This window comes from Phalaenopsis equestris, unplaced genomic scaffold (genome assembly GCF_001263595.1).
Source record: "Phalaenopsis equestris unplaced genomic scaffold, ASM126359v1 Scaffold000628, whole genome shotgun sequence".
In the NCBI taxonomy this organism is placed as follows: domain Eukaryota; kingdom Viridiplantae; phylum Streptophyta; class Magnoliopsida; order Asparagales; family Orchidaceae; genus Phalaenopsis; species Phalaenopsis equestris.
Window position 1 is genome coordinate 20,388 of NW_018165068.1, and position 72,089 is coordinate 92,476.

Genomic DNA, 72,089 nt, shown 5'->3' on the forward strand with positions numbered 1-72,089 from the left:
AAATTTTTAAAAATCAAATATGTAATTGTGACAATTAGGAGCATTCTTATTCTTTACCCCCTCTAAGTACTTACAAAGAACATTGGCTAACTTAGAGTTTCTCACAAGCTTGTGCAGTAGTGCTGAGTAGCTTTTAGCCTCTCACTTCTAGATTACCTACTATGCCCTCTCTAGAGGACCTACTAGGGACCTTACGATCAAAACTGTAGACCAAATTGATAAAAGAATCTAGTATGTAACCCTAAAAACATCAATTCTTCACCCATCAAAACTTATCTCCCTATTTATTTGCACTCCCTTCAAGTGATCGCAATGGCTCTGCCCAAGCTGAAATGTGGTACTCACTCGTTGGTGAAATCATAGCTCTTCTAAGCCATTATGTTTCTCAATGGATTTTAATGACACAAATAGGCAGTTTGCAAAGTCAATGAAGAACCGGTGAAAATACTATCACAATGTTTTTAAAAAAAAGAGATCTTTAAATCATTCTCATTCCACAAGATTAATTCTCATATGAAGGAGAAAGAAAGAGAACTACTCAGAATTCACAGAGATAAAATAAAAACACATAAATTCTATTGAAATATAAGTTTTACAAAAAAAAACTTAAAGAAAAATATAAGATACTAATTTTTATGTATTCTCCCCAAGCAAATCCTGAAGTTTCCTTGAAGCCAATCTCTAAACTCTTACACAAAACAAAGACTTACGCACACACACACACACAATAGACTCAACCGAGCTCCCCAAGAAGACCCCAATAGAACTTTAGAAAGGCTCGTATTCCATCCAAAATTTGGCCTTATTAATAGATAACTAAAAATCACAAAGGGTCACTTCAAGTACCCCTTCAAAATTTGACCAAATTCAATGGATATTATAGAAAGATGGTTATTGGTGCTATAGTGCCAGTCTAGGGCATTATAGTGCCCATTCAACTCATCTACTAGCATGGCGCTATAGCTCCATACAAAAAATATCCATTTTTTGCTCCATTCATTTCTCATTTTCTCCAAATATCCATTCCATGTACCTAGAACAAAAAACATGCAAAATACCTTCCTTTAAAGTGCAATATCATAAAAAATAGGCATAACATGAACATGAAATGTACACTAAAAATATGTTATTTTTAGGTGGAACAGTCATCCGCAATGAAAACACTTCCTAAGTTACCCTTCACCAGAGAACCAAAAGATCATTTTGTTTCGGGTCAAGAGAAAATCTCAAACAGATGTATCCCTTTGGTTAAGTACATCTTAATAAATAAACAAGAATACTCTCAATTAATGGGAATCCTGTCAAAGCTTATGTGATTAACTAGTTAAAAGGAAAAGGAATGTCTCGGTGCTTCAAAGCCTATAACGAGTTGTAAGGGTGAAAATAAAGAATATCATATCCTAATTAGACGATGACTACTGAGTCATCAAGTGGGAACATCACACTACTTCGAGGCCATGCTGAGCCATAAGGGAAAAAAGAGAATTGCTAAATCCCAAATGGGAGCAGCCAATCCACTAAATGAGGCCTACTAGATGACATCAACAATATGTAAAAAGAATGATTGTGCTTAATAATGTTTCCAAAGGAAGGTGACAAAAATCCTCAACTGGTAGAAGTAACCCAATTGGGGCACTTGGATTCATCATCCCAAGCTACCAAGGCCATGAGTCCACTACGTTGTGAAGGTAATCAACCCAACTCAAACTGAGATCCTTTGTCAGCAACCCATGTGTTATGTCGTCCAAAGAATCTTAATGCCCTAAGTTTAGAGGAATGAAAACTCTAAATTTTATGACCTTAAGCAGGTGGAATTCTCAAGATTTAGAACTTATACATACCAGCATAAGTTGCAGGATGTCACAGTAAAAGAGAGAGAAGAGGGACCCAACAATAATGCAATCATTACCTCATAAAAAACTTATGACCCGCATGAGTTGGGGAGCCTTCTAACTTCTTAAGTAGTCTAGACAACCAACTAAAGAAAAATTAATTAATGCTTGTTTAGTTGGGTTGGGGAAGCACGATGGCATCTCCTCGAAACATGCAAAATGTGATGTAGTTATCGAGAGTGATCCTTAAATATTGATGCACTAATAAACATGATTAAGAGATGCATATGCATGTGACCCCATCTAAAATTTGGTGCGAAGGCCATGTATAAAATAATAGTTTTGAAAAGTGCTAAAATTTGAATCCTAAATTTTATATTTTATCTTAATTTTTTATTAAGATTTTGTTAAAAGAGTTATAATTTTCTGGTCCTTAAAGATCCTAGGTTGCATTTTATTAAACATCTTAGACAAACGACAATCAAGAATGAGAGACTGACATGAACACAATAGAAAAGTAAATGAGCCAAATAAAAGAATAAAATAGGTCAGACGTCGCTGGGTTGACAACAGATGCTAGAAAAGGCAAAAATATGGCCTGACATTGCATGAATATACACGGTCCTAAGTTTATGAATCAACATCAAAATATGAAAATAAGATAAGGGTCACGAGCATCTACTCCCAGTCCTCTTCACATGGTTTCATACCTCTAATGCCTTAGAACTTGTGCCCGTATCGTATTTCTAATATATATTCTATCCTAAGACTCTAGAGTACTTGATAAAGTCTAATAAAAGAATCCATTTCCAAAACATAGTGGTTAGCACAGTTTATCTCATGCAGCGTTAATGAACCATGCTCTGGGAGGAGGGCTTAGCAAGTAGTTGCGGGAAATACGCTAGTGTAAATCATTGCATGTCCTCCTATTACTTAGCACAGTTCCTTTACAATAAAATGTCCTAACATACTAGTGCACACATCCAAACTCTGGTGAACATACAAAAGTAACAAACATCAGTTGCTTGGCTAGATCACAATCCAAAGAAAAATAGTTAGTCATAAAAAAAAAACTACCTATATTTTATTTCTAATACACTCTATCCTAAGACTTTAAAAATGCATGATAAAGTCGAAAAAAAGTCTCAACCTGCAAAATAAAGTGGTTAACACAATTTATCTAATGCAACATTAATGAACCATGCCCCAGGAGGAAGGCTTAGCAAGCATATGCAAAAAATGCATTAGTATAAATCATTACATCTCCTCTCATTACTTGTCATGATTCCCCTACAAAAAATGACTTAATATAGTAGTGCGCACATGCAAACTCCAATAAGCATGCAAAATTAGCAAACAAAGAATGTCTGGCTATGACACAATCAAAAGAACAATAGCCCGCATTAAAAAACTACTTAAGCAACCTAGTCTTAGCCTAGCAAACCATCTAGCATTTAGTGTCCTAGTTACGACAATTAAGTGTGTGCATGTTGTGGGTAAAAAGCTTGTACGTGACTTTGATAGAGTTGCCAACACTAGCTCAATTTTGAAGAATTAAGGATTCTAAATCATGCCACAAGAATGATTATCTAAGAAAAAGGTTTGAAAACATGATCTTACATAGATTCTAATTAATTATGTACTTAAGTTTTAAAATAAAATTTAAAAGATGATGCTTAGTGGATAAAAATAGATCACATCTCGCCCAATGACCACTAACATGCCAAAGGGAAAACCCCAACATGCCATCAAAAATCCAAATATGCAATAAAACACACACAAGATGATCGACTAGGGCCGCTTCATGAAGAACTAACCATGATTCTCACATGAGGATTGACTAGGATTGCTCAGATGTCATATGCCATCAAGGAAACTATGCCAACGAGCACGATAAAACAAAGCTTTGCCGGCAACCAGACCATTGGCTTAAACCAAAACATGCCACTTAAAAATGGGCAAACTCATGCACATGATGATGAGGATCGAACACAAGAAACATTTTAATGCATATGATGAATTAACATTAAGCAAGAAAAACATCATTTTTCCAATCACAATGGTTTAAGCATCAAGCTCTCAAATTAACATTTCAAGCAATGCTTATGTGGGAATCAAGCATTAAGCAAAGGTAATTTTTCTACAGTGATAAAAAATTAAGCCAACATTCATCTTTACATGCATATGGTGAGTTAACATCAAACCAAAATCAATTTTCATGCTATGTGGTTGAATATGCACCCCACATGCATCAATATTACCAAACATACATTAAAAAGGCATGAAAAATGAAGACTCATGATCTAGTCAAGGGTAGTTATCTAAGCATGCCAAACATAGACAAACGATATGAGAAATGTCTTACCGTTGCACATATCATTCTAGTATTGCACCTAGCATCTTAAACACAAGCATTAAAACACCAAATGCATACTCTTTCTTGTTTCAGGACATCAGTCCACTAGCAGGACAAAGTGCACAAGAAGCAAACATTTCAAACATGAAAATGCAAGAATGCTAATGCACACACATGATTTGGCTTAAGCAAAATCAATACATTAAGCTAGTTTAATCCCACAATAGTACAAATCCTAACTCACATGCATAAGCCTAATCAAGCTTAATGGCTAGCTATCTCCCAATTGGCCTCACCAAAATCTTAAGGTTGATGAAGTTGTAATGGAGGGCCTACCTATAACCATCTGACAAAATATGAAAGGTATTTCCATGAGATCATGCCTTCATGAAGTGAAGGTTTCTCTCACAAATGCAGCTTTCATGATCTAGGGAAATAGAAAATCATAAGGATATCTCATTCTCTAGATTGGAGGGCTCCACATATTCATCAAAGGTGGATGCCTCCAAGTAGCCATGAGAATAACGACATCTCGACCAATGAGTTAATGATTAAGGTTCAAGGAAGAATGCTCACAAGAAACATGGAGCTTTAAAGGATGAAAAGCTTTCTAACCTAAAGGCAAACTCTATCAACTATCCCACCTTAGCTTCTCCAATACAGAACCTAGAGCTTCACTAGGAAAGTGGGAAAAAAGAAGAGTTTGAAAGCTTTCACCCTAGAGCTTCACTAGGAAAGTGGGAAAAAAGAAGAAAGCTTTCAACTATGTAATGATTGGAGTCACATTTTCTTGGATTAATACAAGCTCCTACCTTGCAAGGACGATGTTATTCTTTTTAGGAGAGATGACACTCTTCTCCCGTCTCTAATGAAAGAGAAAGCTTTAATCTTTTCTTCAGCATTTCTTCATTAAGAAGCACTCTCTCACACTCTCTTCAAGACGTAGTGGAGAGAAGAAGAAGAACAAGAATATGGAAGAAGAAAGGCTCTTCAAGACGTAGTGGAGAGAAGAAGAAGAACAATAATATGGAAGAAGAAAGGAAAGGAAAGTGGTTTTCCTCTCCAAGGAAATTAGCTCTCTTTTTGGCGGAAGAACTCTCTTCTCTGCTGAAAAAGTGAACTCTCTTGAACAATTTTTGGATCTCTTTCATAACCACCAATGAGGCTAGAAAAAGGAGGAAAAGTTCCCTCTCATGTATAAGATAAGAGGCTAATTTCCCTCTCATGTATATGATAAAAGGCTAATTCCACATGGATCCAACACATTGGTCTTTTGGGAGGTTGACAGCTAAGAAGAGCTCCCATTTGATCATAAAAAAGCAAAATCATAATAATTTGAAGTCAAGAGTTATGGTGTGAATTTATAAGTTACAACACTATTGAAATACTAGTGTGACACTTGCTATAGAATAAGAAAAAAATTATAGAAATGAAAATTGTTGATATTCACCATAGCTCATAGGATTAATAATGCAACATGAGAAAACATAATAGACAATCACAAATATTAATAAAATAACATAAAAATAAGAATTGAAACTTTTAAATCTAACAATTAATATTGACATAAATTATGACATTAAAATAATTCTCCAACAACACCACTAAAAACTTGATCTGAGATGCAAACACACACACAAACATGTCCACATAAATGTATGTGTTGATCAACTAGTATATAGATTAGATTCAAGTCATCCATCTCACAATAAATTATGTTAACTCCTTAATTAGGTAAAATATTAACTTTACAAGCTTAAAGTATTATCCAATGCTAACCCTTAATCATTTGAGTTAAAGTAATTAATGCAAATAAAAAAACCTTTGAGTTTAAGTTTTAAAATATTCACAAACGATTTCTTTGAATTATTATTTTTTCTTAGGCTCTACGTAATCCAAAAATTCCATAATGCTATTAATAAATGAGGGTAAAGCACTCCTTAGACTTTTCTAAGTTGCTAAGAAGCATAAGGGGTTTCTATTAAGATTTAGGGTCCTAAATCATGCAGAAACCCCAAGGATTCCACAAACCTTAAAACATTACACTCCTTAAGTAGAAATATTCCTATTATATTATGGGAATATGAGTTAACCTAACCTTTCTTCTAACTTTCTTAAGTACATCTAGGTTATGATATATTTTATAACCAAATGACCAACTTGTTTTATATCAAGTAGAAAGGTTAATATAAATTTAAATCGTGCTAATTAAAACATCGTGTGAAATAACATTAAACATTAATTAAAATACAAATCTAAGATAATAAAAACTTAGTTATTAGCCATTTACACAAACAACATACAAATTCTTATAACTTAAAAAAAAGGAGAAAGAAGGGAAAAGAAGATCATATGCACTACACTTCACACAAATTCCTTTGCTCGGTTGAAAATCTCCTTTCGAAGTGTTTCTTAGTTTTCTTCTCTAACTTTCTAACACTCAACACTAACACTACACATACTCTACAAACTTTGACCCCCACTTACAATCATTATGACCTCATATCTAAGTGTTCATGCAAGTTAGTCTCCCTTCCCCCCGAGGACTTCAAATTTGAACTTTAATAACTATTCTTATCGAGGTTGTCATGCTATTAAATTGTGATTATGGCACCGTGGCTCTCGGTCTGGTGCTATGATAATAAAAAATATAGTACTTAGTCTCCGTGCTCTATATCTTCTAATCATTTATCTTATCATTGATGGTGTTGCAACACTTTCGAGAATGATGCTGAGGTGCTGGATGATGACATTAAGGCTCTAAATACTCAACATTAAGGTTTTATGCTCTTTGCCTTTTGCTCCCTTTTCATGTCTGCAATGGCGTTGTGGTGCGAGTCCATATGATGATGAGGTGTTGTGTCCGACGCTTAGAAATTGAATGGATGACATCAAGACTTTGAGCTTTAATTAAAAAATTTCATTTGGGATACTCAAGACGATGCTTAGACGCAAAGATAGGTGCTACAATCCTCTAAATGAAATGCATCAGTTTCTTATTTTTCATTTTTAGAGTCTTTCTTGCACCAAAAATTTATATAATGCATGCAATTTATGATGTTATATATATATATATATATATACATACATAGACATAATATATATATATATATATATATGTATATATATGTATATATATATACATACATAGACATGTAAAAATATTTATGCAAGTTTGTATGAGTTTTTCTCACTCAACATGAGGCAACAATTGTATAAGGTCTTCAATAAATCTCTTATAAAAGTAGCTAGGCCATGGAAACTTATACTTTAGTGAAACCCTTAAGTGAGGGTCAATTTAACTTTTTGGAAATTTGAAAGATTCTAGTTTAGATTCAATGAATAAAATATGAATTCTAAGTAAACTACTTATATTTATAAAAAGGAAACACTTCATTAAGTTATTGTATAGTTGTTCTTCCTAAGCATTTAAAATACTTATTTAAGGTGCTTTATATGGTCTATTTCACATGGCCTAAAAATTAAGAAGTTATATTAGCAAACAAGGGAAAAGATTTCTTATAAAGAGTTTCAAGATAGTTTCGTTAGCCTCTGAAATGTAGTCATTGCATTTCAAATCTTAATAAAGGCATCGCCAACAACTCAAATAATCCATCAAAGGTTTTAAAATAATTGTTTATATATCTTGATCAAAATTTAACTTGGTGGTAATGTTTATTAGATCAATTTTAGAAAAGAAGTTAACTTTCAAGATAAAATCCAACATATTATCTAGTAGAGGAACAAAAATCTATGCTTGACCATAATTTAATTAATGACTCTACTAGTAATATACATTCTTAATATGGCATCTATCTTAGGGTGGTTAATAATTATGGAAGTGCAAGAGAAATATGAATTACCAAGATAAATCCTTCCTTAAGTATGTCCTCATTTATATTGTTGGTTTAATTTGTTCAGTTAGATTCCTCATATAATAGAGAAATGTTAAGAAGTTGTGAACTTAGGGATAAATTAATGATATGTTGGATGGACCTTAAGTAGTTCATCTGGTGCGTCATCTTTAAACTCATAAAGGGGAGGTAAGATCAAAAAATGTATGTGAATCTCATTAAAATCATATATTACTTCTTTCACAAGTAGTAAGTGTTGGGAGGATATGTTAGAAAGCTCATATATGATTCTAATTCTAATGGTATCCATTTTTGGAGTTTATGAACTAAATTAGAAAGTGATGTTGAAATTGAAAAAAAAAATATCAAAGTTATCCCTAATAGAAAGGTTTTCTATGACTATTAAATTAAAATTGCACTTTTTTAGTAGGTTTAGGTTGCAAAATCATAGTTGACTTTATGAGGTGTTATAGTGAGTGCTTTTTCATAAATTTTTTTGTTAGGAGTTTAATGAACATATTATTATGTTTAAAAATATACATTTTTTCTACTATATATTATCACATGTAAGTCGTATGATTAGGGTTTACCTAACAAAATGTGAGCAATTTTAATAAGGATGGCGTCAAATTAGATCTTTTCTTTATAACTACAAATTGTTATAGGAACAAGACACCTATGTATGTTGAGTAGAGATATATGGTTGAACCAAATAACAAGAAAATATTGATAATTTAGTTTAGTCTTGAGATTTACTCTGATAATAATGTCATTTGAGACAACATTAATTATACTTCATTTATAACCAACCTATATCTTTTCTCATTACAAAAAAACATATATACTTAAAAAAATCTTTCTTCTCAAGTCACTTATTTCATTTTTTAATAAAAGTAAAACATCTCATTACATTTATTTAAGTTTTTAACTCTAGATTATCATCATAAAGTGGTCTTTCATTATAAACTTCTTATGATATGTCATCATTTATAGATTTTCAAATTCCTTAAAAAAAATCTATGCTTCACATTGATTTGGCATATGTAACTTATTTTATGAAATTTAAGGTAAATTATAACTTTATTATATATTAGAACTCCCATAAATTAGAGCTTTTAAGAAACTTGGATGCGATAGTAAGTGGAGTAGGCTTAACAACAGGCCTAAATGATGAAGTGGAGAGGGTTTGTCTTTCTAAATTTGAAAGAAAAAAAAACTTTTATATTGGTTTTTACCAATAAAAATAATAGAAAACTTCTTCTAGGTTTTGAGGATCAAGTAGCAAAACTTATTTCCTAATATCCACACTAAGTCTAGTGACTAATTTATTGGTTATTTATCAATCATTATCAATTTAGTCATTCCTAGCTATTAAAACTTTAAAAGTTTTCAAACATTTAGTTATAAGAAGGCTTTATTGATTACAGTAAATAAACATCAATACAATTTCTTATCGTGATGCCTAAGTTAGTATTTGGCTCGTAACATCTCTTTTATTTCAACCCAAGTAGGAGTAGCCCTACCTAACATTTCTTCTTTAGTCAAGATATTATTCTAAAAAATCTTAGCTTGTCTATACAATTTTTTTTAGTTACTCTTTAGTAACTATCCATTTTACGAAAAGTTTAAAAAATCATAAATTTGGACTAACCAAACTAAGAGCCAATAACGCCATGAGTGCCATCGTATGAGGGATCTTCCACTTCAACTTTTTGTAGAGATGTCATTAATGTTATCAATATTTCTATAAAACTTGTCTTTTCTATCTCTTTTCCTAGGATTTAGTTATTTTTTATGGAGCTACTTTTCTTTTTTTCCTAAGTAGAAAAATCTAAATTCATGTGAAAGGTGTGTTAGTGTCTATTATTGGGAAGGTTTATTATTTTTTAGTTCTATCATCCAAGACCTCTTATTTTATCTCCTCCCATAAAATATTCTATTGAAAATGAACACATGCTTATTATCATTTTATCCCATCAAACATATATAAAGTAGAATAATAAAAAATAAAGTTAATATACTTGTAGCTTATCATGATCTGAGTAAATTTTTAACTAATTTGTCTAACAAAAATGACACTAAGGCCCCCGAACCCTATTTTTTATTTCTTCTCACTCTCTTTCTCTCTTCTAGCCCATTTCATCCTCTCATCCAACAAAAGAAAATAAACTCTTAGAAACTTCTTAATAATGTTTATAATAATATAAAAATTTAAAGTAACGGATGCATTCATGAATTTCGAAATTTGGAGCATCAAAATTTACTAAGAAAATTAATACACTAAAATATGTTTAAAATACTCTGAAAAATGGACACCATATGATTAAAAAAAATTTATATATACAATAAAATTTTAATGTATTTACAAATTTAAAACAAAACCTTCAATACTCTGAAAAATGGACACCATATGATTAAAAAAAAATTATATATACAATAAAATTTTCATGTATTTAAAAATTTAAAACAAAACCTTCATTACTTACTTATATGAAACTTTAGTGTCATCAAAATATATGCATAAAAAATATATTTTACTTTAAGAAAATTAATCCTACTTGGGTTTTGTTGCAATGTTAAATATTTGGGTGTCATATAAGCGAATATTAGAGTTTAGGTATTAAATATGTAAATACATAAGAATTATAGGGTGTGTATTTAACTCTCCCTTTTAAAAAGCTATGTTTATATATATATATATATATATATATACATGTTAGTTTTTAAACAATTAGTTGAACATGTAACCTCTTATGTTCACACCTACAATGGCCTTAAATATAAGGAATATAGGGAATATGATTTTCACCTTATTCCAAACAGTATGGTGAACTTTAATTAATTTGTTCATCATCACAATAAATTAATTAAAATGTAAAAAAAAAATGTTCATTCTATAAATATCCACCACTAGCCTTACATTCACTGCCGGCCTTCCACTTCTTCCACTTCAGAGTGCGAGAGCAATGGCTGTGGCTACTGGCCTCCATGGTTTTAGTAGGGTTTTGGCGCCGGTTCGCGCCAACCAAAGAAGAACATCGTCATCATCATCTTTCTCTATCTCCAAACCTATATCCGGCAGCAGCTTTCGTCCATCTCGAGTAGTCCTGAGATTTCCCGCAGGTTCTGTAAATCGAAGAGCTGTTAGGTGTTCTATCTCTCCTACCACAGAGCCTGTTTCTGGTGATTTTCTACTAGTCTCCTTTTATCTTTTCCTAGTTTTACTACTTGATGTTGTTAATATCTTCCGTGTCCAGTTTTAAATGAATACAGAATGCTGCAGCAAATGTAAATTCTTTTAAAAGTCCCACAAATTTTCTTGTCCTTGCTTTGAGATTTTATCCTGGGACAGGAGATGCTTGGATGAGGTGCATAGATGAGAATGATGGTGGGCAAAAAGAAGTTAAATTTGTTATGAAGGTTAACATCTGCTAAATTCATGGAAGGATCTGAACATTTTTTTTGAAATTTTGATTTGTTGTTCAGTTGGTTGCATGACTAAATATGCCTTTTTGCACAATACTTTCGTGACCCAAGATGCGTCGTGATAATATAATTTGGAAGTTAAAGAATGATATACTTTTATTTTTTTATTTTTTGGCATCTCTAAGTCACAAGCAGCGCGGGCTTTAGCAGTTTTTGGAGGCTGTCTGAATCCCTTTTGATGAATTTAGTTGTGGTTTTATGGAAATGCCATTTTATAGATTGAGAGTTGAGGGTATGAAGGAGCATGCATAAGACTAGTTATTGGGTATAGAAATAGCATGGATAGTGTAATATGTATATAAAAACTATACTTTTTAAGAAGAAAATGAGAAACCAAAGAGGACTAATACTGGTCTTTTCTTCCCCGGAGAAATGCTATAGAGCTTTGCAATGTTGTAAAATTGCTTTTTGGAAAAATTCACCTTGCCGCTTGTTTTAAAAAGGCTACAAAAGACAATGTGGAAGCATCTCCAGGATTGAAAATCATGAAGAGAGAGAGAGAGAGAGAGAGCGCAAAGAAGATGCCAAATTTTTTGTTATTCTACTTCAATCTAGCCAACATCCACGAGAAAGGTGAGAGATGATCCAATCCACTAACAACAAAAAGAAATTATAGTTCCATGATATCAATGAAGAAAAATTCAGTGCCACTCCCATAATAAATACACACTCACACAACATAAATAAGAAACTATGAAATTAATCTGATAGATGAGATTATCTCACTTTAAATCTTTTTGTATCATTTAGCAATGAAGTTGGGGAAACTCCGTTGGGAGGATATGTTGATGGAAACGTCTCCCAACACATGTCAAATACTGCATAGAAGTGTATGATTTAAGTAATATTAAGAAAAAGAGGACACCCATTTGGTCGTCATAAATTAATGAATTAAATTTTTTTTAAAAATATGTTAAGATTAAATTAAAAACAAATATTTTAATGTACAATTTAAGGAAGATTTACGTACTTACCACCCAATTTTTTATTTATTTACTTATCTGACACCTGAATTTCAATTTATACATATATACCACCTTACATACATATGGAAAGGTGTATTTCACTTTTTGAAACTAAAATAGTAGCATATTAGATGTGACATGAAAGATTTGGGTTGCATAAATGTAAAAATAAAAATTTAAATGTTAGATTTGGAAAGAAATGAGAATTCGTTGTCAGAGAAGCTTGTGATTTTTTTGTTTCTCTTAATGAATAGTTGACTAAGAGGACATAAATCATAAGGTAATACAAGATAATATATGCTTATTTTTTGTATGTCATAAACTAAATAATTGTTTATAGACAACTTAGCTTTTGAAAGTTAATATTATTAAATTTTTTATTTTCTTTTTTGTATTATTCTTAATATTTTGTTTATTAACTATATATATTTATATATATTAGAAAAAACAAAATATGCATTAGATACTAAAATAAAAAGCCTAACTGTGCCGAAATACATAGTATCAGGTGGCTAGAGAGCGACCCAATTTGGTCTTACCTCTGCCTCTAGTTCTAGGGAAGGAGCAAGCTAATAAGTATGTAAGATGATTGTCATTGCCAGTAGTAACCAATGTATCATCCAATATATTCTCGAGTTGGAATCGGCCTCTTCTTCTTCTTCCTCCTGGAATAGACTTGTCATTCCTCATCCGAAGTATTAATCTGATGAGGTGGTAAAACTGAAGTAGAAGGAATACCAACCGTAGTACCCACAATAGGTTATAGTATATGTGAAGTATGTGTTGCCTCTACACCAGGTACTTCCTGAAGAAGTTACTTCCTGAAGAAGTGGAGTGTGGAGTTACGAGACTCTTCTGATTATCAGTCTGAACACTATCATTTGTAGGTAATAGTCAATCAATATTATTTTCTATGGGGTTCATATCACTCACAGTAACAGTAACGACAGGTGCAATAGAATCAGACACAAAAATTTGTCCTGTGGTAGATTTCTCTCCAGGTGGTACATATATATTCTTAAAACCATCCTTATTCACTTGATCCTTGGATTTCAAATTAGGGTGAATTTTATGACATTTATCAAGGGTATGCCAAACATCTTATAATGAAAATAATAAGGTCTATGCTCCATGACGATTTGTTGCCAATATCCATTATGCGTTGTGCCCAACCAGACTTCAGTAACATCAAACAAAGTAATATCTCTTTCCATAAGTATTCTGGCCACAGAAGGTTTGGTAAGGTTGAAAGTGGGTAAATCTAGCTTCATAGGGTCCCTAAGTATGACACCAATAAAGTAGAGAACCTGATGATGAAAAAAGTGCAGCTTGAGACCAGGTAGACTAAACCATATCGGTACAGTAGGAGGTTTATGATTGGGGTCAAAATCAGGAGACCACTTGAGTAACTTCATTGGTTTACCAACAATGTTAAAATATTTTTTGGAGAAAATAAGAGTGCAGTCTTCAGGCATGGTTAACTGAATCAAAACATTTCTCCCATCCATGAGCATCACTTTCCACTTTCCTGCTAATTTGAGGTCATCAAAACTTTTCCTAAAGATTTCCATAGCTGGGTGTCCCCACTGAAATTTCCCAATGAGAGCAAATTTGAATTTGTCAGTCAGGGTTGAAATTTTTGACTCAGAGAAAAATAGTACTGTCTTTCTACTCTTTCTGCTTGCATTCTTAATAAAGGGACAGTCATCTGTACTATCACGATTCTCCTTATAACTTCTCTTAATACATGGGGGGGAAGCCACCCGCCGTCTCCCCCTGAGGATTACCCACAATGTGAACAAAAGAGGTTTTACTGGGCTCAATCGAAGGAGGAAGCTCCATCGCAGCAAGTCACAGCAAGGGAGAAGAGCTGCAAGTCGGACAGAAGAGGTCTGGGGAAATGCGGCGCAGAAAAGAGGAAATGCAGAAGACTGCGCGGAAGATTCGCACAGAGGACGCCACGGATAATAGAGGACGTTGCGGAAACAAAGGACGCAAAGGACGCCGCAGAAGACTCGCGGACACTTCAGCGATCCCGCAGAGACGCGCACGACGCCCGCACGGACGCACTCCCGCAGAAGATGCAGAGCTGCGAGGATGATGATGCGCGAAACAAACGAACACAAAAGGAGATCGAGCACGAGCAGTGGATCAGAAACCAGAGTTCGCCATAACTGCGAAACCCTAGCGAGCTATATATATATATATATATTAATAATTTATATAATAATGTATCTAACGCGTGCCCTTATTCTACCTTTCTAATAATTGAACGTGTACTGTGTCTGTTTCTCATCAGTGTCATGTCCGTGTCTGTATCCAAGCAACATAGATTAATGGCGAGTTTTGATAGATAGCTTCAATGAGTAGATCGATCATGTTAGGGCAAAATTCATCGGTGTTGTTGTCATTAGAGAACATAAATAAGTAGTAGCAATGAACAAATCTAATGCTTGCAGGCCATGGTATGTGGCAACACACTGGGAGCTCACAATGCCAGTGGTCATGGAGATTGCACAGAAATTTTTTTGGTCTTTTTTTTTATCTTTTTTAATCGTGGTGGAGTTTGAGCATTATAATATAACAAACTCATTTTGATTGTTTGTGATTTTTGTCATTGAATGCTAGGAAGATGTGCTGAGGACAATGTGACAAGGCATTGAGAATGCTCTAATACCATGTTAGAAGGGAGATGATTTAAAGGATTACATTTTTATTGAATTAGTTTAATAATAGAAAATACAATAATGGAAAACATTTTCCATAATAAGGAAATGTCATAACAATAAATAGTGCAGAAATTTACTATAAATAGCACATATGGTAATTTAGACACGATATTCCAAATTGGAGGAGTGCGTAGTGTTTATATTGTTTGTTAAATGCTTCAGTTTTTGAATTGCCGTTTGGAAATACAGAAGTGAGTTAAACATAATATGAATGTGTTGATTGCTGTCTTAAATAATAGCTTGAGTTGCTGGTTTTTTTAATACATGGAATTTACATTTTAAGTGACAGCCTTAGTTGAGTTGTTTACTGATTTTCTTAAGACATGAAATTGCTTTTCTACATTTGCAAACCAGCATGAATGCAGAAAAAAGTTTCACAAAACTGGATCTTATACCAAAGAAACCTTTAAATAACTACAAAAATCTAGCAATGAACGGTGTTCTTTTTTTGTTTTGATAATTTAATCTATAAATGCAGCAGGAAAGAAGTTGACAACACGAAGGGATGTGAGGAACATAGCTATTGTTGCTCATGTCGATCATGGAAAGACAACTTTAGTTGATGCCATGCTGAAGCAAGCAAAGGTATGTTAAAAAAATCTTTTATGTAGCTATGTAGTTTTGAATCATGAAGCTTCCATGAACTTAAACCCTTCTCATGTCTTGTAATCTCATGCAATTTGACTAAATTTACACTCTCAAGCCTTTTTTTTGACTAAGTTACATCAACATGATTGGGTCAACACGAAGATCCTGTTTGAACTAATAAACTTTTGATAAGCTTATATTGGCATAGTTTCATACGTTTGTAGTATTGTTAATACTTCTGTTATAATTATGATTGCTCTTTTTTTTGTCATGTGGCTTGCAACCAAGGAACATTTTATACATTTATGGTTTATAAACTGAAGCTATTGTTTAATATTCTTAATTTGTTTTTTTAATGCTAAAAGGATGGAACAAAAAGGAAATATATGCTACGATGTACTCCATTTGAGCTATTCCTGTGTTACAGCATATTACATCTTTTAACCTCGGCGATTCTTAGTGGATTTCCTCTCAACTGCTTGAAATTTTTCTCTAGGTTTATTTTGGCTTTTTTTCGTTTGCTTGTTCTGGTGCTTGAGAACATTTGTAATTTTATTATACTTGTTACTTCTCTCTTCAGTTTTCATTGACTTTTATTTTAAGTTTTGTGCATGGAAAAAGTATTGTCCTTGAACCTGATGGTCAATTAACTGGAAGCATTTTTTCATTGTTAGAAACTTGACCAATAGTGTATATCCTTAGAAATTTCATCATATAAGATAGAAAGAGGCTTAATCAATCAGCAAACCCACCCTAACAAACAAGTAATCAAAGTATATATCATTGATTGTTTTTTTTCAGGTCTTTCGGGACAACCAGTTTGTGCAGGAGAGGATAATGGACTCAGGAAAGAGGAATTACAATTCTCAGCAAGAACACCTCAATAACCTACAAGAGCACGAAGATAAATATCATTGATACTCCGGGTCATTCTGATTTTGGTGGGGAGGTTGAGCGTGTTCTCAACATGGTTGAAGGAGTTCTTCTTGTGGTATTGACTAGACGATATTTTTTCTTGTGTAAAATGAATGGATATTTATGCTTGCAGACAATGGCTTATTCTAATAATTCATTTTGTTGAATATTTATGTGCCTTATGTTATTTTTACTTGCTCATTAATTTTCTACTGTCGTTGTTTTGTTAGAACACCTGCTGCATGAGTGACAGTGAAAGATTTATATTTGCTCCATTAGTCTTTTGCCTTTTATTTTATCTTCTAGCAGAAATGATAGTGAAAGAAGCCACCCTTGATGAGGATGATAGGGGTGGCGATTATGATAAAAAGAGACAACATCCACAAAAATTAGCACAAGGGTAGACAATCTCTTCCAAACACTAACTGTAGATTAAAGACAACAATCACCCACATAACCTAACCTTAAACATATTAAGCACTATTTGTACCCAATAATAACTAACAAATAACTAAATGACCCTTGTAGTCTTGCATCTAACTTAAGTTTTCAAATTATTTGGCGGGTTTGGTATCGACTCAGTAGAGCATGAGGCGGATGACGTTGTAAGCATCGGTCTAATATTTCTCTCCTCCCAATAAGATATCTTGTTCTGAAGGTGCAAGAGAGGAAGTTGTTGTTGTACCAAGTCGTATTGTTCCCACGTGGTGTCATAATCTGACAATTCTTTACATTTAATCAACACTTCTTTCCCACCTGTAGATTCTTGATGCACCCTTTTTAACTCAAATGGCTCCAAGTGAACTTTCATATCGTTCGTCAAAGTTGAGGGAATTGAAGAAGATGACACATTATCACCAATAATACGTATCAATTGTGATACGTGAAACATTGGATGAAGTTTCGACGAAGAGGGCAATTTTAAACGATAACCCAAAACCCCAATGCTCCCAATAATCTCATAAGGACCAAAATAGCGTAGAACATGGACGGTGTCGTAGGCTCCGATTTAACATTACTCCCTTCGCAAAAAGATATCGTCCTTAAGGTGGAAGAGAGAAAACTGCTGCTGGATCAATTCGTAATACTTCCACGTGGCATCATAATTTAACAATTCTTTCCATTTCATTAGCACTTATTTCCCACCTTTTGATTTTTGACGCACCCCTTTTAACTTAAGTGTGACTACAAGAGAACTTTCATATCTTTTATCACAGTAGAGGTAAATGAAGAAGAGAGACACATTATCACCAATAACACGTCTCAACTGTGATACGTGGAACACTGGATCGAGTTTCGATAAAGACGACAATTTTACATGATAGTCCACCGCTTCATTGCACACAATGATCTCACAAGGACTAAAATAGCGTGGGAAGAGTTTCTCATTTCTGCTGCTGGCCATTGTCTTATGTTGATAGGTTGAAGTTTTAGATACATCCTATCTCTATCATAAACCACACATCCATTTGATGTCTATCAGCTTGTTTCTTCATAAGTTTTTGTTTTTTAAATAAATATCTCTTCAATTTCGTCAACATCTTGTCCCACTTTTTAAATTTTTGATTCACTAGAGACACCGACTTAGTATTATGTCCATAATGTACCAAATGAGAAGGATCACATCCATGCAGTATTTTAAAAGGAGTGGTTTGAGAAGTTGTATGATATGATATGTTGTACTAGTACTCTACGTAGGATAGCCATTTATCCCACTGTTTGGGTGTATCAGATGCAAAAGAATATAAATAGGTCTCCATGTCCCGATTAACTTTGGACTGTAAATTAGTCTGTGGGTAGTTTGTTGTACTTTTATTCAATACACTTTCTTGTATTCTGAGGAACTCTCTCTAGAAATGACTCAAGAAAACTTTCTCTCGATCTGACACTATCCATTTTTGAATCCCATGCAAACAAAAAACCTCTCGTATAAAATTAGCTGTGATAGAAACAACAGTGCAGGGATGATGTGGAGGTGCAAAGTGAGCGTATTTGCACAACCAGTCCACCACCAGCAAGTTGACTGCAAGTTATTCTGACTGACGTAAGCCTTCAATGAAATCTATCGTCATCTCCTCCTATACTTTCTCTGGTAACGCTAGAGGCAGTAGCAACCCACAAGCCGTTAACACCATGCACTTGTGCTGTTGGCACACAACTTGAGATCATGTCCTCCACATCCTCTCATTCCTACCCAATACAATTATGTTGCTATCCTCCGATGCTCTTTTGAGCAAGTCGGAGCGCCCCTTGATTGTGCTGCAATGAAACTCCTGTAATAATTTTGATTTTTATCTTGAATTTCGAGGTAATACATAAAATCCCTGGTAAAGTAAACGTTGGTCTTTTTGTGAATAATCAGGATAGATTCTCTCGCCGTTTGCTAAAGCCAATCGGATCTAGCTCAATTCATCTTATGTCTCATTTTCTTGCCTCAGGATCTCCCATTCTAAAACCAAAGAAATTGAGAATGTCAATAATTGAGGTTCCTCTGTCTGTCGTGATAAGGCATCAATGACCTTATTCTCTAATCTCGGGCAATTATGAATCTCAAAGTCATATCCAAGTAGCTTAGATAGCCACCTCTCATGTTCCTTAGTCACCATATGTTCTAACAAAAAATTAAGGTTGCGCTGATCCATGCATACTGTAAAGCGTCATCCCCAAATAAATTTTCCATTTCTGAATGACAAGCACAATTACTGTAATCTTCCACTCATTAACTGATATGAGTCTGGCTATCACCGTCAACACTTAATTGAATTAAGCGATGCGTCAATGACACTGCCTGAGGATTGCGCTTGATCCATAGCCCAAAGCTTCTATTTTTACGATTAATGGTTGGTTGAAATCAGGTAACACTAGTATTTGTACACTCGTTATGACCTTAACTTCTCAAAAGCCCGGGTTGCCGCTCCCCACCATTGTAATTTATCCTTATTCAATTGCTCTGCCAACAACCACACAATCCAATTGCAACCCTTCACAAATTTTCAGTAGTATTCTATAAGTTCCAAAAATTCTCTCAACCCCTTTAAGATGTTAGGTAGTTCCCAATTCAACATAGACACCACATTCGATACCTTTATAACCGACACCATATGTCCTAAATACTCCACATTCGCTTGGGCAAACAAACACTTCTTTACGTTAGCGTAAAGCTGGTTCTCCCCGAGTATTGTTAACACTTTCAAATGATTGATGCGGTCTTCTAAAGAATGGGTGTACGCTATAGGATGTAAAAAAATATCTACACAAACTTCCGGAGGACAAGCTAAAACAACTTGTTCATCATTGATTGAAATGTAGCAGGTGCGTTGGTGAGTCCGAATGACATAACTAGAAATTCATAGTGACCCCATGAGTTCGAAATATAGTATTGCGCACATTAGTTGGCCGCATCCAATTCTGATAGTCTTTTGAATTTAAGTCAATCTTGGAGAATATCACATCCCCACATAATTCGTTCAGTAGCTCATTGATCATTAGGATGGGAAATTTGTCTGGTACTGTTTCTTTATTCACTGCTCCATAATCAACATAGAAATGTCAACTCCCATATTTATCCTTCACTAACAAGACTCTGCTAGAGAAGGAGCTCACACTAAGATGTATGATCCCAACCTCCAACATATATCTGATCAATGTCTTGATTTCGTTTTTCCATGCATTGGGATAATAGTATGGGCGTTCACTGATGGGAGAAACCCCCGATCGCAAGGTTATTTATTGCATGCTCTTATTCTCTTTGAGTCGACAATCCACATAGCAACTGATAAAATTTGTGCAAATTATTATTAGGACTTTTGGATCGGTGCTAGAATCTCTGTCAACTTTGTATCACGTGTTTCTTCAATGCTACGCAACTTGATCAAGAACCCCAACCCTTCTTCTTGTATTGCCCTAACCATGTCCTTGAGTGTCACTAAGGTATTGCACAAACTAGGGCCACTGTGAAGCACCACCAACCTATCTATCTCCTGAAACTTCATTGTTAGGAGTTTCTATTTCATCTCAGTCTCTCGTAATAACCACAACTATTTCATACTCAATATCACATCAGTGCTCCCTAAATCCAAGGGAAGAAAATTCTCCATCACCTGAATAACTTGCAGGGTTAAAATCTCATTTACATACTCTGCTGCTCTTCTCCATCTGTCCTCTACCCATCATGACTCCAAAACTTCCTGTGTCAATCATCTCAAGCTACAATTGCTCGACTACTTGAGTAGAGATGAAGTTACAAGAGACCACACTATCTACTAACACCACAATGTCTTGCTCTCGGATCTGTCCCCAAAGTTTCATAGTGTAGATCGACCAACAAGTACAATAGGACTTTTGCCATATTGAAGTGAGGGTGTTCCTCCTCCTCCACCACAAGTTCTATTTCTTCATCCCCCGCCTTCTTCTCGTAACACTGTGAGAACCTATAAGATCCGATCCTTGCAATGGTATACTGGGGCAAACTTCTCATCACACGAAAAATATAATCCCTTTGCTGGTTTCTCTTGAACCTTTATCTCTTAAGACATTTAAATGTCGCCCTCTGTCGTGGCCCATTATTCTTATCCCGTATAGCTCCCTCTAGAACCCCCCTATTTGAGTTTTTGGTATCATCATGGTTGTAGCATTTTGGTATGACACTTCACCTGTATTGCTCTTATTAGTCCATTCCATTGTTTTGTTATCTTTAACGAACTGTGCTAATTTCATAGTTTCCTCAATCCTCGCATCTCAACAGACGAAGTGCTGCTCGAATCTCTGGCTTCAACCCCTTCATAAAGTTTTCTTTCAACACTAAATTTGATATTCCTCTCAAACGACCAAATAACATCTCAAATTGCTCCCTATAATTCATAATGGACCCTTCCTAGACCAATGCAAGAAACTGCTCTTGTAAATTCCCTTTTTGTGTGGGTCTAAACTCTCTAATAATCATACTTTGAATTCTTCCCATGTTCTGATTGGCTGATGTTGTTCTCTCCATGATACCATGCTAGAGCCTTTTTTTCCATACACAGAGCCGCCACCATCAAATTCTTTTCCTCAATTAGCTTATTAATAACAAATTATCTCTCAATGCAATAAACTCATTCATAGGCATCCTCTCCTTCAATGATTGGCATCTTTAACTTTCTCTTGCATGAGTTTCCTTCTCAATTTCCTTGACTGAATTTCGTTCCACCCATAAAACAGGGGTTGTATTCCCTTCCTCGACCTATATTGATTTCCTTCTTTCTATAAGTTTGGCTCGCCCCATAGTCATGTCGCCCTTCCCCATAGGCTCCTAAATTGCCTTTCACCTGGAAAGCTACTGCAGCAAAAAGCACAGGCACAGTTGGATGCAGCCCTCAATCGGGGTCCCATCTACCATGATTCTCTGTTCTAGATCGAAATCCTTCAAACCGATCTACTCCAGCCTCAAATTGTAAGTTGTCTTGTTCTGCATGCCGTCACTCATTTCAGGAATCTAGATGTAGCGCTATTTCTTCAAAATGCCACTTCGCTCCCGATTCCTTGGTTCGATTCCATAGCAGGCGGCGATGAGTTTGTGTGAAACTTCGTGTTTTTTTTCATCATTGCTTCCAAAAGCATGAATCCCCTCTTCATGGACAAAAACGACTGATCAATGGATAAGAAACGCTTCACTATTCCATATCTGATTTGGCTCACTTCTTTCTTTAATTTCTTCTCCGAAGCATCCACTTTCTTGACTGCCATTACTCCTAAGACAGTTATCGACCACTATGGTGGAACTACTGTACGATTAGATCCTGTCGTTGGCTTTCCTACTTACTCGAACATGGACTGTATTGCGATGTTCGGTCACAAAGGCGACGAAACTCCTTTATGGCGCGACCCGTGTTGGCTTTCCAGCTAGCTCGAATCGCGATTGTATCGTGAGTTTGGTCATGGGGCCACACTGCTTGATGGAACCTATACACTGTGAATTTGTGATCCATTCGTTGGCTTCCTAGTTAGCTTGAATCGCGATTGTATTGCTCCTTTAGTCTTGCACCTAGCATAAGTCTTCAAATTATTTAGCGGGCACGGTGTCGGTGTCGACTCAATGGAGCACGAGGTGGATGGCGCCAGGTTATTTTTTAGTGTTAATTGAATGATTAGACTGTGAAATGTTGAATTTGAAATGATTCTTGTGTTGCAACTTGCTTTTGTTAACAATAGAATCACTTATTTTTGTTTTGTTAGGCGCAGCACCCAAAATTGCTAAGCGCAATACCCAAAATTGCTACAATAGTATTCTTTATATATTTAAACTTAGTAGCTATGTGCTTTTCTGTTGGCATAGACAGCATTAGTTAAAATGATTCCTTGTAGTTTAGATTTGGGCTCTTTGGAATGTTGTTTTGGTGGTCCATTTCATTTACATTTCTTTAACTGGTTTTTTGAAACGATGTTCTTGTAAGCTAATTTATGAATTGTACCGTGTAGGTAGATTCTGTAGAGGGGCCAATGCCACAAACACGGTTTGTTTTGAAGAAAGCTTTGGAATATGGACATTCAGTTGTGGTGGTGCTTAATAAAATTGATAGGCCTTCAGCACGTCCGGACTTTGTTATCAACTCAACATTTGAGCTTTTTATTGAATTAAATGCAACAGACGAACAGGTTTTGTGAATGATTCTTCCCTCTTCATGTATATTTTCTTTGTCAGAAAATGGTAATAAAGAAACTGAATTTGATCTTTATTCTCAAATTTTATCAATGATGTTTGCAGTGTGACTTTCAAGTGATTTATGCAAGCGGCATAAATGGTAAGGCTGGACTATCTCCGGACAATTTAGCTGATGATCTTGGACCACTTTTTGAGGCTATTCTTAGATGTATACCAGCGCCTACCATTAATAAGGATGGAGCACTGCAGATGCTTGTGAGTAATGCTTTTTTGTTTCTCTTCCATGTATTCAATTTCAATAAACTTCATCCTTCTATTTATTTGGTATCCTAAATTTTCATGCTTTTATTTACCTTCCATATTTTCTTATGCTCTTTTTGTTAACTATTATAATATGCATTATTCAGCTGTTTATTTTTATTTTTTCATAAGCCACATCACAAAAATTTTCTTTAACTTCCTAATTGTTCTTTTTATTAACTATTACGGTGTACCCTGTTCAGCTTCTTATTTTTATTTTTTCATAAGTCGCATTATACGATGCTTCTAAACTTCCTATTTGTTGTGGAAAATAGGTTGAACCCAACTTGAAATCACAAGACAATTGAAGCTATCCATTTGGTGAGATGAGCGTTGGATTTGAGACATTTTAAATCAATCTTTCATTAAACTACGTCCACCTGTCTGTCATTGTTTTATTATAGGTAGGCCAACGCTTGATAGTATCAATGCTGTGAAAGTCTGGCATGACCTAATACCACGTTTCATAGCTGAAAAATCCAGATAATTCTGTAATACTGTCAGGGTTTCAAGTATAGCGTCTGTACTACTGCCCTTATTAAAAAAGGGAAAAAAATTGTCTTTATATGCAGAGTTTTAGAATATTACCCTTTTGCGAACTACGGGAGTTTTATAGAAAATGAAGTTGATAACATGAAGCTGTTTTTCAGAGATTGTTTTACTGGCATCATCAGCATAGTTGATTAAATGAAGTTGTCTCTCCTCTTATTTATCCACTGCTTTTTCTTATGCTGAAGTTGAAGCTAATGTCTACAAATGAAATGCAGGTAACGAATATTGAGTATGATGAGCACAAAGGGAAAATAGCTATCGGTCGGTTGCATGCTGGTGTGTTGGAACGAGGCATAGAAGTCAAGGTTAATTTACCTAGAGTATTAGCTTTTTAATCTTTTAAAAACGTCTCCTTAAAAGCTCGGTTATTTCTTTCCAGATGAACATTTTTCTTTATACACACGTGGCTCTCACCATGAATTATGGCTGTCAATTTGAAACTTCGAGTATGTAGCAGCTGCCACAGAGGTCATTATTCAAGGGTACTAGTGAGCCTTACCTTGAGCGCTTGTGTGCCGTGATTACTGCAACTTCTATTACATCTCCACCAGCACCACCTACAGTTATATTCCCCACCTGCACTTCTACCACTGTCACTACCAACATTTCTACGATTAATAGCACCACTGTTGTTAACTGCTGGAATAATCACTACCATCAACCAATATAGTTAGACGATCATGTTTCTCTTGGTTCTACAATTTTCTTTTTGAATAGAAGATTATATTGCACTTCATTTACTTTGTATTTTTAAGCTGATTTCTCTACTGTAATTAGTTATTTTTATGGGTGTAGAAGGGTTGAGCTGGAGCTAACTACAGAACCATTAGGTCTTGAGCTGCATTGTATTTGTAAGCTCCGTTCACTAGTGCTTGAATAAGCTTGTGATCGCATCAGTTAAGCGTGGTTCTATTTTTATCCAAAACAGTGGATAAAGAGAGAATGAGGTAAGGGCATGGCTATAGATAGTGAGATGCAGGGACATATAGAAAGATTGCGGGAGGTGCTTAATATCTCAATCAGCAGAAGCTATATGAAGTTTGATGGCTTTTGTGTTTGGGCTGTAGCCAATCAATGATGATGGATTAAACTTTAGTGTATGAAAGGAGGATTTGCAGGGAAGGGAAGAGACTGAGAAAGAGGGGATTCCATCTTATAGTTTTGAAGTAATGAAGTTGTAGTTGAGGCTAGTTCTCTGGATGCATGTTCTTGAAATGTGAGTTCCTATTTCAAATTCATTTTCATAAAATTGAGAAACGAGTTTTATTAGGATGCACTATAAGTCATTTAAATTTCTTTTGCTACTTATAATGATACTAATGATGATGATGATAGCATGTTCTCATTCTTGAATAAATCATCAGGCTATAATAAAATTTAAATGGCTTTAAAAGATGAAACAGATACATCTTTATAGACACTAGTGAGCTTGAAAAATGTAAGGGCTACATATCAAAGGGCTATCAAATATTGTTGATGATTTGATTTACCAAAAAGTGTGATGCTATTTTGTTGATATCATTATTAAAAACAAGGTTTGTATGGAGTATCCTGGTGATATGTGGATTGCTTTTGAAAGGATTAGAAAATACAATCTTAAAATGAACACCCTTAAGTGTGCTTTTGGGATATATTATGAAAAGTTTATAGTATTTGTTATGCTCCTTTATGAATCGTAATTGATCCTACCATAATCCAAACTAGTGTAAGGATGCTCTCCCTAAGAAGCCTTTGCTAACTTTGTTCATTGCAAGAACAACTTTCTTACTCCAATAGCTTATATCATATTTATGAGAGGGATGGTAACCATTGAAAAAGTTGATGAAGAGGAATTCTACTTTAAAACGAGATAAAGAATGCCAAGGGGATTTTGACAAAATTAAATTATACCTACTGAGTTTGCCAACTCTTGCAATGGCAATTCCTGTTAAGCCATTTATCTATACACAAAAACCTTAGAAGAATCCCTTAAATTATTATTGTCTTAGCATAATCAATGAGAGGGAATATGCCTTTTACCACATCTGTTAGAGGTTGATAGGAGCAAAAGTTGGTTATATTTTTATTGAGAAACATTGTCTAATGTTGATTTTTGTTTTGAAAAAAAATTGCTACTATATGGTTTCTTACAAATCTCACTAATATCAAAGATCTATCTGATAACATTTCTGATGACCAGACCTACATACCTCATAGGTCGGACATGCCCAAAAAGGTGGCTAGGAAACAAATTTGACAGTTAGGTCCAGTAAAAGCTTGTTAGATCAAGTTCAATGTAATCACGCCGCTGAGATCCAAGAAAACTCGAACAACCAAATTTAAGATGTCAATCTACTAGCAACAAGGTGGAAATAAATGTTTAGTAAAAAACATCTCCTAAAGGTTAGAGGATAACTTCACTTCCAGTTGCACTGGACTCAATGTAACAACCGACCAGGTTGGCCGCATATGACTAAACTACTTGCCCTAAATTGTACAAACACCCTATTATAGCTCTGCATATGACTATAGGCTACTTGCCCCCATACTGTTGAGACACCTTATAATTGCTCCGCTAACTGACTTATTGTTTGAGTCAGGATCTGTATAAAAACTACAAGACTTGTATCTTTTGTTATATTTTTTCTATATGTATTGCTCATTCTAAAGTCTTAACTGTGTCGCTTGAGAATCTAGATTCCTGGCTATAAATAGGATATCCTAGGAAGAGGCAATAAATTAATTTTTTTCTGTTCTCACTCTATCACTTAATTTCCTCGAGTATTTTTTAGTGGGTATTCTCTTTACTACATCTCTTTTTTTGTTCTTCACATTTTCTTTGAATCAATAAGGTTTGGGTGTGATTCAGGGAGAAAGTAGAATCTAATAGGACTGATTTTGATCAATTGCTCGACCAAATGGGCTCACTTACTCTTACAATTTGATACCTTAGGTACTTTTTGGAAGGTAATGAAAGGGCAAGTCATGGTAGATTGTTTTACTATAAGTGCTATTCCTGTAGATTCTCCTTGCAACAATGGTTTGCTAGCTAGCTTTAGATCTATTAATGATATTATGCTTTCCAAGTTCATTAAGGAAAAAGACATTAGGTGAAATAATCTTTGAATTTGGTTCATTCAATACTTGTTGACGAATCAAACTTATTATCATTAAGTCTATCTTATAGAAAATGCCCATCTTAGTAGATTCAATATGCTTAGATGTTCGAGTCATGAGGCCCCTAAAATCATCTCAAATTTCCATAAGTTTTTGAAAAGAGAAAATATAGGAAATGTGATTGTTGTTCATCGAAAAAAAAATGTATAAACATATTGATGGCAGAGTGTGTAAGACTTTTTTTTGGAAGGTGAGCCTGCAAGCTTTATAGTTGGGCCATGATCTCAGTCAACATCCCATACTCACTCTCAATGATGTGCAACTCTTTCGTTTGAGCTAATACAACATTAGTCTCCTTTTATATTTTGGTTATGAGCTTCGTTTTGTTATTTCTCTTCTTATTGCTTAGATTTCTCCTTTCCCGTTCAAATTGGAGGTTTGATTTGCATGACATCAAGCCTACTACCCTTCATTTTGGCTATGTAGCCACCATCTTAATAATGATAGTCGATCTATAGCAAGTAATCCTCATGATCTAGTAACAAGCATGTGGTGGAGTTTGACTCTTTCTTGTAGATCTATTAATGATATTATGCTTTCAAAAATATTATGGGATTTGAGCCGTTGAACCTAAAATTCCATATTGTTGCCTAGTATTTGAGGTCTGACTCTTTCAAGCCAAAATGTGCTTGGACATCTAGGGTTGCATTGACCTTAGATGTGAACCACTCCCAACTATTTAGGCTCCTAAGATCTAGCTTTGAAATAAAATTCCATAAAAATTATATACTTCATTCCAACATCTGAAGATTTCTTATGCAGGACTTGAAAAAAAGAGGTAATAAAATATACCCTTGTAAATCTATCACATGTCTAAGTATTGGTTCGGGAAGAGAATTCATGCACTGCAATTAGCACGTGAACTATTGGGGTGTACGTGGGCACTCTTGGCATATCATTAAATGGTATCTCCCTTTTTTCAGCTTGTTGTCCTGCCTAAAAGAATGATATTGATTTCATGGGGATGGCCATGCCCACAATGACACTCATATATGGGATATTATAATCTGGTATATACACTGTTGATATTGCTCTCCTAACTAAATGTTTCAAAAAGCATCTCTTGTGAGAGTAAAAACAATCAGATATGAAACTAGCATTTTGATTCATGAAAGTGTGGGGAGGCTTTGCTTATTTTGGTTGGATTCACCAACTTATATGTGAAGTTATTTTAGTTAAACATGATGTAGACTCCTTAGCTTGCACTTTAATCAAAGTAGGCATAGATTCCTCTCTCATTTTTGGTTTAACAATTAATCACTTGTAACAGTAAAAAAAAAAGGTAATAAATTAGTGTAATAGACAAAAAAACTAACTGTAATGAATTAAAGAAAAGTAATGATGACATTGCCTTTGCTAGTGTTAGGCCTTTGATTCCCTTGGCATGTTTTTTATCCTTGAGGGCCTAATCAATGTTTTAAAAATCAAACCGGACCCGCTGGTTTGACTGTGAACCAGTGGCTGATCCAAGTTTGAATCACATAACCTTTTCTATACTCAGATCGCTAGGGACCGCGAGAAACGACAGTTCGACTGTCCAATCATGAACCAATTATGGTTTGCGAGAACCGCCCGGTTGTGTGAGGCGAGGTCCAAGGGCCACAATCTTAACAAGGGATAAGCAGTAAATGAGTAGATTTCGTAAATCTAAATCCCTAACATTTGCTCCCAAGAGAAAATCTCAACTCTTTCGCTTCCTTCTTCCCTGCTTGAGTTTGACTTGCAGTTCACCATCGTTTGCCGCCATTTCGGTCATTCATCATGTTCGTTGCCACTCGGCTTCTACATGTTAGTATTTTTAATTTATTCTTCGTTTTTTTCTTTTGGTGGTGTTATACGAACATTCGCCAGTAATTCACCAACACCTTTTCTCTTTCTGTTTTTTTTTCTTCGTTGATAAGGAGCTGTCTAATGTAAATTTTGAACCAGCCATGGATGATTGATTGTTGTGTATAATGGTTGGTTTCGTTGGTATTGCACTCATGATCCACTCATGATCAGATTGTTGTAGGTGATTGTGGGGTATTGCCTTCCATTTTAAAATATATTTCCTATGAATAAAAACTTGGTATGGATAAATCAGGGTTTGTGTTATTATTATTGAGATCTAAAGTTGTTTTCTTGCTACGGTACTGTCTTCCTTTTTGCTCTTTTATCCTATGCAGTTATTGAATGACCTCAAATGTAGACTTGCATTAGTTCATCAATGAATACGAACAGTTCAAATATGCTCTTTTTTCATTTTGAGGTTTAAGAATGCCATACTTTTTCAGTAAAATTTTTTAAGTTGTGGACTTTAATTTTTATCAGAGGACATGTAATTTAGTCGTCTATTATATATTTATTTTTTATATTTAGATTATTACATCATTATTACATTATTTATGTTATATTTAATTAATTTTTATATTTATTATGTTATTCGGTTCAACTCCGGTCCAACCAATGAACTTTGAACCTTTACTTTTTTCGATTTGATGATTGGTCTGGTTTTAAAAATTGCTCCTAATACACACTCTCTCTCTCTCTCTCACACACACATACTTGCAGTGGAACACACTCAACAGAATCACATCCAATTCATGTTGCCGTCTCCCATAGCTTTTTTCAATAGGGCCAAATAAAATTTAAGCATATTGCTAAATATTAATAGGTGCATCCACACCATGAAAGACACATATTTGGATCATGACAGGGATCTATTCTAGTTTGTTTGCTATACTAGGATTAAAAGGTTGTCTGTCGCATGAAATCTCTACAGACAACCCAATTTGGCAGTCTCTTTTTGGATGGTGTCCTTCCAAAACCATTTTTTGATGAGGTGATAAAGTGCTCAGCAACCCTCAAATGCTATCATTTTTAAAATATCATGTATCTATAACGATAATTGTTGTTGTCAACCAGATCAATCTTTATCATGCCATCTAGCAAAACAGCTATATGTGATTGAACTTTTTAGTTTATGATAAGATGTGGACCAAAGAATAGAAGACGTACCTGGTGCCAGTTTAAATTTGAAGATGCTTATGACTATTGCATAAGTGTGGGGTACACCTTCTAACGAAAGTAAGGTGAGCATCCAGACAACCAAATACCCATTGCACATGAAGATAAACTTGAGCATATTTTTATGCCATCGAAGAACGACTTCTCACAAATTAGGCGATGCATCCTGAGCAACTTCCTAAAACCCCTATAGGTGCCAAAGTGGAAAGTGCTTATTAAGAGAAATCTGGCTCTTTGCTGGTAGTGATAGAATTTAAAGATTCTTCCTTGGTGTGGATATCTACAACTCATAACTAAATGACCAAGAATGCCATAAGAAATAAACAATAACACATTTAAATGACCAAGAATCCCATAAGAAATAAATTATTTTTCATACTCCAGATTTTTGGAGAAGCATCTACAACTCCTAGAATGGTTTAACACTTGCATCGGATAGGTCACTAGATCACTGCATGCCCAACTCAAAAGAATCACGCAAGATTATTTTTGTGGGTTAAGCTTCCTTCTTGGATGAAACTATAGGTTAAATATCCAAAGAAATGAAAGCTTGAGCCTGCAATGATAGATCTACCATTCCATAAAGTTGATGATAATGAATTAAAATCTCTGAATTAACTACTTTTAAAATCAACTTGCCTCACTTATCTTTATCTAAGATGGGTTTCCTAATAAAACTTCTTCCTCAGGGGACATGCTTTCTTTGTACGGATGCCTGCATATTGGTAGCTGTAACACTTCGTGTAAATTGTATAATGTGAATGCCAATTGCTTACTGCCTATCGGTTACTAAATCCCAAAACTCATCTTGACCTCAAGCCCATAGACTTGGAATGCTGTCATAGCTAAACATTCAGGCATGTATGATCTTGTAAACCTCTGCTATCTTTGACGACTTTATGTACTTGTAAGAGATATCTATCATACTATATGCATCCATGTGCAGCACTGAAAAGCTTAGTAGCAAATGTGAGGCCAATCTTTTGAATTACATTGCAACTAGTAATAAATTAGCCACCGTAATTGCCTTGTATGCTCTGCAAATTCATGCTTGGTTGAAGAATTTCAGGGAACCATAGTTGATTTATTCATTTGTTCTTTTTATGGGATTATACTCTCCAAACCTCAGCTTAATAATGGTCAGCCACCTCCTTTGATCTTGAAAAATGGAACAATGAAGTGTACAACCTAGGAGTGTGATGGAACATGTGAAGAAGGTAGCATAAACATTATGTCCTGATAGGTTTGTATTTAGGAGATTTTGGGAGTTGTTGGAATGGTGTTCATAGTTTTATGATTGGTGAAAGGCCAAGCAAAATGATTAACTACTTTACTTTTCTTGACAAACTTTTCTATATATGACTTTTTTGAAGTATATGTATGGATTTTCTTTGTTGGAGAAGGATGAGTCTCTTGATTAGAAGTTCGAGGTGGTAGTTAGTACAAGTAGTTCTAGAATAATTAGATGTGTGGGAAATAAGTGATAAATTTATTTTGTTGGCAAGTCACAACTGGTGGGCAGCAAGAGTTAGGAGTTTTGTGGAAGAAGTACGGCTTGATTTTCGTGAGCGTTAAAGTGGTTTAAAACTTTGAAATGGTGTTGGAATATAGGAGTATTAGAAACGAAAAAGAAAATGATATATTAGGTTTTGCAAACCTGAACTGCGATCAATCTAAAAGCTGATAGCACCAACTCCTTGCAGGCATAAATTTTTGTAAGTGATTAAATTTATTTTTTATTGAATCAATAGAGATATATGTTGTATATGAAGTGTTGCAGAAAGGGAGAAATTTTTATAAGGATACACAATAAAATCTCTCCTTGATAAATTCATCCAGCTATAATAGTAACCTCCCCTCAAGATCTCTCTATATGTAAAAACACGTAATACTCTCCAATTTGAAGGATTCAAATAAACTTTTATATAGTTCTCTTGACTCTTCATTTTAGCTAACTTATTTCTCCAAAAATAAGCCTTTAGATTTAATTTTTCCCTCCAAATAGTGTATGATGGCCCCTCAAAATAAAAAAGAACCTACAATTAATTGTTCTTGTAATGAACCTTTAAAACTTATTTTAGAAAAAGCCTCATTGTTTGTCTTGTATTATGGCCCCTCAACATGTCATCAACCTCAACAATTCTTGTAGATCTTGACTATCTATTACCGACCAAATAGTTTCTTCGTTGGGCTCATCTTGTGATATTCTAACATCTCTCCTCCAATTAAGTTTTTTTTGTTTTGCAAAAGGTAAATAAAATAAAGGACATTATATGAATATGCACAATATATTTGTGGCAATAACAAAAATTGTCCTCTTTATTCTTGAGCCATATTTCTTCGGGGTCATATATTGACTCACATATGATTCACATGTTGATTTAGTTAAATTTGTTGACAACTAAGGTAGGCATACATAATTTCTTAGCAGATTAACTCAAAAAATTACAAATTTTTTGCTCAATTTTCCAAATAGACTGTCTTGTTGCGTCAAAGTGCCAAATGGTTTGAATAAATCTCCTCATGTACCTCTTGATTGTTGACATGAAAAATAATAACAAGCATGAGGGAGTTCAAGCACACTTATTCCCATATATTATAAATACATAAATTATACATATTTATGTATATAATAATAATAATAATAATAATAATAATAATAATAAATTCAAGTAATAATAAAAAAATGTTATTTTGAGAAACTTTTTGGGTTCGCCTTTGTCAACGATAACAAGTGGTTTTATTTTTTGCATTAGCCAGTTTGGATCTCCTTACTGGTTTTATCATTGCAGTTTAATTATAATTTTTAAGGATATAAACAATGTAGTAGCATGTAGCAAAATAGTCTATAATTTTGGAGTTTTTGTCTTTTCAAAATACGCTCAAATCTTAATATAAAGATTTTGCTTTGTTGGCAACTTTTCATGTTATATTTCTGGAATGTAGATCCATTTGCTTTTCTTGTAGTAAGTTAGTTTAATGGAAATTTTTTATTGTAGGTTTGCACATCAGATGAAACATGTAGAAATGCAAAAGTTAGTGAACTTTTTGTTTATCAAAACTTCAGCAGGGTCCCAACTGAGAATGTGGAGGCTGGAGATATTTGTGCTGTTTGTGGAATAAATGATGTAGTGGTATGCGGTCTGCACCCACATTTAACCTGAATTTTTATTTTGTCATCTGCATCTGGAGCATTTTCTTTGGAATCATGTGTCGTAATGTAGACTAACATATTTTCATTATCATATTTATGCAGATTGGAGAAACAATAGCCGATAAAAGCTCTGGGAAAGCACTACCAACCATCAAAGTAGAGGAACCAACAGTGAAAATGTCTTTCTCTATCAACACTTCACCCTTTGTTGGCCGGGAGGTATAGTTCTTTCATGATAAATGAAGTTTAATAATTCACATGATACAACTGAAGTTCTTTACAAATATCGGCGTTCATAAATTGCTTTAACGGTGTTATTTATGAAAACTTTCTTCCAATGTATATTTTGACATGCAATACATTACTAGTCACAAAACACCAATATGCAAATTTACTGATGAATCAATGTAAGCAATCGCCATTGTGCTAATTTTATTTCTTGCACTCTTGAGTATATGCTATTCAAGTTCTGACATCAACTAGATCACCTTGTGTTGCTCATATAAAAGATTTTCAATTTTCTTAAGATATTCTATTATTAGGAATTTTATATTATTTGAATTTGAATAGGAGAAACCATAATAATATTTTTTTCTTGATTTTCTTAGATTATTGTTCATTTAGTTCTTTGTTTGGGGGATGCTTGAGAGAGTTTTAAGTGCATTGAATTTTAAATGCAGGATTTTCATGATTCATAGTGTTTTGGTTGAGAGTTAAGTAAATTTAAAGCAATTATTGAAGAGTTTAAACTCGAAAATTAAGTCATTTTTAGCTTATTTTTTATTTTCATGAATCCAACAAATTTGGAACACATTGTGAGGCAAAGTATTGTTCTGTTTGTGACCTCCATTGTGGCCTTTGACCTGTATTGTGATATACGTGAATCCACAATGCTCACTTTTGCCTTTGTCTGTCTTGAGAAGAAAATTTGGTTGCAACCTATGTAACAACCCTGCTGCAATCCCACCTTTTTCTGTGACCCACTTGAAACCTTTGTCTGCTCTTTCGAGTCCCCCTCTACAACCAATAGTCCCTTGACCGATTTACTCAAATTCCTGTCTAATGAGAATTAAGAACTTTTCACTTTAAAACATTCTGAGAAAAACCTAAAATTCATTTACATCAAATCAAACAAAATATTTCAAATGTATTGAGCTTATTTTGCACTACATTTTGAATAAAGTTGAATTCTAAACGCTTTCAATCAAATGGCCCCTTACTGTTATGCAAATTTGATTTCTGTTTGTTGTGTGATTTTATTTTGGCATATCATTAAATTATATCATTGGGGGTAGATTTTTTTTATTATGGGTTTTCAGTAGAAGAGATGAATGTCTGTTTTAATTATTGGTCTATAAATTCCAATTCTTTAATGCAATGGGTGTGAGTTTTATTCATTAGAGCATGGACATACATCAGGAAACATTAGATCTTAATGTTCATCTTTTTGATAACTAGGACATAATAGTTATGCCAATCAACAAAATATTAGCTTAATATAATTTAAGATAACTCAATTGAAATTATATTTCTATATTCGATAAGAGGTATATTTTTAGAAAATTTTTAAATTGGATTAATAATCAATTTTACTTTTGAAAGTTACAATATTTTTAAAGCTTGAAGAGCTGATTGTGCTAAATTAAAACTAGTGGGACATGCTCAATCATTTTGGAAAAATATTTTTGCTAGTTCTACACTAGCTGATATGAAACATAAACTAAAAATAAATATTCGCATGCAATAAATATGGGGATTGTTGATTTCTACATTTTCTCCAAAACCCACAATTAAACAAGACAAAGATAACTGTTAACGAACTTCATATCACTAAAATTGGGTTCAAAATATTTTACTTGCATGAAAAACTCTCAATTGTCGCTCATTTTGCAAACATACTATGCTTTTATGTTTGAAGCACTGAAATCACTTATCGTGGATGCCCGCGTTTTCGGACACCTCACGCAAGAAAAAAAATAGAAGGAATTACCCAAAAGGGCATAGCTGTTGGTTTCACTAAATTAACTACACACAAAATGTTGAAATTTTTAACCATGAGAGAGTTAATTTTCCAAGCCAGATTTAGCAAGAGCTTGCTAGTTGAGATTGAGACGAATTCACGGAATGAATCTCAGCAGAACTTGAAGTAGGGTTTGATGCAGACCGACTCAGCCTTCAACGGATACTTACCAAAACAAGCTCATGACATACCTACCAGCTAGGCTCGAGAGGAACTCACAGTGGGTTAACAAAAGATTTGCCCTCTTGGACCTAGGAAAATCTACTAGCCAAGCACTAGAGAGGATCATTCACCAAGAACATGAGAAACTCGCCTAACACAATGACGAATTTGCTAGGTTGCCTCAACTCTGAGAGTTGCTTGAGTCCAGAACGCTACTAGGTGACCTCCATCAAAAGAACTTTCAACTCTCTCATCAGGATCGATTACTAGCTTTATTCCAAGTTCTCAGTTAGGTTATGGGCCTTAGGTACTTTATTTTATATTTCTTTATATATAAAAGCTCATTATGTAGCATTTTTTTGTAGCATTAAAAACTTTCGTCTTCGCTTTTGACTAGTCGTGTGGGGAGTCAAGGTTACATAGGCTTATGCACTCTAGCCTAAAATTTCTATTCATTGAGCATGACACTAAATAGGACGCCATGGAGAAACAGGATTCATGTAGCCGACCCCACGTAGTGGGATTAAGACTTTGTTGTTGTTGTTGTATTGAGCTTGATAGTAAATTTCTCTTTCCTATTATAGTTTTCTTCTTAGCTCATTTCTTTTCTTTCCCCATCTATTTTATGTAGGGTTTTAGCATAAATCATGAATAGACAAATCAAATTTCAGCTTCTAAAAGTTGCAGTGAGCGTGGATTTATACCACAAACTAGAAGACATGCACATAGATCTATAGAAAGTGCTAATAGAGAAACTCTTGGTAGAGAAAATTGAATATGGAAACCAAGAATTTGTCATCACAAGAAAGCTATTAGAAATATAATAAATGCTTGACAAAATAATTAAAGGGATTCTGGACCAGATTCAAAGAGTTGCACCCATAGTGCAGTTGCCTAAAGAATCTACCAACTTGATGGATAGAAGGAAAAACTCTAGGGTGAGAGCTCTATTGTACTTTGATAAATCATACTATCCAGATTCCAAAGATGTGGAGTCGTACCTTTAACCTTGCCTGCCATTAGGGCAAATCGTCCTCTATTTACAAATGCTGTTTATCGGGGGAGATTGTTGTAGCTATGTTACGTGGAAATTTTGATGTCCTTACTTAGACTCCTATAGAGGTTGAACCAACTTGGTTGACCAAGTTTCAAATCCATCATATCATTGCTTGAAATTAAAGACACCATAAAGTACCTTCAAAGAGTCATTATTTAAGTGATTTTCTTGTCTACTACTCAGAGTGATTATATTGTTCGTTGAGTTTAAGAGAATGTTTATTACTTATTTTGTTTGTGCATAACACTTCTAAAAAAATTTGTAGGCTTTACTAAAGATATAATAGTAGCCTGGCTAGTTAGTTAGTAATTTTCTTATGAGCATTTAAAGAGAGATGCTGGAAGTAAAAAATCTAGAATTGATTGTGGCTCAACCCACTCTAACTCACAGTTTATATGAATGGTCTTTTCTCACTATGCTTGGCTTGCAACCACTAAGAATATTGGCCAAATCACTTCTATGTGCTAATAATTGCGCAGACATTGAAGAATAAAATAATCAGAATCAAATATTGCTTTCAAGTCCGCAGAGAGGACTTGACCTAGTAGAGAACATGAGGTAATTTTCAAGTGAATAACATAGTCGACCCAAGTTTTCTAGTTCAGGGGAGCCTAATTGATCTTGCCCCTGAACAATAGCTTATCGCCCCTTGCAACCTCATCACCAACAATGGTAGAGCTAACATGATTGGTGCGATGAAGAAAGGGGGAAATCACCTTTACTACCACCTACTCATCAATTTTCTACCACCACTTTGCTATGAGCATCAGTGCATGAGCTTTTTGAAGCCATTCAAAGTAAAGTTTACTTCAGATGCCCAGCACCCATAGACATGACCAAGCATTGTGCTTTCCATAGAGATCATAATTGTGATATGGAGGGTTGTTGCCACCTTAGGATCCTTGTTAAAGAATAGATCAAGGTAAAAAAGTTAAAAGAATTCATCTTTGTTGACTTGAGCCGAAGGCCTAGTAAAGAGCTAATGGAGAAGACAAAGTGTACCCAATCCTGCTTAGGTAATCCGCATAGGTGGGGTCATGCATGCAATTTTAAGGATTAGGGAAATTGGTCATCAAGCTAGTCTCGAGAAACTTATATTTAGAGAGGTGGCCTCAACGGCCACAATGTGATTTCTAGCTTGCCAAAGTCACCCTCATTACTCTTTGAAGTCAACAAGTCACTAAATGGAAATTCATACAATAATATCACCGTGGTTTCAATTTTAATTGCCAATTACCAGATTGATTACATATTAATTGGAATCGGGAGATTTGTCAATATAATCTTCAAAAGTGTCTTTGAAATAATGAACTTAGAAGGAACCCACCTATCCTAAATTATAAGCCATTTGTATGGGTTCTCTGGAGGAAGAAGAGACTGAAAATGATTATTAGATGATAATGAGGGTCACTACAAGTTTCTGATTAAATGGAAAGTATTGTCAGATTATGATGCCTATCAAATACTCGCTGCTTTGATTTGGAAAGTATTGTCAGACCTGATCTAGCAATAGTTTTTTCCGCAAGTGTCTTTTTGGAAGGAGAGTATTGTTTTTATGGCGCCTATGGGCAATTTAATTTTTATTAGTCCAAGGGCAATTTATTCTTTATTAATCTTAGGGAAATTAATTAATCATTTGTCATTTATCTTTTATTATTGTTTAGTATAAAGAAGGCTAATATGTTTAGTTTTAGGGTTATGCATGAGATTACTGTCTCGAGTCTTAAGAGTTGGGTTTGGGAGAAATTTCTTACTTCTTGAATTATATGATTTGGGAGAGATCACAAACCTTTCGAATTGTTGGTGGTTATCTTATATATTCGTGTTGATTCATTTAATTTTCTTTCAATAAACTATTCGTTTGCTCTAATATTTTGCGAAAAAATCTTCTTGATTCCTATCAAATACTCGCTGCTTTGGTGTGCGGACCAAAATTGAATCTTCGAATAAGTAGATCATCTGAATGAAGTTCTCCTTAGTAGTTGACACTTTGGTTAGCTTGGAATATATGCAGTCCTAGAACCTCTTCGCACACTTCTTCAATGAACTTACCATCGCAAGGAGAAGGGGAGTCAACTACGAAGTAGTAGAGAAATGGTAGAGTGAGAATTTGAGGATGTAAATAGATTCAAGCATGAAAAGTGACTAAGATAAATTTCGAAGATTATAATTAGGGAAGAAAAATTATACCCTTAGTCAGGGACATTATAAGAATTATGGTATTTGAAAAGTCAATTATTTAGTTGACATTTTACAAAATGATTACCGTAATTACTTTACAAACAAAAAATGTGGATAATTGCAAACCCTTGTTTAAAATTTTGCAATCTGAGGTGCCTTGAGGTCCACCTCAGCGCAATTATGAAGAAAAACACTTTGAGGCGTATGCCTCGAGCAACTCAGGCGTGGCGTGCAACTCATATTGTTGAGGCGTGTGCTTATCACTCTTAGGTTTTTTTCCTAAAATATTAGATGGTTTGAATATGAATTGAAGCCGTATTATTTTGTTCAAGAACTCCCCTCTCCTTAGTCAAGCTTCTCAGCACTGTTGCCTACTGGTTTTGCTACTTGCACCACCAGCATTTTCGCCACTTGTTTGGCTGGCATCATCAATGTCGCTACTTCCGTTGCCAACTTCACCACTGCTAATTGTTGCTTCCACAATGCCTGTTTCTTTTGTTATAGCCACCTATTGCGCTTATTGTAGCCATCATCGTTTTCTGCTCATGCTAACACCAAGAATTCCTGTTATCGCTACCGTCGCTTGTTGCTTCTATTTTTGATTATTTATTATGTCTATATTTAGATCTATGAATATTTTAATATTGATTTGATAATAAGAGTGAGAGAAGTCTACTATGTTAAACTCATCTTATATCTTACTTTGATATTTTATATTATTTTATTTGATGTTTCATGTTAGTTTTGATGATTTCATCAGTTGATGTTTACATTATATTTTTACCTATGCAAATTATTATATCATATTTTGCAACTTGCACAATTTCTTATTTCATATAAATGCAGTTTATCATGTTTTATCATACTAGAATGTTAATGTTTCTTATATATATATATATATATATATAAGACAATCTTAAATCCTTCAATCTTATGGCGGGGTTGTCGTCATCGCTCACGCTCTGCTAGGGTTTCGTCTCTATGGCGAACCCTGGTTTCCACTTCACTGCATTTCTCTTCATCGCGCCCGTCCTTCTCATCGTTTTTGTCGCTTTCGTCTTTGTCTTCATCCTGAAGCGACTGCTCACGATTCATCGTCTCGAGGTTGAAAGGTTCGTCGGGCTCGACCTCTGCGGCATCTCGTGCTCGCAGGAAAAGGGCTTGCATACGACCTGCATCTTCTTCGTGCGTCATTTTGGTAGTCCTCTGCTCGACGTTTGTTCCTTCCTTCACGCGCTAAGTGCTCTGCAGCGCTAATTCTGCTTAGGCGCTTTTTTCTTCATGCGCTAGGTTCTCTGCAGTGCTTGTTTGAAGCAGGATAATGTCCTTAAGGCTTTCCTATGCCGCCGCCTCGCAGGTGATAATCCCGCCAAACCCGCCGATGCTACAGTGGTTCACAAACGCAGCTTCCTTTTTCACCTTGCAGATAGTCCAATGTTCCTGCAGATGTACCATGATTCTGTTGCGGGACATGAAGATTGCAATCTCATAAAAAAAGTAGAGAAAAAAGCGGATAAACCAGCACTATTCTTCTCTGACATTGAAATTTCAATTCGTGCAGGAAAATACAAATTTTACTAGTTGAAAAGTTCCAATTAGGTTGCGCTAAGATGGAAATTATCAGGAAGGTTTTTGAAGATTTCAAACTATTTGAGGCTTGACAGGTGGGTCTTTTTGACGGAAGACATGTTATGATACAGCTGAGCTTCATATACATGGATTTTCTCAAAGAAATTCATCACAATCGAGGGCAATCATATGAAATTACTCAAATAGACCCCTGATTTTGATCTCAGTCAAGAACCCCCAATTGCGACTACCTGGTTCTCATCACCTGAACTCAAGCTTCAATTTTTTGACCAACCTATCTTGTATGCAATTGGGACTATCATTTAAAAACCTTTGCAGGTAGACACAACTATAGTTCATTTCTCAAGCCCTTCTATTGTAAGGATTTTGATTGAAAGAGATATGACACAACCAGATGTAGAAGAAGTCTGGTTTGGCTCTGCTCACAATGATTATTGGCATTATTGGCAACAATGATTATTGGCAAAAAATCATTATGGAACAAAAACCTCACTACTGCAAGCACTGCAAGATGTTCGGACACCTACAAGAGAAATGTTTCAGATTACACTCACAGTTGAGAACCAATAATCAAAAGCATGAATATGCCGCTTTCAACAAACCTGATGACAGTCAACCTGAGGAGAGAATTACCACAGCCCCTGGGAACTATTCTCCAGACCATACTATAAGGGATAATGTTCGGACCAAAAGTCAGGATGGCCCCGCAGCTCCTATTCAGAATGCATCGGGTGCAGAGATTCAGACTGAGTCAGGATAGCCCCGCTTATCCTATTTAGGAAGTATAAGGTGCAAATGTGACAATTCACACTTCATATACACTAGATCCTATCGTTGTGACAACGACTGTCTTTTCTTCTATTGTGGTTCTAATATCTAATCAGACCGAGGATCATATGAGCCAGTCTTTAGATGAAAAATGACAGGTTTACACTTCTCGGCGGAAGAAGAAGGCTAGGGGCATACTCCAACTTGAAAACTTAATAGATGATACTTTGGTTACTTCTGATAATGACACGACACTTCAAAATTTGTTATCTGACTCCGCTCCTAAAACTAGAGAAAGAGGTATGAATAAACTGACTTGTCCCTAGCTAGTTGTTTTTTGTATGTTTTAAATTTTTTGAGTCTGTCTGTAATATTTTGTTGGGTGTTGGGTTAGTACTGTACTTGGTATCGTATGAGTAGGGTGCCTCTATTGGGCCCTCTTATACGAACATTATGTATCTTTTCTATTTCAATAAAATCAGCCTTTGGGCTTTTCATGGTGTCGTTTTCTCCCACGCTCGACTCTACAAGGGTTTCGCCTCATGACGAACCCTAAGCGATTTATCGCTTCTGATCTTTTCCTCTCCTTGCTGCGTCGTCTTCTTCGGCGTCGTCTTCTCCTTGCTGCGTCTTCTTCGTCGTTGCCGTTTAGGAAAGTCACCGCAGTCTTTCCTCGTCGCCGCCGTCTGGAAGGTCCGCAGCTCTCCTTTCCTTCGTTGTCGTCGCCTCTCGTCTTTTTCCTCGCCGCTTTTTTTTTCTTCTGCAATCCTTGTGCTCGAGCAGAAACCGGCGTTCGTCGTCGTTGCCTTTCTTCTTCTTCCTCGCCGCGCTTTTTTTCATCCGCAATCCTCGGGTTCGAGCAAAAACCACAGGGTTCCCCTTTCGGATTTCGCTCTACCATCCACTACAATTTTGTTGCTCTTTCGTCGCGCTATCCTTTTCTGGGGATGGCTTCGGACAGATCGTATACTACCGCCCTAGTGGATGTCCACGCTTCAGGTACTCCTAAATCGTGTCATTTCCTTCTTTTGAATTGTCGGAGTACATCGAGAAACTTGGTAGTAAGAACGAGAAGTCTGCTATCTTTTTTACAGAAGCTGAATGTATTCAACTTGCTTCCTCTTGTCGTCTGAGTTTGGTTGGGAAATTACCTTATGGCCATCCCAAAATGGAGCTTGTTCGTAAGAAGTTTGAGCTTATGCATCTTGTTGAGTGAAAAATTGGACTTTTAGATGAAAGACATATTCTTATACAAGTTAATAATGAAGAGGATTACACACGATTATTTGTTAGAAGGGTAATTTGGATTGATAACAAATAGAGCAATAAAAATTTTGAAATGGTCAATGGATTTTGACCCACAGACAGAATCACCAATCATTTCGGTTTGGATTCATCTCTTTTGTCTAAAATTTTACTATTTTACTCAAAGTGTTGTACTCTATTGCCTCAGCGTATGGTAAGTCACGCAAAACGGACATTCCTACCTTTAACCTTTTCTGTCTATCTAAAGTCAAAGTACTTGTTGAAAGAGACATCACTTCAGTCGCTTCACAGAAAATTTGGTTAGGCACACAACACCATGTATATTGGCAAAATATTGTGATTAAGTCTTTCCCTTCATATTGTTCGAACTGCCGTATATTTGACAATTTCAGTTCTCAATGTCACCATCTACACTCCCACCTCAGACTTAAAAAACAAAGTGCTCCACCAGAGGCAGTGATTCCCTCTCCTCCTAATCAGCTCCAATGTATTGACACTATTCATCATGAAAATGATACCCCTGAATATGTCACTATCCTCACAGGCAATATGTCAACCATTCAGCCTCCACACAGTGTTGTAGTTTCCCGATCTTTGGAATCTCTTTTCGTGGGGACGAGGGAGATTTTTCAGACTTTACCAGTCCTAAAAACTATCACTGATGTTACAGGTGACAATATTTTTACTGTTTCTCTACCGCCTCATCAGGTTGAGCACGATGTTAATATTACTCAGGGATTCATGATGTGCAACATCCTACACCTTTCCAACCACCTTTGGACCAGTCCATTGATCGTATGAGTCAATCCTCAGATGAGGAATGACAAGTTTACACATCCAGGAGGAAGAAGAAGAATGGAGACCTACTTGAGCTCAAGAATCTTATGGATGATAGTTTGGTTACTTCATGTAATAGTACGCACCTCACCAATTTGTTAGTCGGCTCTCATCCGAGAACCAGAGACAGAAGGATGACTAAATTGAGATGTCTCTAGTGCTTTGCGTCCGTTGGTGGTTTTGATTTTTTGATCTTATATGTATCTTTTCTTTTTTGAGATTTTGTGTTGTATCGTGTGGGTTGGGCTTTCTTTTAGATCCACTCATATAACCTATTTAGACCTACTCACACACACACAATCATATAGATGTATATGTGTGTACAACTCGTCAGCCTGGCTATCATAATAGATAGGTTTAATTTCGACACGTAATATTAGAATATTTTTTATATTTTATGCATCACAATCAAAACATATGAATATAGCTAAAAAATATCCAGCAATATTTATAACAAATTATAAGACCGTAATAATGAGATGTCACATATCAAAGTTATAAAGGTACAACAATTACTGAAACATGACATGCAAGTAATTAAATAATAGTCTATGTAGTAATAAAACAAGACTAATTACACAAGAAAATTAGTATGCACAAAAATGAAATCTACTATGACCATATCAACAAAATTTAAGTGGTAAGACTGACAAACCTACAACCAGCTAAGAATCTAATACAAATAATAAGAAAGACCCCTAACTAGGAATGATATGTTTATCTCATAATAAACATCAGTTATTTATCTCAAAATAATAAATAAACTCCAAATCTTATAGTGATTCGAATAGAGATGAAAAATTATTAGAATTCAAAATAATTAATCATGCAATTAAACCTTAATTATTTTTTTGGTGTAACCTCATGATAAGATTATTAAAAATAAATATATGCATATATAAATATAATATATTTGCCTAAAAAATGAAAGGAAAACAAAGGCTTATGGAGCTAGCTCGGCCGAGGAAGGAGGTGAGGAAGGCTTACAGGTTTCAGCAAAGGAGGAGAAATATAGAAGCTTTGGTGGTCATTGTTTGCCACGATCTCATCATTGCCTTCCTAGTTAGCTCTAATTACGACTTTATCGTGAGCGTGCACTCATGAAGGCTATCGTTTTGGGTGAAACTGAGGGGGGTGGATGCAGGGAGAGTGTTGTGATGCCCTAATCTTTCATCTTCCCTAAATAATCGAAACTAACGATGGCAAAACGACCAAAGCAGGAAAGGAAAGCTTTAGATGGGGAAAAAAGGAATGTCGCGAATAAGGCAAGCAATGCAAGTGAGATTATGGGAAAAGAAAAAAATAATAAAGTGTAGTTCTTACATATTATCCTCCTAAAAGAATTTAGTCCCAAAATTCTTACTTAAGATTATATTAAACTCAACTAATGGTAATACTACATGTGTAGTAGTCATATACATATTATTACTAATAATAATCACAAACATACTGAGCGACATTCAAAGTGAGTCAAATGACATAAAATTTAATATATGCAAATTTGATAAATAATCATTTATTATATTCAAATTTGTATTGTAAGAATAAATGTGATGCCTTAAAGTCAAATAATACCATTGTCGGTTCCCTTAAAAAATAGAGATAATTCTTGTCACCGTATTATGAGCTTTATGAGATTCTTGTTGAGTGATAACAAATGCTCGAGGATGAATCGCTTGCCTAAGCTACTCCATAGCCTGAGATCTCTTAGTCTGGTATTGCACCATTGAAGCTTGATATGTCGGTGGTCTACTGTTGGGGCTGAAAGCATAATTTACTTGTTTGTCCTTTGTCATTTTGCTTTTGGTGTTGACAATTTTAAATTTATGCCACCCATTCTTTTGCTACTTGATGTTATTCTCCTGATTTAATGTGGGCTAAGTTTAGGCTGGGAAAGGTCAATCCTTGATTTTGTGAGCGGTGTTGTAGCAGTTGAAGCACTTGCCAATAGTTAGGTTGTAAGGTCCAAGGTGTCACTTTTCGTAGTGAGGCAATTAGAATTGGTTTTTCAATTTATCTTTTGGTGCTTCTTTTGTGGTCCTTGTGGCTGAGCACCTGTGTTCTTTCATTTTGTAGCAGTCTTTTCTTTACAATTATTAAGCACTAGCTTTGCATGCATAGCTTGATCCACCGACCATTTTTATGTTGTACACTTGACAACAGACAAACTCCGAATATTTCAGAAAGTAGGTGGTAGATCTTCTGATTCTCGTGTTGGCCAATTGAAGGGATAAATTTGACGATTTTGACCAATTGTTTCTTGTACTTATAAATGGTCTTTGATCCTTTCTCTACTTTTCTCAATTCATTCATAATCTTGGCTCAATCCCCCATAGAGAAGTATTGCTCTAGGAATAATCTTTTGAAATCCACCCAAAATATTGTGACAACAGGTTCAAACATATTGCGACAGTGACTCTCACCAATCATCAGCTCTTTTAGTAGTTGGAATGTAGTGATGTCCACCTTGTGGTCTTTAGAGAACTTGATTCCATGAAATTTTTTCTTAATATCATAAAGCCATGTGTTTGACTCGATCGATCCCACTATGCCATTGAAGGTAAGAGCGTCTTCAGAAATTAATCCATCACTCGATTAATCGCACTCCCGTTGGCCATCACCACTGGTTGGCCAGCTTGAGCCAATAGAAGTGAGGGTACAAGTTGGGCTTCTTGATGTCTCAGTTGAGCTGGTTGCTGCATCTTCTGAAACACTTATGCAATATGAGCTGCAATATTGATTTGTAGTGCTTGGGTAACTTTCCGTGTCACCATCTCCACAAGAGTTGACATATTAAGTGGTGTTGCTCCGGTAGTCTCGAATGTTTGAGCAAGAACAACATGGTGAAGATTAAGGGAACAAAGTCCTCTCGGGATGGGCACTGCTTCTATAGTAGCTCCCTAGACATTTGTTGCCCTAACGACTGCATCACCTCTTTTTTTAGGAGTCATTCTAAACAATTGAAATTTACGAAATCAAGATTGGCTAACACAACAACATATCCCCTATGAAATCCTAAGAAGGCAATGGATATGGAATGCAAAGACAAGGTATGTGGAATGCGAAGACAAGGCACGTGAAATGCAAAAGCAAAGGATATTGAGTGCAAAAAGAAAAGAGATATTGAGTACAAAATACAAGGAAAATTGAATACAAAATATGACTAATACCAGCTCGAACTCTCAACCATCAAAGATTGTTTGCTTTGGCCTAATGACGTCATGATTTTGTCCCATTGGTATAACTTCTAGGGAGGCCATCCATCTTAGGGGTGCTCCCATGTGAGCACGCTTAACTTTGAAGTTTCTATCAAAATTCTATCATTACACCAAAAGGCGTCCTGATATTTAAGAGATCAACTTCAGTCAATATTATGGGTTTTACAATCTTCCCCACTTGAATACTTGACATCTTCGTCAGTTTTGTATCCCAGAATCATTCACCAGATAAATAGAATCCAGAGGTGACCCTACAAATTCAAGTGGTGGGTCCCACCATGTATGATATTGTCTCATCTAAGGTTCAAGAGGTGGCTCCCATGGTGTAACACTTTGTTATATATGTCACTTAGTTCTCTTCTTCTGGCTGTATAATACTCCGATACCACTCCGTCACACACTGAGTTCAAAAAACAGTATACCCCGACGACAGAGGGCACAATGAAAAGATTTGAACATATTTTGTACTTTTTAAAGAAGGGTATGCAAGTAATTAAGTAAAGAAATAAGAAAAACTAATTTTTATTCCATAAATAAGAGTCCAATTGATACAACTGAAAGACAAGGGGATAAGTGAAAGAACCTAAAATAAAAATAAGAAAACAACTATCTAGATCCAGGAAGGAAAATACAATAACTAATGCGAAACTGAAGATATAAAAAATAAATCTAAAACTGGAAGGTCTGCTCTGGTTGAGATAGATCGGTAAGTGATTGAGAGACTCCTGTCATATAAAAATATCAACAGATAAATTTGACAAATCAAACTTAATAAATAAAAACTATTCTTTAGAGCATAAAAAATAAATAAAATGAGGTATACGGTACGAACAATAAGTATGGACGATTTATTATATGTATAAGAGAATTTGCAAATACTATAATAAAGCCTAAGTCTATATAACAATAAAATAAGGTTAATTACACTAGAAAGTCATGCACTAAAAATGAAATATACCACAATTATATTAACGAAATCTAAATGTTAAGACTGACAAACATACAAATACCTAGGAATCTATTAAAAATAGTTAGGTTAACACCTCTATTTAAGAAGTCTATGTTTATCCCTAAAGAGCAGTTACTTATCTCGAGACGAAAAATAAACTCTAAATTTTATATGATTCAAACAGTAATGAAATGTTGGTGTTGCACATTAGAATTCAATGTATTTTTTTTATGCAATCAAACCTTAATTTTTATTTGATGTATCCTCATAATAAGCTTGTTAAAAATAAATTTATATATACTAAATAAAAAATATTTGCCTAAAAAAATAAAAGGAAAACGGAGGCTTATAGTGCTAACTTGACCGAGGAAGGAGGTGAGGAAGGCTTATGAGTTTCAACAATGGAGAAGTATAGAAGCTTATGAGATCCCTGTATGCCACGATCGCGTCGTTGCCTTTTTAATTAGCTCTAATCTCAACTATATTGCAAGGGTGGTGCGCTCATGAAGGCGATGGTTTTGGGCGAAAGCCGGGAAGGGGTGGTTATTGGGAGAGGGTTGCGATCTCCAAAGCTTTCGTCTTCCCTAAATAACCAAATGTGGTGGTGGGAGAACCATCGAAAGCAGGAAAGGAAAGCTTAAGATCGGGGGAGAAAAGGAAAGTTGCGAACAAAGCAAGCATTGCGAGCGGGATTACGAAAAAAGAACGAAAAAGGAAAGTTTTGATCATTACTAGTAATATCCCATGCATTTGATTTGTCTATTCTTTTTAGGCCAGATTAGTGCGGGCCTCATATGATTTGTCAATTCTTTTTAGGCCAGATTAGTGCGGGCCTCATAGCCAACTGAATCTTAACCATGAATATATTTGGGCTTCGTTCGATGTATCATATTTAAATTTGGTCAAATGATCTTTTTAGGCCAGATTAGTGCGGGCCTCATAGCCAATTGAATCTTAACCATGAATATATTTGGGCTTCGTCAGGTTCGATGTATCATATTTAAATTTGGTCAAATGATTTTTTTATGGTACAACATTTATGAAGACATAATACAATACTCTATGATATTTGAGAATCGACAAATTTATCCTTAGCTTGTCTGCTTCTTTAAAGTGGGTGACGAAAGCTCCCTTCAATCTACATCATCAGTTCTTACTAGGACCTCTCGAATTCTCAAGTTTCTATAATGTGTAGGAGCCCAATATATGCCTATTTTTATGGTTATGATGATTTAATCTTCTTGAAGATCTACTAATTCCTTATTTAACTTGGCTAGCAAATGTGTTTTTGCTATCCTCTTCAATTAATCTTTACTAGTTTGTTGCATTAATGATGGCATAGTTTTGTAAAGTCGGTATCTTTGATTAATCAAATTTTGTTGACTAAGATACACATCCACATTTAATGAAGTTTTGTTAAACAAGATATGCATTATTTGCAGTGAAGGTTAAATATAAGTAAATTGCATTGTTGGTAGCTTCGGATAGCAGGAGTAGTAGATTTTATTATTAGCTTGAATCAATTAGCTATAGCATAGCCTGCTTTGTGAGTTACTGTTTGTAACACCTGTTGCTCACTCCTGAAGCTTCTCTTGTACCAATCCCCATTCTTTTTAAGCATGAATTTTTAGGATATTGGATATTGTCTTGCATTTCATCTTTATGGTCACTGATGTTAAGTGTCACATTTGTGTTGCTTATGCACATATCATGATTTATCAGGGAAAATATGTGACAAGTCGAAACCTTCGGGATAGACTTTATACCGAGCTCGAGAAAAATTTGGCGATGAGAGTTGAAGATGGAGAAACAGCAGACACATTTATTGTTAGTGGCAGGGGAACATTGCATATTACCATCTTGATAGAGAGCATGTAAGATGCAAATTTGCTTTATTAAAAGAACGTTTCATTGTCTTTAAAAGGTACTAAGTATGAGCTCTACCCTTCCAGGCGAAGAGAGGGTTATGAATTCATGATTGGGCCACCCAAGGTTATAAACAAAAGAGTAGATGACAAATTGTTGGAGCCCATTGAGGTGATTTGCAATACCTCTGTTCCCATTATTTGTTGAATAAGCAATTTTTGTTTTGATAATAGCAAATTGAAAATCATTTCTGAGGAGTTCATGCTGCAAATATTTTATCCCATTGATTTTTTTCCAGATCGCTACTGTGGAGGTGTCCGAGGATCACATGGGGCCTGTTGTTGAGCTTCTGGGAAAAAGGAGAGGGCAGATGTTTGATATGCAGGGAATTGGGTTTGTACTTCTTTTTAACATACACTTGATCTTGCTAAAATTCTATCATAGGAATGGAACTATCAATGCATTTTTTTCGTAACATTTTTTTCGCAAACAGAGCGTAGTAGATGCCATGCTTCAAATTAAGTCCTAAAAATTCTTAAGATTGTACGCATGCCATAGAACCTGAGGAGCCAACTTGAAGTTCATGTTTCTCTTAAAAGAAAGAATTGCTCAAATCCTTCTTTGTACATTCATAATATGGGATTATATAGGGTATTATAACGCTTTACAAATAAACCCCAAGACTTCTTCAATATTCTCTTTTTACCAATAGTACTCTAAAAAAGGTCCAATTCTCAACACTCCCCCTCAAGATGGGCAAAAGATATCCACCAAGCCAATCTCATCACATAATCTTGACAAATCTAATGAACTAAGTCCTTTAGGGAGGCAGTCAGCCGCCTGCTCTCTAGTGGCTACATGATTTAGCTCTAGAAGCCCGTCAGTCAACTTTTCCTTGATGAAGAATCTATCAATCTTCACATATTTGGTTCAATCATGTTGCACCGGGTTGTTGGCAATGATGATTGCGGGCTTATTGTTGCACCATAACTTTATTTGAATTCCTTGGTCCACCTTGAGCTCGACCAACAAGGCTCTCAGCCACATCATTTCGACAACTCTGAAGCCATGGCCTTATACTCTGCCTTGTTTTTGACCTCGCTACTACAGATTGTTTCTTGGTCTTCCAAGAGACCATGTTGCCCCTACGAACAAGTAGTATCCTGAGGTGAATCTTTTGTCATTTGCACAACTTGCCCAGTCAGCATTACAAAAGCCCCCAATGTCTATATGTACATTCTTCTTGAAGATCAACCCCTTCCTTGATACACTCTTCAGATACATCAAAATCTGATGCACTGCATCCATATGACCACCCTTCCTTGAATCATGCGTGTCGTGGCCCAACACGCTTACTGCAAAAGAGATGTCGAGTTGAGTTTGACACAGATAGATTAGATGACCCTCCAATCTCTAGTACCTCTTACGATCAACCAATTTTTCTGTCTTCGGACTCAGCTTGGCCTTTTGGTCAATTGGAGAGACTGTAGGTTTGCACCCGAGCATCTTTGTTTTTGTGAGGAGAACTAGTACATATTTTCTTTAGGATAAGACCATCCCTCTGGCCCATGAACTACTTCAATTCCAAGAAAGTTTTTGAGCTGTCTAAGATCCTTCACCTCAAATTCATTGTCAAATTTTACCTTTAATTGTACAATCTTTGTATTATCATCATTGGTGACATTGATGTCAGTAACATGCACAACAGGTATAGTGGTGTCCTTCATGTTATCGAAAAAACATCATATGGTCTGCATTGATCTGTTGATATCCCATGTCTACCACAGCCTTTCTAAATTTATCATACCAGGCTCGAGGAGACACTTCTTGAGCCCACACGCTTTGACCACTGTCTGGACTGTTCCAAATTTTGGTAGTATTTTCATATTTACCTCCTCCAGTAACTCAAACTGAAGAAGCACTTTCTTCACATTGAGTTGGTGTAACTTTCACCCACCATCCATTGCAAGAGAAACCAGTGCCCTCACTCTGCTCATCTTTGCTACTGGTGCAAAGGTTTCATCATAGTGTACCCTTTCATCACCAACCGTGTTTTGTACCACTCAACCTTTTCTTGTTGAGTTTGCTTCACTGTAAAGATTCACTTGCACTCAATTTCCTTCTTCCCCGCTTGTACTAACATCCATTCATATTCGATTTTTATCGAGAGCCCTAAGCTATTCATGCCTAGCCGCTTTCTACTTGGAATCCTCCTTAACGACCTGCCAACAATTGGGTATAACGACAGTCTCTAAAAGTGCAATGAATGCTCTATGTAAGGGTGATATGCTATAATATAAAACAAAGTTAGCAATATCATGCTCCCACTTGAAAACGATTGGGATGTTGTCCCACATTATTTTGATAAGTTCTTAAAATTAGGGGGTTAGGAGAAGAAATAGGAGGAATCATATCACCTGGAAATTCTGAGTCGAGGGTAGATGATGTAGGTGTCTCAATAGTTGGGGAAGGACGAGACAAGGGACTAGCAGACAAAAGTGACACTGTAGGTGTCGTTACCATATTTTGCTTTCTTTTTTGTGTATACACCCTTAACTCACCTTCACCTAGAATCCCACCACCTTTGTGTTCACTCTTATTTTCTGGTTTCTCAACTGATTAATCCTATATCACAGTACAAGGCATTGCTCTCACGTGTACTGCTCTCACCATTGCTACTCGCCTTGTCTTGTCTCGTATCTCCTTATGAGTCACAGAATGGTGAGGTCACCTCCTGGATGTAGTACGGTTCAAATTTTTTAAATGACATCCATGCTCCCAAATAGTATCTTTATCAGGTTACAACAAACATCCCCCTTCATGGGTAGCAGAATAACCTACGAACTCATTTTTCACATCTTTGAGAACCAACTTTCCTACTGACTTTCTATTATCCTTAATAAAACATACAAACCCAAACACATCAATGAGAGGATCCCGCTATTACCTTCTGTTAACATCTGGTAAGGAGATTTCAATCCAACACCTTCGGTGGCATCCCATTGATCAATTGAGGAGCTGCAAAATTGCTTGCCCCATAACTGCTTTGGGACATTTATTGTGATAATCATGCTTTAGGCAACCTTTAGAGGTGTCGATTCTTTATCTCTACTACATTTTGTACCGGTGCGTATGGACATGTGGTTTGATGTTGTATCTCTTGGGCTTACAAGTATTCTTCAAATGCTTTGTTGGTATACTGTCCAATTATCCGACATTAATATTTTCACTACTGCATTGTATTTAGTTTGAATAGTCTTGTGGAAGTCTTTAAAGTAAGCAAATTTATCACCCTTATTTTTCATTATATATAACCAAATAATATGAGAAAAATAATCAATAAAGGTTACAAAATATCGATAACCATTCATAAAACTTGTAGAACAAGGTCCTCAAACATCATAAAAAATTAGTGCAAAACACCAGAACTCATATTCCCTGAACTGATATAAGAGCTCATAATAAACTTACCAAACTCAAAAGCATCACGAATAGTTTTTGTGTATTTTTCTTTTCATACAAAGTAAGATACAACCAACTCAATAAATTAAAATAATAGTGTTTCATGCGTCTTTGATGTAACAGCAACATATCCTCCACACTCCCTCCCAGATTTTCCTAGTCCATCACTCTACCATGGATGTCAATGCCGAGTCTATTCTCTTCCGGTCTAAGTATTAGAGTCTACTATTTTACATTCCAGTCCCAAGTGTCTGACCCATCCATTTCTCTTGAAAGATCACCATAGGAATATCAAAAGAAACAACACATTTTAGTTGGAAAATAACGATACTAACTAATAAAGGATTCACTGGAAAATGAGCATGCAAAATATTAAACAAGTCATATAATTGGTACCCCTCACTGTACTCTTACCAACTACAAGCTATGTTATACTGTTAGTATCCTCGATGCTCTTTGGCATTGTTAGGGGAGTATAGGAAGAAAACTCTCAAGCAGTACCTATCACATGTCAAAATGCACCAGAATCTTTTTGTTTTCTCTTCAACAACACTACCACTCATGATCCTCATTGCTAAAAGCCACACCTATTTATCCTGCCAAGTAGACCCCTTTTTCCCCTTTTTGACTACCACGATCACGACAGTGACCTCCACCCTGTCCACGTTCCTCTCTCTCTCTTTCCTAAGGTGGCCTAGGACTGGTCTTCCTCAGATACCCGACTTCACCACAATTGTACTTGTGAGTCTCCCTTGGGGCACCTATCTTACCTGTGAGCTCGAGGCAGCAACGTTGATCGCTCACTTGGAAGTTCACTCGGTTCAGAGTGTAGTTTCTTGCGACCCTCATCTTGTATCATTGCAGCAATAACCTCATCTATTGAAGGGATAGTCGCTTGAGCTTGGAGGACTAATCTCATCTGATCAAAGACCAGGTTCAGATAGGTCAGAAACTACGTAGTCTTCGTTTGTGTAAAGACCCCCCTTCTTGCACTCTAGATCACCATAGCTCATATCGATGAGAAGTGATTAAAATCCACGAGCAGTCTCTCCAAATCTATTTTGTATTCCCAAATAAATCGATCACCCTATACCACTGCCTCTGTCTCACCCCGAATTTGGAACATCATGTGGTTCTCTGCTCAGCATAAATCTTCTTCAGCTTTGTCCAGATGTCCCTCACTTTTCGAATTCCAGCTATTGATGAGGCAATCAATGTAATCATGGAACCTACAAGTGGAGAAGCTAGGTGTAAAGATGTGTGGTTCTCTACTCATCCCACACAGCGTTGTCACCCTCTTGCTCATTCTTGACTCCCGTCAGATATTCCTCGTCTCTTTCTTATTAGAATAACCTCAATTCGACGCGATCGACTTAGATACGTGGCCATTCCATCAAGCTTCAGATCTAAAGGAGGGAGACCTAGCTTCACCTGTGTCGGAGCATGTGCTGAGATAATTGTTCCCATCGAGTTGCTAGCTCCATGTATGAGTCCGATCAAGGCCTTCAAAATCTTATGATCTATCTTCCTCAGATGTTCCAATATTTTACTTCACCATCTGCTCCTGAAATACGATCTATCTTCCTCAGATGTTCCAATATTTTACTTCCTTCACCATCTGCTCCTGAAATACTCAATCACAAAGATCCAAGTCTAGATCACATGCGTCTTCCTCTTCTTGACTCGATTTATCTACTTCACTGTCAAGTTTGAGATCCTCATCAACCGTTTTTTCTCTCCTTCTCCAAATTCGGTATGCAGATGTCACGCATCTCCCCTTGTCTAATCCTCTCTATTGTCTCTCCCTGTTCTTGCGCAATGTCGCTTCATTCCTTCCACTCACAACAAACCACATAAGCCTTCTTCTGCCCGAATCTCTCACGATACAGCCGGGAAAGTAGCTCTGGTATCACATCGTACAGAGAAACCCTGTGTTAGGTGGCCAGGTTCCCTCACCTTCTTGAACCTGCGAGATAGTCGCAACATGAGGCGCGAAGGCGTAGATGTGAGGCGGCTAGGTTCTCGCATCTTTGTGACCGAACCCTGCGAGACAGTCGCAATTAGAGCTTATTGTGAAGGCGACGACGTGACCTAACCTGCGATACAGACGTGATCAGAGCTTGTGAAGGCATTCGTGAGGCGCTTAGGCTAGGCTCTATTTATCAAAAAGAGCGAATTGCTCAAAACATTCACTGTACATTCATAACATGAGCTTAATTAGGGTATTATAATGTTTTACAAATAAACCCTTCAACTTCTTCAATATTCTCTTTTTACCAATAGGACCCTATGTAGGTCCAATTTTCAACACTTTCCGTATCCTTAAGCTTTTAATTAACGTTGGTAACATGCCTGCATCCATTTTGATTGTTGTTCCCTTCTTCTCAAGAAATTTTATGCCTTGTATTCTTGTGCTGATTTCCATGTAGTTTGGAGGGAACATCGATATTAAAGTACCACGCGGTCTTCTTGGGCTGCGAAATGCAATCCTAACAGCTTCGCGGGGTACAGCAATTCTGAACACAGTTTTTGATAGCTATGGACCATGGGCTGGGGATATTAGCACAAGGGACCAAGGATCCTTGGTAAGAGCTGGGTTCCATTTTTTTTTGGTAATGTTTACGAGCTAAGACCTTGTGTGTATCAAGTTATTGTTTGTCTGAGAAAGTAGGAACTACAATACAGGTTGCATTTGAGGAAGGAACTACTACTTCTTACGCCTTATGTAGTGCTCAGGAAAGAGGCCAGATGTTTGTGAGCCCTGGAGTGGAAGTTTATAAAGGTCAAATTGTTGGCATCCATCAACGTCCTGGTGATTTATCTCTTAATGTTTGCAAGAAGAAGGCTGCAACTAATGTAAGATCCAACAAGGAACAGACAGGTGAAAATCTATAACTATTCATTGCAAGCTGACAATGAGTTTATCTCTCTTGTTTAGATATATTGGGTGCTCGTGCCTTGCTTTCTTCAATAATTATTTGTCTAATGTATTATTTGGGTTCAAAGGGATGGTTGATCTTTTCCATTCTTCTCATTTCTTTGAAAGTACAAACAACATAAACTCGGAAGAATTGTTTTGGTGTCTAGCACCAGTCCAGAAATGCAGGGAAGCAAGTGGTTTTTGCTATTGATTAGTACCTTTGCCCTTTTTAGGGGCATTTTAATACATACCAGTTTATTCCTATGTATTTACAAATCTTACACCGAAAATTTGATTTTTACATTTGCACCACCCAGATCTTTCATCTCACAAAAAACACCACTGTTTTAACTTTTAAAATGTTAAATACGCCTTTTAATGCATGTAAGGTGGCATATATATATATATATATGTGTGTGTGTGTAAAAATTGAAGTTTAGTTGTTAGATATGTAAATATATAAGAATTGAGTGATATTTGTGTAAATCATCCTTTTTATATATTTGTTTCCAGAGGGGATGGACAGAGCACCAAACCTCACCGCTTAGACTAGTTAATGCAATGTATTTCCTACTTTTGGAATATGGCTGCTAATGTAGATTTCGACATCATCTAAATCTTGCGCATCATTTTCGATTTCAACCAATTTCTTAAAAATACTTGCTAGAGCCATAAACTAATTCTAGATTACCTAAACTGACGCATTCTTTATTTGTTTTATAATGCAGTGGTTCTTGATTCGCCATTATTTTACAGTTTGGATGACTGTATCGAATACATTCAAGAAGACGAACTGGTAGAAGTTACACCTAAAAGCATACGCATGTGCAAAAACCCCAAGTTCGCAAAGAAGAGGTAAAGTTTTTTTAGCTACTGTGATCACTGCAGCAAAACATGCCCCTTTTAAACCACATTATTCGAGTCTAGAATGCCTTGATTTATGAGTTGCTTCTTTACTTACAACAGTGCATGAGAGGCAATTTGTATCATTTATTCATGATTCAGGAACCACAGCTAGACCCAATGTCCTGTATATTTATTATTAGATCCCTCTTTTATTAGTAAGATTTCCTTAAAACTAAATTGCTCATTAAGGATGGAAATTTTGGTGAAAAAACGTGTAGGATATGTATCTTGACAAAATATCTTTCTGTTATATAGCTTAAAAAGATTGAGAGATTTACACACATAGCAAGTAAAATATTAGAATGTACATGCTTAAATTTTACCATATATATATCTATCTATCTATCTGTGTGTGTGTGATCTTAGTATGTCTTTTTGTGATCTTAGTTGGCCTCTTTATCTTAATTAACCTATTCCTTGATCTTGGTTGATCTTGTCGATTTACCTTAGTCAATCACTTTGTTTGATCTTAATTGACCTTTTTGCCCGTTCTGGCGGCTTTTTGTTGATCCTAGTCAATCTCTTTATCTAATTCTAACTACTCACTTCTATTGAGCATCCAATGAGATTTGATGGAGTTACAATGCTAGATGATTTAGCTAGTAAAATTTAGGTGTAGATAGAGATCAAATCTTTTTGGAGTATTTACATATCAACTCATTGTTTACTCCATTATTGGAGATATATATATATATATATATATATATATTCAAATATGTATATCTATATTTTGAGATGAAGATATAGTGATTTATGGGCGTGGGAAAAACACGTTGAATTTTTTTGTGTTCATTTTGTTTTTAGGGAAAAGTGAGGATCTAGCCCAAATTTATTAGATAAACTATTAATTAAGTTAATAGTTGAATTTGTTACACTCCAAATCATATTTCCTGTAATTGTTCAGTCTGACTTATTTTCCTTTTCCCTCTTCCTGTCGTCTTCTTCGCCTCTTCTGTTCACAGATAGAAACAGAAGCTCTCGTTGCCTCTCGTGATTGAAGACGGGATTGCAGCGTACATAGACCTCCAAAACTTCCCGCATTCCCTTCTCTCTTGCGACCTCTCTTCGTTCTGTACCCAGAGCTGAAGCCTTGTTTCCCTGTTCACCTTTCACGCGACCAAGCCGAGAAGCCCAATGCCCTTCTTCTCCCCTCATACATAACGAGATGTTCGACTTTGCCATACCTGTTCGAACCGAAGCCTAGAGCCGCAACTTTCTCACCGCTCAGCACGAACCCTAGTCTCTTAAAGAAGGAAAAAATTTGCGTACGTCGACGTACGCAGCGATACCTGCGTCCTCCAATGGGCTCTTGACAAATCAGCATAGTCGGTCCCACCGCATTCATTCAAACGCGACCCCGTCGACCTGACTGCTCGATTATAACCGAGTTATAACCTAGCGGATAGCCGAGCGGTACAGGATTTGTAACCGAGTGGGCCATTACCGCGGTACCGCTCGGATAACAGGCCTGTAACCTTCCAGTAACCTCAATACGAATGAACCGTGTTTATAACCTCGTTGTAACCAAGACGTAACATAGCATCGTGTAACCTAGAAAAATGAACGAGCTATAACTGATATGTAACCGAGAGTTCATACAGCGCGTTGTAACCTAGAGTTATAACTGAGCTGTAACCGACACAGTAACTCTGCTGCGGTATGAACCGAGGCTGTATAACTCCCTGGTAACCTCTACACTCCGCCCGACCAATGTACCTTCCGTGTAACGTTTCTGTAACATCCAAAGCAAGGTTTCCCGGGTTTGTAACCTCGTAAGATATGTAACATGACAACTTGACAAACTATAATTGAACCTTATTTAATTAACCTCGGCAGGGCTGAGCATGTTGAACGCTAGTTGAATTTGTATAGCATTCCATCTAACATTTACTGGCCATCTTATCATTCGGGGTCTAGCCTCAGGAACTGCTGGCACGACCAATGATGTGTGCTCATAAAACCAGAGCTGTGTTAAGCAAGTTAAATTAACTAATTGGTATCAAAATCAACAATAATGAAAAGAGATTTCAATAATAATGTCGGGACAAACCGTTAAGAGGAAGACAAAGCCAGTAATATATCCAAGTGGCTGATCCGTCCTAAGCTTCACCGCACATAAGTTCAATTGATCAATCAAAAAGCCACACACTGTCGCGGGCCAATTATACGAGCTGAATGCTTCAACGTCCTCGCAAATAGAGGTGAGCTGCTTGGAAACTCTAAAATTACTTGAAGGAAAAAGTAAATTAGTCCATAAGAACTTTATTAATAATTCTATGAAACGGTCAGAAGACTCTCCTGGGTCAAAGTTGATAAGTTGGGTCTTCATTTGTCTCGCATCAATACTACATGATGGAGCTTTATTCCAGGATGCGGGCAACCCTCTATTTGGCATGACTATTAGGAGAGCAACTTGGTCAACATCAAATTTCAGCTCTTTCCCACCCAGCTGAAATGTCCTTCGACCAATATTCCAACAGTTAATTATATGCATTGTCAGAATATGATCCTGTGGGTATGGAGGGAGTTCAAAAAATTGAACCAAGCTCATGTTTTCTAATTTATTCCACGTGTGCTCGTCGATGGTGGGCCGGACCTTATCCAGAGCTTCTCGTACTGCAGATGGACGACATCTGCAGTTCATTGATTTCGCGCTCAAAAACCTACATTTAATTTTAATGTATGTTAAACTATGTAAATAATGATGAAAGAAATTTAAAATTTTCTATAATTCAGTCTTAAAATTCATCATTCAGAATTAATATAAATCAAGAAATTAAATTCACCATTAAACATTAACGAAAGCAAAATATCAAATGTACCTAGAAACGGCCTTAGGTTGCTTTATGGATTCGGTCTCCTCTGTTTTCCCTATTTTGGAGCCACCTAAATCCTTCTTCTTGCGTCCACCCTTCACCATTATCTTTGGCAGCTCGACCTCAAACTTCTTGCCTTCCTCGACATCCGGCTTCTCTGCCTCCTCAAAATGGGCAACATTCTCCTCTTCCAACGACGTCGTGCCCTTGCCGCTGTCCTCCATTTTCGATAACGTTCGAGTCAATGCAAACCCTAGGCGCGAACGAAAATACGAATTCTTACTGTCAGGAAATTTTTTACCACGGTATTTGATCAGTGGCGTTAAATGAAGATTACATTCACTACCTAGGTTACCGCCAAGTTACACAGACGTTTCGATTTCTGAGGCAAGGTTACAACGCACGGTATGAACTCTCGGTTACAGTTAAGTTATAGTTCGTTTACAAAGTTACGCATGGTATGAACTCTTAGTCACAATTAAGTTATAGTTCGTTTACAAAGTTACGCATGGTATGAACTCTTAGTCACAATTAAGTTATAGTTCGTTTACAAAGTTACGCTTCACTTTATCTCGGTTACGCCTTAGTTACAACTCAATTATACTGCTGCGATATAACGCGCGGTTTGAACTCTCGGTTACGTCTTGGTTACAGCGAGGTTATAAACACGGTTCATTCGTATCGAGGTTACTGGAAGGTTACAAGCGTGTTATCCGAGCGGTACCGCGGTAATGGCCCGCTCCGTTACTATAACTCGGTTATAATCGAGCGGGCCGGGTCGACGGGTCGTGTTTGAATGAATGCGGTGGGACCGACTATGTTGATTTGTTTGAATGAATGCGGTGGGACCGACTATGCTGATTTGTTAAGAGCCCATTGGAGGACGTAGGTATCGCTGCGTACGTCCCTTAAAGAAAGGAACTCCTTTAAAGAAAATATTTTAAAAAAAAGATCTTTGAACTTAAAATTGATTTTAAAATATTTTTTCTCTTTGAATTCAAGTTAAAAGGAATTTTTAAGCTTTTGAAAATATTTTTCTTTAATTCATCTAAACTAATTTTAAAGAGAAATTTTCTTTAAAAAGAAAATTTAAAATAGAATTCCTTTTAAAAGAAATTATTAGAGCTTTTGATTTAATTTATAAATGCGATTCTTCTTTAGAAGGAATTTCAATAGAATAAGTTATAGTGATGAAGTTTCTTTTTGAAAACAAGTTATTTACTTTAGGAGAGATTTACTTTTAGAAAAGAGTTTTTCTTTTAGAGTTCTAAAAGAGATGTATCCTTGAGCTTTTTCTAAATCTTTTAAAGAAGAACATTTTAGAGCTTATTTAATTGGAATATAAAAATATTTTTGTGAGTTGATTTAAATTTTAAATTTACATGCTTTAAGATAGATAGTGTTTTTTCTTAATGGAATTATTTATATTTTTAAAAATATTTCATATTTGAGCACATTTAATTAATATAAATTAAGCCTTATTCCTTCACCTATACCTCTCATCTATCAAATTAAACCCATAACCATTATCCTATCTAATCTCATATATATTTAAAAATAAGAGATAGACAACCAAACAGGTTCTTACTATTTTTATATGTTTTACATTTACATTGGAATTACATAAATAAAAGAGAAACAAAATCACATAAAACAATCTTAAATATTGAAATATTATATGAATGATTCATGGGGTTTCTTTTAGATCACTTACATGCATACACATACATATTATATATATAGATATAGATATAGATATACATATATATATATATATATAGAATGCCACTCCTTATATGCCTAACAATTTGAGTACCACCTCCGTAAGGCTTGTGTCGTAGAGGGGATTCAAACCCCCCACCTGAGGGGTCTTACACCAAGAATGCCAACCAACGGGCCAGGTTACACGACGTTGTGTTTCCTGTCTTTTTGGTTGGCATCTGCTATGTCAGTTTTAAGCCCCATGGGGTCGAGGGTTCGATCTATCCGGTGTGCGGATCTGTTGAGTGGTTAGGATTCTCGGTTTGAGATAAACATATGTAATGCACAAAAGCATTATTTTTTGATTTAGGTTTCTCGGTTTGAAATAAACATACGAAGAAACATGTATAACATTGTAATAAAACATTAAACTCACAGAATAAACCATAATAAAGTGGAAATCCCTTTGTTTCATGTTAATCAATTTCAGTTTGGACTAAAACATGATAAAAGATATATTTCATTTGCATGGAACAATAGCTAAACATATAGAAACAAAATTTAAACAAATGTCTAAACAAATTTCAATAAAGCTTGCACACATTTTCGGTTTTGTCCAATTAAGCATGAAAACATATAAATTATTTAAAATAATTTCTCATGAATGGTATATATTGAATTTAAGATAAAAACCCTATGATTATATGCAACAAATTTTTAGTTTGGATAAAAACTTGTATGAAATTCATGGAGTTTTGCATGAAAATACACAAAAATATTATCTCAGGCCTTTAGAATAAGAATTGATCAGATCCCCTTTGATTGGATATAAAATTTTAGAAAATTGGTGGAGAAATGTGATACCTTTCCTCTAAAATTAAATAATTGGATTGCTTGCCTTGATTATCCTTTGATTACCTTGCTTGCTTTCTCGATTTGATGGGAAATGAAGAGAAATTTTTTGGTTTTGCTTGAAAAAAGAGAGAATTTTTTGGGAGGAATTGAGTGGAAGAGCAAAGAAAATCCAATGGAGGAAGCCTTGGGGTTGAATGTGGCATGATTCCTTGCTATAGAGAGGGTTTAAGTTAGGATAATGAGGAGTATTGGGGGGGTTGAATGTGGCATGATTCCTTGCTATAGAGAGGAGTATTGGGCAGTTTTGAAAGGTTAGTGTGGTGATGGATGGGTAGGATTAAAAAACAAGTTTTATTTTGAAATTAATGGCCATGATTTGGTCTAAAGGGAGAGATTTTGATTGCTGCCCCTTGGACCAATAAAATTTAATTACAAGGATTTTTTATGTGTCATTTAATAATAAAATAAATGATTAATTAAATAGGTCAAGGGCATTTTTGTAAATACGTCAAAAAAATGAGGGTTTTCTCTCTAAAACTGTTAAGTCTGAAGAGAAAATTTTGAAATTATATACCATTTTGAAGAGGATAAAACAAGGAATTCAAAAGTGTAAACAGTTTTAAAAACAGAGTTGTGTAGCAAAAAATTATGGTCATTTGAATTTCAAAATTGGTTGGTTAAGTATTGTGGTGGTTGGGCAGTTGACTTTGAAAAAAAAATTTGACTTTGGTGAAAATGATAAAGAAAAATGCAATAATTACATGGTTCAAATAGTTTTAGCTAATTTAAGCTCTATAAAAAGATATGAATGGTGAAAGTGGGCTCCATCCTAGGAGAGAGAAAATGATCAATTTTGACAAAAAATTTATATTGAACTTAATTATTCCAATGATCTATTTTAATGTTTAAAACAACTTTGGTTGAAGATTGCAGTCAATTTGAAGTCTTTTTAAAAAAGCTTTGGTCTAATTATCATGTTATCTCTTCTAATTATCTTTTTTTTTTCTCTTAATTATCATTTGATCAAAATGTGTTCAAAGGGGGTCAAAGTTGAGCACCGAAGGACTCATTTGAAAGATTTTGATGATGTAGACGCATTGGTGAAATCCATTTTCAAAAACAATGACTTGTAAGCCCATCTTCATGCATGAAAACCTTAAGTGCAAAACTTTAATTAAAAATTATTTCGATTGATCATCAGATTAATTTGCATGATCATTATTAGTTATGATAAGATTCATGAAGCTTAATGACTTTGAAGCCTTACGACAACCACGGGAGAGAAATCAATAATTTCATGTCGATTTAGTTAAGATTAAGCTTAAGTGAAGTAAAACCAAGCTTCATTTAAGGAAAGAGGGTTGGCCAAAAATGAGGTCAATAGTGTTTTATATTTTATATTGTTATAAAAAATTTGAAAAGAAAAGTTTTGTATTTGACTTTCTCTTACCATTGATCGTCAATTCAGTCATTTCAACATTATCGACTTCGTCAGCTCCACTTGAAAATGTATAAAACGGTCGTTTGGTGGAGGGTGTGATTTATAACCATGTAAGTATATCCAAGGGACTTAAATATCATTTAAGGAAATTGTATACTCGATTTGGTAACATTTTTAAGGAAGTAGAATCTAAGTACTTCTCTTGGGAAACTCGAGTACTTGTTCAGAGACGTAAGTATCGTTTAGAGAAAGTGAAGTATATATTCAAGGAAAGTAAAATTTATATTCAGGGAAATATGCATTCTCATGATTTGGCTTTTTTCAGGTACACTGAAGACTCAAAGTGTCTTATAGGCTCTTTTTTAAAATACTTTGTTTTGCTCCCTAAAGTATTTCACGACACTGACTAGGGCTTCTTACAGAAATTTTGGTAGGTTATCAATCTTCCCAATGCCCTCTAACAAGATTAGAAGTTGGAAGGCTGTTGAAATTTTGAGTGATTGGACTTGCAAATATGTTGAAATTTTGAATCGCTTAAACTTATAAAATTATTTCAATTTGGGCCTTTAAAATTAAAAAAAAACATGATTTAAATTTAGGCTCTCTTAGGGCTTAAAAATAACCTGAATTCGGGCTTTTAAATTTAAGCTCTTGAGATTTTAAAAATCAATTAAAATTAAGCTTTTTCAAACTTAGGTTCCTAGGATTTAAAATTAATTCAAACTTGGACTTTTCAAACGTAGGAATTAATTTAAATATGAACTTTTAAATTTACTAAATAATTTATTATTGAATCATTTGGATTTATAAATTGATTTGATGGCTCACAAAGAATCACTGAAATTAAAAGTGGTTGGAGGTTAATACAATTTCACTTAGAAGATGTGCAATAGCTCATTTCAAAGAGAAATTTAAGTCCACCATAGAGAACACACAATCTGTTATTTATAAGAGAGACTTATATTTTGTGGAATATTGAAGAAATCAACATGCTTTTGATATCACAAATTTAGGATTCTAACTTCACCATCAAATTCACAGTAAACTTGCTAGCGAATAGTGGGCAACTCTTTTAAATTCGAAGATATAACTTTGCAAATGATTCAATAATTAATTTAATATCCAAATAAAATTCAATTGTTTCAAATGTTTTTAAATTTCATAAAATTCAATGAATGACACATCCCCAAAATTTGTGCAAATATGTGTTTATTCAATATTTCAATGATTTTAAGCCATGCATATGCATCTAAACAGTAAAGTTTTGGTGTTATTAGTAAAATATAGTTGATTTAAGCCTTGTACTTATATTTCATGATATGTATAACTGCAATATACTATTTCAAAGTGCATGTGTATAATGCATTAAGATGCATGTGCATTAGCAAAGTAAACCCGCATGTGTTCTACGAAATTGAATAAGTATTTAAATTTAAGCAGTCTGAGAAATTTGCGGTGTTTATGATTAAATGTTCAACCACTTTTTTAGAAGCATGCAAAAGTTCTTTGAAAAATTTATGATGATTTTAAAGTAAGGAACTCTTACGTTTTAAAAATTAAATTCAGTATAATCAAATAATGCATGCTTTCAATCATTTTGCATTGTCTATAATGCAGGGTTGTATGCCCCACTCATATATTCTCATCCTCCTCTTTTTATGGACCCTAGTTGACGAGTCTAGTAGTCTTAATAATGTCTAAATCAAAAGTAAATGAATTTGCAAGTCCAAATCATATATTTTGTTCCTCGTCTTTTTTAGGATTAGAGTCAACATGACTAACATTCTAAAGATTTTAAACTAATGAATGTCAAACATAAATATTCCAAATATCTAAATTTTCTGATGATGGCAGAGTTGATAAAAAAAAATTCAACGGGAAGGGAAATTTTTTTTATAAATCAGGTTTTCAACATAATCAATCCAATTCATCAAGTTAAAATTAATCACTGAAAAGATTTCAAGTAAATCCCATCCACAATCCGTAATAATTTCTAGAGGGTGACAAACTATTGATTGATTTCAGCTCTTAAAAGGGCGAATGTCAGATTGAATGTATAACTGTATTCACAGTCAAAAATCTCGTTCCAGTAAAGACATGACCCGAGTCCTCTATCTATATGGTTTGACCTAAAGACTCGATAAAAAATAACGATTATGATCATAGCCCTCTGATTGCATGATTATCGTAAAATGACACAATTATATTATGTCACAGTCATAGCTCATATGTTTCCCAATGACTTTCTTACTTTTGAGTTGTGAACCACAAATGTATATTTGATTATCATAAATTTTTTTGTTTGCTAAAATTTACTTAAATATGCTCACTTAAATAAACTTTAACCACATATCTATAAGGTTTTCTTGGACTGCACAACACATGATTACTGACAAGAATCCTTAAGTCACGTTGGTTCGACTATCTCCTCCGGCTAAGTAGAACAAGGATCACGATGACCCTGAACGATGAAATCATAAGATCTTGATATGATTCTTTATCATTTCTCTCATCATCTGCTTTGAGCTCAAAGTGATAAAGTTTATAATTTAAAGCTCTAAGTTGGTTGCTCCCATACGTTGAATCTTCAATGTTTAATAACTAGCCTTACTCAAAAGTGCTCTCCCCTTATTGGAGGGGTAAGCAATCACAGAGGCTTCTGTCTATGAAAAACCTCAAACCCCACATGAAAAAGACTAAAAAAATGGGGTGAAATTTTTGAATAGTACTTTCTCTGCATTTCAATCTGTCTTATAAACAATGTCATAGAATATGAAACAAAAAGCTCTCTCAATAATGACAAAGAGTCCAGGAAGCAAACTTTTTGGAGCACACAAGAATTATTTAAAGCGAAGTGGTTAAGGGTGGTGAGAATGAGAAAGAGGAAGTAGATGGGCAAGCTTTGATCTTATTTTCACATCGAATTACGTAGGACAGCTCAGTCAACAAATCAAAAGAAAAGTCCGCGTGTGAAATTATCTCATAGTTTCATTTTCTTATATCGTACTACCCAAATTTAAAAAAAACAGATAGTGACCATTGAATTTTATTTTCCTTTCCAAAAGTCTGCAGGTGAACACAGCGATGATGCACGACCAAGGGAAGAATAAAGTAGCCAATTTAGAGGGCACTTGGTTAAGTACGTTAGAAGTGTATTATTTTAGCTATTTATTTGATTCGGTGGTAAATAAATATCGATTTTGGCACCCAGCATTCGAATGAATTTATTGGAGTACACGAGTCGAACACGAGCGAGCCCAGTCTCAGCCCGTGTTCTGCTCTTTTATATTTTGAGCTCAAAAAGTCTGTTCATGTTTGGCTTGTTTGCTTAGCGAGCCGAACACGAACTGTTCATGACCAAATAGTCGTTTTGACAACCTTAATCACATAGCCATAAGATGTTAAGGGTTGTGGCATGATTTAAAAATTATTGTTTATATTAAAACATCATTTGAATCTAATTTAATAACTTTAATTCTATTTTCCTAATTAATACTTTTAATTGATTATAAATCTTTGTTTGTAGTCAATTATTTTTTTAAAAAATACTACTAATCAATATGTATATATATTGATTAGTAGTATCGAGTCAAAATGATCTGAACAAGAATGAATAAATTTTTATTTTTGTTCTGCACGTTAACTTAGCAAATAAGTTGAACACAAGCTTCTTAACTAGCAGAAAAGAGCTTCATAATAAGTCGAACATGAATTATTCACGAACAACGAACGCAACAGACTTCTAAATTTTACATGCACACACACGATGAAACCCACCACGAACCATCCCGCACGGTGCCGTGCTGCGACCCTCCCATCGTCCTCCACGCGATTGACGCGACTTTCGATTCACCGATGTGACGTTCGTCCTACAGTGCCAAACGCCTCACAGTGCCAGTTGTGATCTCGCTGGCCTATTCTAGTACGGATGATCCCAAGCCGCATCATCCAGCGATGTTTAATTAAGACTAAAACATTTTCTCCTACAATTAATATACCCCCATATTTATATTTACATAATAATTAATAAAAATCAAATCTCGAATATTTCATGAATACTTTCAGTATTGATAACATAAATAATAATCCTCATACATACCACTCAATTTTTTTTGATTTTACATATCTAACTCCTAATCATTTTATGCATGCATAACTATTCAAATCTATAAATTCACATGAAAAATATTTTATTGTTTATTTTTTAAAGGAAAAAAAACATTTTTATATATAATTTTATAAAATAATATAATTTTATAAAAACTTCTTGGAGTATGTTATCATAATTTGATATTTTTTAAAAAATTTAATATTTGAAAAAATAAGTAAACTTATTTTTAAAAAATATTTAAAATAACTTTTAAATGTTGTCACTCCTTTTTACAAAAATAAATAAACAAATTAATAAATCACCATTAAACACATTTTAAAAAAAGAATTGAAAAAAAATAGAATAATAACAAAATAAACAAAAAAAAAAGCAATGAATTCAAAGAACGCGTATTTGTTTTTTTAACTTTTTTTTTTTTTTGCAATGAATTACATGGAAATTATAATCAAGGTGTATTAAGTTATTTTTACAAATAATTAATTATGATCATATTCATTACATGCTTGAAAATTTGAGTGAGTTGTGATTTTATATCCTAATTTTTGCTTGAATGTCTCACACATTGGCATTTAAATTTAAAATGTACAAGATGACAACAAATTTTTTATGTAGAAAATTTTGAAAGGAAAAAACTTTCACAAAGTTTGTCCTAACTGAGATCATCAATTATGTCCATGAAACTAGAGGAGTTTGTTCTTCCCCAAAACTTCATAAGTTGGGATTACAAAATTTAGTAGATTTATTGATCACTTATACCTAGAATAAGAATTAGGAAAAAGTTTATGAATGATGATAGATATTAAATGATGTTAATTAGTTGACCAATGCTTGATTATGACAATTGGGTGATGAAGATCTGATTATGATGATTGCAGTTAGACAGTTATGATTGGGTGACGTTAATTGGATTATAGCAATTGGGCAATGACAATCATACAGTGATTATTAAATGATAGTGCATACTGATTAGAGAGTTTTATATATAAAATATTCATTAATTTAACTTATTTTCAAATTAAAATGAATAAATCATATAATATTATTTATGAAATTTGCATATGTTCATTTACAGGGAAAAAATCATGATGCAAATGTAACAAAGATGAATAAGAAGTGTAAGGATGTGATGACACAATAAAAGAATGAGCAAAATTTTGAATTTATCAATTAGCACCAATGCACTATACTTGCATCTCTAAAGTGGCACTATCCGCCTGGGGTTCCATGTTGTTCTTCTCAACATAAAGCTTTTGAGCACCATGTTGATTCAAAGATTCAGGGTGTTAGAAAAATCAAGCGCGTCCCTGAAGGTAGTAAATCATGTCAAAAGATAGAAATACAACTTTATGATGGGTTTAATTATTTGAACAAAGAAAATGTCGGTTATCAACATTGGTCTGTGAATAAATCTTATAGGTCACTTCCTCTATCGAATCTAAAGACTAAATAAGATTTAGATTAATTATGGGTTCTTTCTCCTTCCTATAGGGCAAGTCCTTATAGTTAATTACATCTTAAGCAAATGAAGCTACTTAAGAAAACTTTCGATTAAGGCAGTGGCTTTATCGTCAAAAAGTTGAATCTTGTTGTTTTTAAAGAAATACTTTAATGTTTTGTTCAGGTATTTTATTATAAAGTTAGGAATGCACATCATACAGTCATGAGGAATCTAATCTAAGAGGAGGAATTACATTGTAACTGAACGAACAACCTCAGAGTCGCAGGGTGAAGTTTCCAGAAAGAAGTGAAACTTCAGAACCCTATTATAAAAGGAGGGAAAACATGCAATGCAATAAACTCAAAACCTTACCTGGAAAGGGCTGCCATCTAAACTACCTAATCACATTCAAAAACATGCATGATCAGTCTCAATGATGCAAGATAAGGCAGGTCATTATTTATTTGTAGGCTTTACGACTTGATTATAAATTAAGCTTCTTAGTTATGTATGGTATGCATAATTTTTGAAGACTAATGCAAACATATTTTAGGATTTAAAATTTAAATATTTTATACCTCACAACACTCAAATGTTTAGTTTTAATTGGTGTTGGGTGCATCGAAGTAGGTTGTGTTTAGGAATATGCAAGTCTTTGATGATGAATGTATATAATATTTGTTTCAAAAGACCAATAGGTACACATAAGCATAACTCACTCTATAAGGTAGTGGCTCTCATGGGCCAAACCACCCCTTTCCATGCAATGAGAGAGGACCTGAAGACAAGGAATCAGAGTAACATATTATGCAAATGTCTACAGATCATGTTATCATTCATATTCTTAAGTCGAAAAGGAGTTACCACTCAAATTTATTTGATGTCAATCGAGGTTGTTTAGATGTATGATGTTTCTACAGTTGTGCATGTAGTGATTTATGTAATTTTGTTTTAGTTGTGAGTTTCATTTTGAAAGGTTAGGTTGAATTTGTTCAAGTTTGGGTAGAAGGTTTAGTCCTTAAGTGAGCATACTAGTAATCCAGGCAAACGACATAAATTTAAATATTGGCCTACAATTTGAGTGGACCTATCAAGTAAATATAGAGAAATTGTCGGTATGGGTACCAATCCTAACATTTGTAAGACTTGTTAATTAATAACATCTGCACTACTGTTGATGGTTTAGTTGATGTTCATTATTCGCTTCGTGTTTAATTTTCTTTTGGGTAGTTCAGATATTTATAGTCAAGTGACCATAACACTGCCTAACTCTACAAAAGAAAATAGGATTTAAAGGAAAAATCCTAGGTTAATACAGAAAAATTATTTTTTTCAAGCAATCTTGCAAAACAGAGTTATCACCCTAATAGCATGTAAAGTAAATATACAGTGACATTTTGTAGGTTATCCCGAGCAGTCCTGCAAAATAAAGTTAGTATGCTTCATTTTAATGTAAGAGAGGTATTATTGTTCAGTTGGATTATTATCATTTTTTTAGGACAACCAGGTCAAGATGCCCATGGCTTTTCTTCGTCACTAGGTTGTCGGGTTCCCTGGTCAACATTGCTTGGAGAGGTGGACAAGCCTACTCCGACTGGAAGATTATTGTCAACAAAAATGGGTTATGACCTCCAAGGGATCTTCGTAGAACCAGATAACAGGTTAAAGTTGCGTTTGATGATCTTTGTTAGTAGGGTTAAATTTTTAGTGTCTTTTTTAGATTTTAAGAGGTTGAAAATTTTAGGTTGCTTAAGACTTCTTAGTTGATTATATTTTATGATTTTGTTTTTATTTTTAGTTTTACAATGCCCTAGTCAAGATCCCATGGTTTTGCCCTCCCGAGGTCATTGGGTTTGTGGTCTGATTAGTCACAAGCGACCGGAATGTACCTCATTAGCAGCCATGAGTTACCTCCTATGAAGTTCCTTCTCAAACCAGGTTGCATTTTATGGTTGAAGCTTAAGTTTTAATAACACTTAAGATGTATTTTATGTTATGATTTTTATACTTATTTTGCATTTCAGCCCGTGTCATCCTCGGTGTGTGTTATAAGTGTGCTTTTATTCCCTTATGAGAGGTCAAACACTCCTTAACTTATGTTAATTGAGTTTGAGTTAAGTTAGGACTGGTTGACCTAGGTATGATTAAGGTTGATTTGGGCTAACCCAAGTTATGTTAGGTTGACCCAGTTTTGGTTTAAGCTAGTTGGGTTAACCCGAGTTAGGCTGGGTTGATCCAAGTTCGGTTTATGTTAGTTTAGATTAACACGAGTTAGGTCGAGTTGACATAAGATTGATGTAAGTTTTTTTTGGGTTAACTCGAGCTAGGTCGGTTTGACCCAAGTTAGGTTTAATTTGATTTTGTGTTAACCCAAATTAATTCAAATTGACCTAGGTTTGGTTTAAGTTGGTTTAGGTTAGCCCGAGTTAGGTTGCGTTGACATAGGATTAGCTTATGTTGGTTTTGGCTTACCCGAGTTAGTCCATATGTTTGGTTCAATTTGGCTTGGATTAACCCAAGTTAGGTCACTAGATCCATGATTGGTTTAAGTAAAACTTTATTCTCAAGTCTAGGTTGAATTTTGAATTGAGTTAAGTTCAAGGTTTATAATTTGTATTAGGTTGGTTTAGGCCTAATTTTGCTCAGACCTAAATTGAATTTAGGTTTTGGTTAAGCTAGGTACAATTAAGTATTAATTGAGTTACTTCCAAATTAGGTTAGACCTAAGATAACTTTAAAACTTGAGTTAAGTTGAGTCAGGTCTAAGGTTGGATTAGACCTATGTTAAATGTTAAGTCAAAAGTTTGAAACATAAGTTAAGTTAGATTAGGTCTAGTCTAAGCTAGGTTAGACTTAGATTGTCTTAAGTTTAGAATTTGGTTACATCAAGTCTAAGTTAGGTAGACTTGAGTGAGTTTGAGTTTAATTGAGTTAGGTCTAAGTTGAGTTAGAACTAAGTTATGTTCAGAGTTTGAGTTGAGTTGGGCTAGGA

General features: G+C 35.1%; 2 protein-coding genes across 2 annotated transcripts; one reads left to right on the forward strand and one right to left on the reverse strand.

The window, feature by feature from the left end:
- The first annotated feature begins 10,983 nt into the window (after window positions 1–10,983).
- Window positions 10,984–56,912, forward strand: LOC110030004 (GTP-binding protein TypA/BipA homolog). The gene is given in 16 exon segments (XM_020732535.1): window positions 10,984–11,225; window positions 15,701–15,807; window positions 16,612–16,655; window positions 16,657–16,801; window positions 23,182–23,358; window positions 23,468–23,620; window positions 24,433–24,522; window positions 33,379–33,513; window positions 33,636–33,752; window positions 49,304–49,455; window positions 49,534–49,618; window positions 49,746–49,840; window positions 55,339–55,364; window positions 55,367–55,494; window positions 55,595–55,790; window positions 56,558–56,912. Coding segments are annotated over 16 exon segments (1,998 nt in total). The 5' UTR covers window positions 10,984–11,008; the 3' UTR covers window positions 56,689–56,912.
- A 1,614-nt stretch (window positions 56,913–58,526) lies between these two features.
- Window positions 58,527–59,117, reverse strand: LOC110030002. The gene is made up of 2 exons (XM_020732532.1): window positions 58,786–59,117; window positions 58,527–58,701 (listed from the first exon to the last, which is right to left on the reverse strand). The coding sequence occupies exons 1-2, from the start codon at window positions 59,062–59,064 to the stop codon at window positions 58,555–58,557; spliced, it is 426 nt and encodes a 141-aa protein (XP_020588191.1). The 5' UTR covers window positions 59,065–59,117; the 3' UTR covers window positions 58,527–58,554.
- Between the last annotated feature and the right edge of the window lie 12,972 nt (window positions 59,118–72,089).

Coding starts and splice junctions, on each gene's coding strand:
- LOC110030002 (XM_020732532.1), bottom strand. CDS start 59,064: ATGAAGACCCAACTTATCAACTTTGACCCAGGAGAGTCTTCTGACCGT. Junction 58,702..58,785: donor GCTTTGTCTTCCTCTTAACG/GTTTGTCCCGAC, acceptor TGCTTAACACAG/CTCTGGTTTTATGAGCACAC.